This window comes from Oncorhynchus mykiss, chromosome 27 (assembly GCF_013265735.2).
Source record: "Oncorhynchus mykiss isolate Arlee chromosome 27, USDA_OmykA_1.1, whole genome shotgun sequence".
Lineage (NCBI taxonomy): Eukaryota > Metazoa > Chordata > Actinopteri > Salmoniformes > Salmonidae > Oncorhynchus > Oncorhynchus mykiss.
Window position 1 is genome coordinate 2,763,201 of NC_048591.1, and position 72,089 is coordinate 2,835,289.

General features: G+C 42.1%; 3 protein-coding genes across 3 annotated transcripts; all 3 read left to right on the forward strand.

The window, feature by feature from the left end:
- The first annotated feature begins 1,202 nt into the window (after positions 1-1,202).
- Positions 1,203-35,847, forward strand: rnpepl1 (arginyl aminopeptidase like 1). Its single transcript, XM_021587254.2, has 11 exons — positions 1,203-2,587; positions 13,879-14,019; positions 17,697-17,848; positions 19,526-19,642; positions 20,355-20,590; positions 20,946-21,059; positions 24,172-24,284; positions 24,370-24,478; positions 24,639-24,863; positions 25,389-25,531; positions 35,266-35,847. The coding sequence occupies exons 1-11, from the start codon at positions 2,126-2,128 to the stop codon at positions 35,557-35,559; spliced, it is 2,106 nt and encodes a 701-aa protein (XP_021442929.1). The 5' UTR covers positions 1,203-2,125; the 3' UTR covers positions 35,560-35,847.
- Positions 35,848-45,082: 9,235 nt separating this feature from the next.
- On the forward strand, positions 45,083-47,061 carry LOC110507256 (segment polarity protein dishevelled homolog DVL-3-like). The gene is made up of 4 exons (XM_021587146.2): positions 45,083-45,439; positions 46,013-46,106; positions 46,233-46,302; positions 46,814-47,061. Exons 1-4 carry the CDS (start codon positions 45,378-45,380, stop codon positions 46,903-46,905), a joined length of 318 nt encoding a protein of 105 aa, XP_021442821.2. The 5' UTR covers positions 45,083-45,377; the 3' UTR covers positions 46,906-47,061.
- A 3,387-nt stretch (positions 47,062-50,448) lies between these two features.
- On the forward strand, positions 50,449-52,211 carry LOC110507334 (segment polarity protein dishevelled homolog DVL-3-like). Its single transcript, XM_021587257.2, has 3 exons — positions 50,449-51,311; positions 51,846-51,977; positions 52,084-52,211. The coding sequence occupies exons 1-3, from the start codon at positions 51,215-51,217 to the stop codon at positions 52,194-52,196; spliced, it is 342 nt and encodes a 113-aa protein (XP_021442932.1). The 5' UTR covers positions 50,449-51,214; the 3' UTR covers positions 52,197-52,211.
- The last annotated feature ends 19,878 nt before the right edge of the window (positions 52,212-72,089 follow it).

A 72,089-nucleotide genomic window follows, 5' to 3' on the forward strand; every position in this document is an offset into this window, starting at 1 on the left:
GAGTGACTCAGCCGCTGTAATAGGGTCAGAGGCAGAGAATCCCAGTGGAGAACCAGCCAGGCAGAGACAGCAAGGGTGGTTCGTTGCTCCAGTGCCTTTCCGTTCACCTTCACACTCCTGGGCCAGACTACACTCAATCATAGGACCTACTGAAGAGATGAGTCTTCAGTAAAGACTGGTACCGGTTGAGGCCGAGTCTGCGTCTCTCACATGTATAGGCAGACCATTCCATAAAAATCGAGCTCTATAGGAGAAAGCCCTGCCTCCAGCTGTTTGCTTAGAAATTCTAGGGACAATAAGGAGGCCTGCATCTTGTGACCGTAGCGTACGTGTAGGTATGTACGGCAGGACCAAATCGGAAAGATGGGTAAGAGCAAGCCCATGTAATGCTTTGTAGGTCAGCAGTAAAACCTTGAAATCAGCCCTTGCCTTAACAGGAAGCCAGTGTAGGGAGGCTAGCACTGGAATAATATGACCAAATTATTTGTCTCTAGTCAAGATTCTAGCAGCCGTGTTTAGCACTAAATGAAGTTTATTTAGTGCTTTATCAGGGTAGCCGGAAAGTAGAGCATTGCAGTAGTCTAACATAGAAGTGACAAAAGCATGGATGAATTTTTCTGCATAAGTTTTGTCCAAAAAAGTTTCTGATTTTTGCAATGTTATGTAGATGGAAAAAAATCTGTCATTGAAATAGTCTTGATATGTTCGTCAAAAGAGAGATCAGGGTCCAGAGTAACGCCGAGGTCCTTCACAGTTGTATTTGAGACGACTGTTCAACCATCAAGATTGATTGTCAGATTCAACAGAAGAACTCTTTGTTTCTTGGGACCAAGAACTAGCATCTCCGTTTAAAAGTAGAATACGCTTTTTGTGCGTATGGAAAATGTCTGGGATCTTTTTTTCAGCTCATGAAAAATGGGACCAAACTTTCCATGTTGCGTTTATATTTTTGTTCAGTGTAATTTATCAATGGGGTCCATGTGACATTTTAGCTATTGTAATTAGTTGGGACGCCCGAACGGGGTCTCACATTTCATCACAGCTACAGTTGCAATGTCGATACAACAACCTCCATATGTTGTTTGCCCTGAAAATGTTGAAAGATGGGCTTGAATGTGGATCGTGGAGAAACTGGGGCATCATCTGGTTGACGTTTCGTCGTCATGCGCACCGCGGCAACCCCTCCATCGTCCTCCTGTAGAATTCCGGTCGGGAACACCCCTCCCCCCGCAAACCGCTGAGCGCAAGCCAAGGACACCAACAACATATCCAGGGCAACGAGGAAACAATTACGAATAAAGGTTATCCATTGTAACTACTCTCAGGGGATGGTGGTTTCCGGCTTTGCAAACGGATACCCATTGATACAAAGTATCACATTTACACTATGGCCGTCTACCTTTCTCTGCCATGAGTGTGAAATATGTATCAGTTTCCTGCATAATGCATGTCACTGGTGCAACGCCAATTTGTTTTCCATTCAATGACTATTCGCTCCGTGGAATATGCGTTTTGTTAACGTCGAGTTAGAGCTGATGCTAAGGCTAATTAGGCTACATGTTGCTATAGGCTATGTTTAGGCTACCTTGCTGAGTGCACTCTCGTCTCTGTAGCGCCCCCCCTACATTCTACAGCTCTAAAACTTTCCTGTCTCAAATATTTCCTCCCTCTTTTTTTTACTTCCTGTTTTCTACGGGAGTCACATAGCCCAAGCTCCTTTCATTTCAACTGTATGTTCACCCTTTTTCTTTTTCTTTATTCGCGCTACATTGTTTCTCACAAGTCTGTCTAACCGGCTCCCAGATTCTTCTCTCTTTGCGTAAGTCGAAGACTTGGAAATGCACAACTCGTTCAACTTCGGTCCCGATGGATTTGACATATTATTTTTGATGTCCTTTTTCTAAAACACTTTTTCTCTACTGTTTTTTTGTTGGTAATGTCACTCTGGAAGTAGTTGCCCATCCAAAGCCACTTTTCTACAAAGTAACATGTCGGCAGCTAGCTCATTAGCTATGTGGCAGCTACTCTGGAGCTGACATATCCAGCTAATTTGCACATTTTATACGCTTCAACTACGGTTGTTGTTCCTTTTTGCGCGTTCATTTATTCCCCCCGGGAAGTTATAATGGCCCAATTCCAGCGTCCGACACTGTGTTGCTGCCGCAAAGTGCTCACAGTGCCTAGCAAGTCGTGTGAGGGCGGCCAAGGTCTGGGTCAGTGTCGCCTCGTCGACATCGCCTCTGCGTCCAACTTCCACTGCTTCAAGCTTCGCCACTTCCATCTCGACCTCCGCCTCAACTTTGCCGTAAAGGAGATCACTGGGTGGCAAGTCCTGGAACTTGTGGCTATCCAACCAGGAGTGCAGACTTTGGTTCTGGACACTCACCCATCCTTGCTAATTCAGTCCATAGACTGCAAGGTGCCTGGCACCACCGGTGCCCAGGACATTTCCCCGTCGCTCGTCTACCGGGTAGACCCATTCACAGACTATGGATCTTCGCTGAATATCAGCCTCCCAGCCTACGTGATACGGCCGCATCGGGCTTTCCAGATCACCGTTCGCTACACAACAACAGACGGTCCTGCGGTAAGGTCACTTTAAAGGTTCAGGCTACTGCACAGTCTAGAGCGCACAGTTCAAATTAACTTAGGAGCATTTTTAAAATCTCCATTGTTAACGTAGTAAGGCGTACTAAGTAAGCAATAGATGTAATTGTATTTTCTAAAACAATTTTATGAGTATGCTTCATTTACTGTGCTTCATTGTCATATGTTAAAGGCGCCCACCAGAGGGCAATGCCGCCCCTATTTCAACGTCATGTTTGCCCTAGAACGGAAATGCTTGTTTAGGTTCGACTTCCAAAGAATGACGTAGGCTACTTATTCATATTCACGAATTGGGGTGGGGGAAGAACATCATGGTGATTTCCACGTGGAGTGGAGAAACGTCAACAAATAGGGAACTGACAGCTTAGCTAGCAATCTTCCTAAACTTATCTAGCTAGCCAATATTGTCTATTGTTTTTTTTTGTTTTTTTTACTACACCATATTAAAAAGATTAGCCATCTGGCTAGGCTGGTTCTGGAGCTGGATTTGTCATAAGCATTTAGGGAAAACTTTGCCATAGATGGAAACCAAACCAGTATATTTAGCTTTTCCATTTGTTGTTATCTCCAAAGTATCGACATTGTAATGGACAAGGCGCAACTTTTGGTAGGTAGGCTGCTGGCAGGCTTTTCTGCAGTACAGCAAAGTCAGCCCGTGTCCAGTGTTCTCAAATGGGAAGTGAAATGATAGGCAAACAATAACTTTTCTCATGATACACTTTGCAAATTATGTGAAAACACCCTGAGCGCATTGTTCACCAAACCCAAATGTAACAGCAAAACAAAATAAATAAAGAGGTTCCTTTTTAATATTTTTTTCTGTGGGTACCTGTTCATTATAGAAGAGAGGCCTATCATTTCACACTTTGGTTTAGTTGCACCAATCAGAGCAGTGAGGCATGACTTTAGTGGTCAAAACCATTCATCTTGGGGCGACAGGGGGAGCATGGTTACAAAATGCAATCATATCACGCAATTAAACCACTATAAAAGGGTCATAATTGTGTACAGACTAGACTAGCTAAACAATAAGTAAAATTAAAAAAATATCCAATGGATTATGTACATTTTCAAGTAAAATGCCACGACATTGACACAAAAAACATTTCCAGGTCCCGACTTTGGATTTCCCACTTCAAGCCCAAATATAGTGTCATACCATGACTAACACAATCCATCAATTTTAATAATTTATTTATAAAGCCCTTTTTACATCAGCAGAGGTCAAAGTGCTAAACAGAAACCCAGCCTAGCACGTCCGGTGAACAGGTCAAAGTCGGGGTTCCCTAGCTGCAGGCAGAACAGTTGAAACTGGAGCAGCAGCACACCCAGGTGGACTGGGGACAGCCAGGAGTCATCAGGCCAGGTAGTCCTGAGGCATGATCCTAGGGCTCAGGTCCTCCTGGAGGAGAATTAGAGGGAGCATACTTAAATTCACACAGGACACCTGATAAGACAGGAGAATTACACCAGTTATAACAGACTGACCCTAGCCCTCCGGCAAATAGACTATTGCAGCATAGATACTGGAGACTGGAACCAGGGGTGGGTCGGGGGACACTGGCCCCGTCCGACGATACCCCCGGACAGGGCCAACCAGGCAGGATATAACCCCACCCACTTTGCCAAAGCACAAGCCCCCACACCACTAGCACTAGAGGGATATCAACAGACCACAAACTTACTACCCTGAGACAAGGCTGAGTAAAGACCATCCTGATCTCCTCCACTGCACGAGCCCAAGGGGGGGGGGGGCAAAACCGGACAGGAAGATCATGTCTGTGACTCAGCCCACTCAAGTGACGCACCCCTCCTAGGGACGGCATGGAAGAGCACTAGTAAGCCAGTGAGTGACTCAGCAGGCCAGGCTTAGACAGCAAGGGTAGTTCGTCGCTCCAGTGCCTTGCTGTTCACCTTGCACCCCTGGGCCAGACTACACTCAATCATAGGACCTACCGAAGAGATGAGTCTTCAGTAAAGACTTAATGGTTGAGACCGAGTCTGCGTCTTTCACATGGATAGGTAGACCATTCCAGAAATATGGAGCTCTATAGGAGAAAGCCCTGCATCCAGCTGTTTGCTTAGAAATGTTTTGCTTCAGGTCAGGATTCTAGCAGCCGTGTTTAGCACTAACTTAATTTTTTTTTTTGTGCTTTATCTGGGTAGCCGAAGAGTAGAGCATTGCAGTAGTCTAATCTAGAAGTGACAAAAGCATGGATTTGCTTTTCTGCATAATTTTTGGACAAAAAGTTTCGAATTTTTTGCAATGTTACGAAATTTGAAAAAAGCTGTCAATGAAATATTGATATGTTCGTCAATAGAGAAATCATTGTCCAGAGTAACACCGAGGGCCTTCACAGTTTTTTTTGAGATGACTGTACAACCATCAAGATTAATTGTCAGATCCAACAGCAGATCTCTTTTGTTTCTTGGGACCCTCTGTTGAAACTCGGACAAAACAGATACTAGTTCCAGGTCCCACGAAACAAAGAGATCTGCTGTTGGATCTGACAATTAATCTTGATTAGGGATGCACCGATATGACATTTTTGGCTTAAACCGATATATCCAATATTTTCCTTGCCAAAAAAACACATACCGATGTTTACAGTTTTAGCAGCCTTTTAAGCATTCGAGCACAGTTAAATAGTTGAAACATATACACACACTGACCAAACAGTTATTTTGTTGGAATTTACGTATGTCCCCATTACCAGTAAAACATAATCGAAACCTATTTACTGTACTTACTTGCTGTTCATTTGTTCATTCTCAACCAGGATTTCATCATGCATATCAAGCAGGGAAGTTTCAGCTCTGTCTGTCTGTAGTCTCTCTTCCTCGGTGCACACTGTCACTGTGTCCATTTCCATCTTGTCCAGCTGTGTAGGTAACAGTTCACGTAAACCCTGTTTCTTGTCTGGATCAAAGTAGCGGTCCTTGTACCTAGCATCAAGCATGATGGCGACACAGTAGAAGCTCAGAGAGAATGCCACTGAATTGCTTGATCACAGCCTCTAGTAGAGTACTTTTCCAAGTTAACTTCCGACATGGAGAGTGGGGTTTTGTTGAGCAGGTGTTTCAATGCCATGACAGAGGGTATCACGTCTGCTGCAGATGCAGTTGATGAGCTTATTTCTCGAGCCAGTTGTCAGCATGCTCATGGGGCTGACATCACTGGCCCAAATGTCAGTCGTGAAGCTAATAGCAGTGACGCTAATAGCAGTGACGCCCATAGCAAGTAGCTCACGGATGTGTGTTTCAACAATACTATTGTAACTCCGGTAGGGCAACATCTGAAAAATAGCGCCTACTTGGTAGTGTGTACCGGGGCTCGAGGTGCTCGACCAGTCAGCGAAAGCCAACATCATCCACGTCAGAGAATGGCTGATTGTGAAGGGCAATGAATTCTATTGTCTTGGCGATAATGGATTTCAACTTTGAGTTGTCTCGCTGAAATTTTCTTACTCTTTCAAATGACTGTTCGACTTGTTGACTGCTCGATCCACACAGCAGAAATTGTGGGCTAGGTTAGGAATGCTGTGTTGCACGTGAAGAGCTATATTTTTTCGTGGCGTCATTACGTCATCTACCTAGGTATGCACGTCACCTTTGACATCGCCGTTAAACTAGACATTGGGCCCATGCTGATGTTGGTATTTTCAGCTAATATCGGCCGATTCTGATATGCTTACCGATATATCGTGCATCCCTAATCTTGATGGTTGTACAGTTCTCTCAAACAATGAATTATTGAATTCAATTGTTATGCAACATTGTGGTTAATCACTGGGGATCATCTTTCAGTAAAAATTGTGAATGTCTGCTTGTGGTACATTCATTATTTTATATTACACCAATTTGCCCAATGTGGACAGTTACTACATTACACAAGCTCACATTTTTACCACATAAAATGTTGTGGAATTACACAGAATATTTTGCTTCTTTATAAAAGTTTACAGTCATCACAAGTATATTGAATTGATTGCTTTAAACAGATTCATACAGTTGAAGTCGGGTAGTTTACATACATCTTAGCCAAATACATTTAAACTCAGTTTTTCACAATTCCTGACATTTAATCCTAGTAAAAATTCCCTTTCTTAGGTCAGATAGGATCACCACTTTATTTTAATAATGTGAAATGTCTGAATAATAGTAGGGAGAATTGATTTATTTCAGTTTATTTTCTTTCATCACATTCCCAGTGGGTCAGAAGTTTACATCCACTCAATTAGTATTTGGTAGGATTGCCTTTAAATTGTTTAACTTGGGTCAAACGTTTAGGGTAGCCTTCCAGAAGCTTTCCACAATAAGTTGGGTGAATTTTGGCCCATTCCTCCTGACAGAGCTGGTGTAACTGAATCAGGTTTGTTGGCCTTCTTGCTCACACACGCTTTGTCAGTTCTGCCCACAAATGTTATATGGGATTGAGGTCAGGGCTTTGTGATGGCCACTCCAATATCTTGACTTTGTTGTCATTAAGCAATTTTGCCACAACTTTGGAAGTATGCTTGGGGTCATTGTCCATTTGGAAGACCCATTTGCGACCAAGCTTTAACTTCCTGACTAGAGGTCGACCGATTATGATTTTTCAACACCGATACCGATTATTGGAGGACCAAAAAAGCAGATATCGATTAATCGGCCAATTCTTTTTATTATTATTATTATTATTTTTACATTTGTAATAATGACAATTACAACAATACTAAATTAGCACTTATTTTAACTTAATATAATACATCAATAAAATCAATTTAGCCTCAAGTAAATAATGAAACATGTTCAATTTGGTTTAAATAATGCAAAAACAAAGTGTTGGAGAAGAAAGTAAAAGTGCAATATGTGCTATGTAAGAAAGCTAACGTTTCAGTTCATTGCTCAGAACATGAGAACATATGAAAGCTGGTGGTTCCTTTTAACATGAGTCTTCAATATTCCCAGTTAAGAAGTTTTAGGTTGTAGTTATTATTGGAATTCTAGGACTATTTCCCTCTATATCATTTGTATTTCATTAACCTTTGACTATTTGATGTTCTTATAGGCACGTTAGTATTGCCAGTGTAACAGTATAGCTTCCGTCCCTCTCCTGGCTCGAACCAGCAACACAACGACAACAGCTACCCTCGAAGCAGCGTTACCCATGCAGAGCAAGGCGAACAACAATTAGAAGGCTCAGAGCGAGCGATGTTTGAAACGCTATTAGCGCGCGCTAAATAGCTAGCCATTTCACTTCGGTTACACCAGCCTCATCTCGGGAGTTGATAGGCTTGAAGTCATAAACATCGCAATGCTTGACGCACATCGAAGAGCTGCTGGCAAAACGCACGAAAGTGCTGTTTGAATGAATGTTTACGCGCCTGCTTCTGCCTACCACCGCTCAGTCAGATACTTAGATACTTGTATGCTCGTATGCTCAGTCAGATTATATGCAACGCAGGACACGCTAGATAATATCTAGTAATATCATCAACCATGTGTAGTTAACTAGTGATTATGATTGATTGTTTTTTATAAGGTAAGTTAGCAACTTACCTTGGCTTACTGCATTCGCATAACAGGCAGTCTCCTTGTGGAGTGCAATGAGAGAGAGCCAGGTCGTTATTGCATTGGACTAGTTAACTGTGAGGTTGCAAGATTTCTCCAAAAAGTATGATCTTTGTCCCCATGTGCAGTTGCAAACCGTAGTCTGGCTTTTTTTATGGTGGTTTTGGAGCAGTGGCTTCTTCCTTGCTGAGCGGCCTTTCAGGTTATGTTGATATAGGACTCGTTTTACTGTGGATATAGATACTTTTGTACCTGTTTCCTCCAGAATCTTCACAAGGTCCTTTGCTGTTGTTCTGGAATTGATTTGCAGGTCGAAAAGCACAGTCAACTTAGTGTATGTAACTTTCTGACCCACTGGAATTGTGATACAGTGAATTATAAGTGAAATAATATGTCTGTAAACAATTGTTGGAAAAATAACTTGTCATGCACGAAGTAGATGTCCTAACCGACTTGCCAAAACTATTGTTTGTTAACAAGAAATGTGTGGAGTGGTTGAAAAATGAGTTTTAATGACTCCAACCTAAGTGTATGTAAACTTCCGACTTCAACTGTATATTTGGCTTGGTACTGTTGATTTTGTATGCATCTGTCCGTCGCAGGACTATGAACGCTGTTGTAATTTGAATGCTTGAAATGGCACAGAAAACTTGGGGCACTCTCTGTATAAATCCGATAGCCGCACGCCAATACACCGATTTGAGGGTCAAACTATCACCTGAATAACAGCCAGCCCTAGTCAGTGTTGATATCCTGTGCCAGGTCGTAATTCGTTGAAGTTAAGTAACAAAGCAACTGACTTGTTTCTGGCCCGTTTCGGCAGCCTCCCAGAATCTCCATCTAGATGACTGTTCAACAAATTCTCTTCTAACCAGTGATGTAAAAATGAGTGTTAATGAGTGGTAATCTCTTCCATGGATATCATATTGAAATCAATGTAACAGGAGGCAAAGGTTTTGGGTGTATGCTCCACAGGCGGGCCCACCCATTAGGGGCGGTGCCCCACTAGTGATTGGTCACCAAATATTTGTAATAAAAAATTAGCAGTCTAATCCATTTGCTTTTGTCTTGTTTGTTAGTTTTTGTTCTAAATGTCGATCTTTTCTCGCACATTCCTCTCCTTTTTCCTGCCTGACTCCCTCCTTCCCTTTTATTGCTCTGTTGTCTGTACAAACACAACACTGGTTTAGTCATGCCATGGCTACATTAATTGGCCCAATGCCAGACAAGAACGCTAACCACCATCCCAAAAAAGTTGCCCCTAAAAAGCAACTAATCCCTTTTGAAACAGCCTATATGGCATCGATATGAGTCAGACATTTATTCTAGCGCCCGGGAGGCAGCCCGGTTCTGAAATGAATGCAATCACTTTTCACCCGGGTCAAACTCCTCCCACCGTGGTATCCTGGGCAAGATAAATTAATCTCCTCATCGGATGGGGCGCTGTTATTTCATCGCCACCAGACCGTTCAAATCAAAGGATCACAGCCGTTTGAGACTGAAAAGTGAGTATACCGGTAGCTAGACCATAGACTGCTGGTTATGTATCTGGTTATGCATATTTTGAGAATCATTATCACTATCATCGCTAGCACCGTCACCGGCCTCAATCTAATCCAATCTGGAGCCAGTCTGTCTCCATCTGTGAAGCATAGAATTAGCTTCCAAACGCAGCTCAAGAAATAATGTAATCATGTTTATAATTGAGAGACGATAACCATCTTTGACCCTGTTTTTCTGTTAGACCAAGTGCACAGTTGGGTGCCAAACTGATCCCCTGGTCATGAATGGATGCCGGGACCTACCAAAAGGAGCAAAGTTGGGTATCATAACATGTCCAGCAATGTGATTGGAATGGTTTAGGGACTTCCAAAAAAAATATTTCATCCACTGTTCACTTGCTATTTTCACAGCTTGTCAGGCAAGACCTCAGAATAAAAGTGTGTCATGTGACACAAGTACCCTTGTGACACCTCTGTTGTTGCCAGTCTCCCTTGACTCTTATGAAAAGGACATGCCATCATGAGGCCTCTAAAAGTGACAGGAGATACTGCCCTGATGTCACAGGCGGCTTCATAAACAACAACAGGTAATGTGTGTTATGTGAACATTCCTAGCTTGATAAACTAGTAAGCTAGTTCCCCAGCCAAGAAGAAACAACCAGTCGAGTAATTTTGGTTGTGAAGTGCATTAGCAAAAGGTGCTATCCTTTCTTTAGAACAAAATACAATTACTCACATGGCTGTCTATTACATCACCCCGTAACAGGCCCTTGCAGTCAACACCACCTCATGAGATTGCCTGCTGCAGTGGTTTGAGAGATTTCCAGTTACAGCTGAAGACAAGCAAGTGGTCCCTCATCAGCATCATGCTGCCATGCCCTCACTGGGAGCTTTCTTATGAATGGAACAGTCAGACCCATGTTTGCAACAGCACCCTTCACCTTTCAGCGGCAACAACTTTTATAGGCTCATTATTTGTACAAATACACAAAGTAACCCACTAAATTACTTTGATACATTTGATAAAGCAATTGTGAAATGTAATTTATGTAAACTGACTTAGATGCATATAATGTCCAGGGCATAACCTAGCCTGGTGGAACCAGCCTGATCATCATATAATGTCCAGGGTATAACCTAGCCTGTTGGGAACCAGCCTGATTACAGTGTTCACCATATAATGTCCAGGGTATAACCTAGCCTGATGGAACCAGCCTGATCACTGTGTTCACCATATAATGTCCAGGGTATAACCTAGCCTGGTGGAACCAGCCTGATCACCATATAATGTCCAGGGTATAACCTAGCCTGGTGGAACCAGCCTGATCACCATATAATGTCCAGGGTATAACCTAGCCTGATGGAACCAGCCTGATCACTGTGTTCACCATATAATGTCCAGGGTATAACCTAGCCTGGTGGAACCAGCCTGATCACCATATAATGTCCAGGGTATAACCTAGTCTGATGGAACCAGCCTGATCACTGTGTTCACCATATAATGTCCAGGGTATAACCTAGCCTAGTGGAACCAGCCTGATCACTGTGTTCACCATATAATGTCCAAGGTATAACCTAGCCTGATGGAACCAGCCTGATCACCATATATTGTCCAGGGTATAACCTAGCCTGATGGAACCAGCCTGATCACCATATAATGTCCAGGGTATAACCTAGCCTGTTGGGAACCAGCCTGATCACTGTGTTCACCATATAATGTCTAGGGGTATAACCTAGCCTGTTGGGAACCAGCCTGATTACTGTGTTCACCATATAATGTCCAGGGTATAACCTAGCCTGGTGGAACCAGCCTGATCACTGTGTTTACCATATAATCTCCAGGCTATAACCTAGCCTGGTATAACCAGCCTGATCGCTGTGTTCACCATATAATGTCCAGGGTATAACCTAGCCTGTTGGGAACCAGCCTGATCACTGTGTTCACCATATAATGTCCAGGGTATAACCTAGCCTGTTGGGAACCAGCCTGATCACTGTGTTCACCATATAATCTCCAGGGTATAACCTAGCCTGGTATAACCAGCCTGATCAGTGTGTTCACCATATAATGTCCAGGGTATAACCTAGCCTAGTGTAACCAGCCTGATCACCATATAATGTCCAGTGCATAACCTAGCCTGGTGGAACCAGCCTGATCACTGTGTTCACCATATAATGTCCAGGGTATAACCTAGCCTTGTGGGAACCAGCCTGATCACTGTGTTCATCATATAATGACCAGGGTCTAACCTAGCCTGGTGGGAACCAGCCTGATCACTTTGTTCACCATATAATGTCGAGAGTATAACCTAGCCTGGCGGAACCAGCCTGATCTCCATATAATGTCCAGGGTATAACCTAGCCTGATGGAACCAGCCTGATCACTGTGTTCACCATATAATGTCCAGGGTATAACCTAGCCTTGTGGGAACCAGCCTGATCACTGTGTTCATAATATAATGACCAGGGTCTAACCTAGCCTGGTGGGAACCAGCCTGATCACTGTGTTCACCATATAATGTCCAGGGTATAACCTAGCCTGGCGGAACCAGCCTGATCTCCATATAATGTCCAGGGTATAACCTAGCCTGATGGAACCAGCCTGATCACTGTGTTCACCATATAATATCCAGGGTATAACCTAGCCTGATGGAACCAGCCTGATCACTGTGTTCACCATATAATATCCAGGGTATAACCTAGCCTGATGGAACCAGCCTGATCACCATATAATGTCCAGGGTATAACCTAGCCTGATGGAACCAGCCTGATCACCATATAATGTCCACGGTATAACCTAGCCTGATGGAACCAGCCTGATCGCTGTGTTCATTCACTCACTTCACATTTTATAATATCTGAAGTGAAATAGAAAGGTGAACACAGCCATCAGGTTGGTTCCCCCAGGCTACTCATAACCACCACTTATAATGTAATCGGTGCTCTGTGTGTGTTTGTGTGTGTGACCGACCAGTATCTTTGAGGGACTAGGAGCTGATCTTTGCTGCTATGCCCATCAATAGGGCTCTGTCAAAGACCTCACCTCCAGCCTCACCTCAATGGGGAGAACAGAATTAGGAAGGTTTAGTCTGACCTGTTCAAACTCCAACATAGTACCAGTTTGTGTGTCAGATATCACCTATCCCTTACTGCCATTGGTAATAGAACAGTGTGTGTGTATGTGTTCACAGAAACATGTATGGAGCCAGCACATGGAGACTTGCAAGATGATGCGATGATGTCCAGACGGGCTTGATCCTGATGTGTATGAACGGAGAGAAAACTGGCACTCGGCATAAACATTTTACTAGACACAACTTTAACTTGCATTGTCTTTTTTTTATGATTGAATTGGTTGATATCAGTCTATGGGGAGGGAGAAACCTTGTGTATTGTGCACTAGGATCAGGGAACTCCGGTTGTATATGGGACACCATACAGGAAGGTATGACCACTCTGACATGTTTGCCAAGGTGGTTACCACCTGACAAAATGCAGATAGGCACAGTATCTGTATCCGCTGGGAATTACATTGAAATATGAAAGGTGCACATTGTTATATTAGTAGAACACTGATTCTATGGTATTATGTAAAGGGTTGTTAATTCTACAGGGACCTGTTACGACATTTGAAAGTTATCAAAACACTTAGTTTCGAATCACTACATAAATTCAGCAATCACATTCTCATATTAGTCTGTTGGCTACTCATATTCAATGGTTCCTCCAGCATCACACCATACATCAGTCTGTAGTTGTTGAACTCAACGTGCAGGAGGTTTGTTTGTTGTGAATGAGTGTGGGGAAACTGGCCACCCTTGCCTTCGCCGCCAGAATGGTTGTGCGCCATGTCTATCATGTTAAACACCTATCAACGATTGTGAGATCTTGCATGCTTCTGCAGTGTAGTCAGCCTAGAACCCATCATTTACCATTTTCTTAATGTCGTGTGCAATGCCTCTTTTTAAAGGGACAGTTCACTCTAAAATCAGAAGTGGTCTAATGTTGATACATGTCAATGTTGCATGGCATCTGAGCTATATGCCAAATTAAATGGAAAGATAGGCTTGTAGTCTAATTTCCTGATTTAATTCGGAGAATACACAAAGCTTGTAATTTGGACATCTCAACGTTCGACCAAACATTGACTTCGAGAGTGTACTATCACTTTAAGTTTAACAAATGTATGTTTCTGATTGGTTCCTGGGCCCTCTAGATCTGGTGGCTGGACGCAGAGCTGACGTGTGGTCAGACTCGCCCGCTAGTCTTCACTCAGGGCCACTCTGTCTGCAACCGATCCTTCTTTCCCTGCTTTGACACACCCGCCGTCAAGAGCACCTACACCGCTACTGTCAGGGTGAGTGTCAACTGTCACACCTCTAGTGCTGGTTTCCAGAGAAACCTGACCCTATTGTTTTGATATTGACATAACATAAAAGTTTGTGTTGAAAATTTTAATGTAATACACCTCGGCCGTCAAGAGCACCTACACCGCTACTGTCAGGGCAAGTCACCTCTCAAACCTGGGTTGTGTTGATGTAGATATTGTTTATTTAGATAGGTCTCTTTTACAGATGAGCCCTGAATAACCGAAATGACTGAAAATACACACATCAAAATATATATACAAAATGCAAGCAGAAAGAAAACAACAGTCATAAAACACATTCATCATAAGGTCCTCAATTAGCTTTCTGAATTGCCCTAGAGGCACCGGAATATCACATTTAAAAACATTTTGAGGATTGTCCCAAAAGTAAGGTGCACGAAAACTAAAAGCTGATTTACCACCTCCGTAGAGGCCAAAAGTTCTCATCCCTGAGACCAGGTGTGGTAACTCCTTATGTCTAAAGTTTAGTAATGATGCTAGGAACAATGGGACTATTTGTAAAAGGGCTTTATACATGAAAACATAGCAATGTATTTATCTACGTGACATCAAAGAGGGCCAACCAACTTTCTGGGAGAGAATGCAGTGATGAGTACTTAAACTGTCACCTGTAATAAAGCACAGTGCTCTATGATAAACTACATCCAACGGATGTACATCCAATGAAGTGGCAGTTGAGTTCATGTAGATGACATCGCAATACTCTAGGACCGATGGGAACGTCGACTGAATAATCTGCTTTCTATTATTTAGCGAGAGGCAGGGCCTGTTTCTATTCTCAGCTTCTTAACTAACTCATCAATATGCTTTTTAAAAGACAGCTTTTCATCTATCCAGAGGCCCAGATATTTGTAAGCAGGGAGATGGTCAATATGGACACCATCCAAAGTACATATGCTTCAATCATCAGAATTATTTGTATGCGCTGTAGAGAACAACATATACTTAGTTTTACCTGTAGTCAGTACTAATTTACGGTAATTTCTGTAATACAATGAAAGCAGACTGTAGTTCAGATAGAGCCTGATAAACCGTGGGGGCAATAGCATACACAACAGTATCATTGGCATCAAATTGTGTTGGTCACATACACGTGTTTAGCAGATGTTATTGCGGGTGAAGCAAAGTACTGCAGTAATATCTAACAAGTAATATCTAACTTTTCCACAACAATACACACAAAGCTAAAGTAAAGGAATGGAATCGGCATACAAGTGCAGGTACATTGTTTTTTACAGACAAGTTGATATTGTTAATGTAAAAAGTACAGGACCCAGAATGGACCCCTGCGGGACACCTTTTGTGATATCCAGGAAACCTGATTTAATGTCGTAAGTAGATATACATTGAGTTCTATCTGTCAAGTAATTTTTAAACCAGTTACATGCAGTCTGTTCTAGGCCATTTAAGGAAAGCCTCAATTAGCGGTGAGGGATCAACAGTATCGAGGGCAGCACAATGTTTATTTTATCCATACAGTTAAAACTAAAACCACATTTAAAACTAGGGATGCAACAGAGATAGTGCTACGATCTGGTCTAAAACCCAACTGATGTACATTTAGAATACATTTCAAAGATAAGAAAGATCTTAGCTGAGAATTAATCAAAGATTCTAATATTTTAGCGGGGCAAGAAAGTTTAGAAATAGGTCGATAATTATTAGGTCACTATTAGGGTCAGCACCTTTTGTGAAGGGGGAGTACATAGGCCGCCTTCCAAACCTTGGGGATAGTACCAGATATAATCGTCAGGTAAAAAACATTGGTTAATGATTCATCAATTGGGGGCAGAGTTGCAGCAAAAATGGATCAAGCATATCAGCTTCAGTGGATTTTTTTTACATTAATCTTACGCAAGGCATCTAGCACATCACAGATAGTAAATTGTTTAAATAAAAAACAAAGATTTACTGGAAGTTTAGTAGAGGCTGGCAGAGGGTAGAGCAGTCGATTAACTGACCTAGAGTCAACTACACCACCGTTTCTCTCAAATAGAAAGCCTGCAGAGATAAAATGATGATTTAAAAGCATAACTTATCTCTTCTCAATTATGATGCCAGAGTCAGAACTTAGGCAGGTACGAAGAGGATTTTGTACTCTTCAGTACATTTACTGTTTTCCAACATTTAGAAGGATCACCAGCAGAGTCAGAGAGACAGAGCTTAAAAAGTAGCTTGATTTAGCATTGTTAATTCAGATGGTACATATTTTTCTCAATTGTCTGAAAGATTACAGTCAGTTTTCTTTGCTTTGGCCCAGGCCTGATTTCTCCTCTGAATGAGCACAGGTAATTCCAAAGAAAACCAAAGGTTCAATCTATCTTTGACTCTGAATTGTTTAAAAGGGGCATGTTTATCTTCCAGAGGAATAAATATGGAGGATATATTTTCTAGACCCAACTCAGTGTCAGGAATACAGGAGACCGTGACTAAATCAGAGTAGAACATGTAAAATCTTTTAAAAATGTATCTTTTTAATTAAATGAGGATTAGTATGTTGCTGTTTCATATCTAATACCATACTATGGGACAATGATCACTGAGATTATATGAAAATAGACAAATATTTATGGGGGTTGCATAAATATTGATTGTGATTGCCAACAAGGGTTTTGCCACCAAGTACTAAGTCATGTTTTGCAGTAGGGGTCAAATACTTATTTCCCTCATTAAAATGTAAATCAATTTATAACATTTTTGACATGTGTTTTTCTGGATTTTTTTGTTGTTATTCTGTCTCTCACTGTTCAAATAAACCTACCATTAAAATTATAGACTGATAATTTCTTTGTCAGTGGGCAAACGTACAAAATCAGCCGGGGATCAAATACTTTTTTTCCTCACTGTATATTCAGAGACGACCTATCAGATATAAGAATTTGTACCCACTGGGTTGGCCACCAACTGGGGTGGTCAATCACCTTTTTATTTTACCACAACATCACTGGTAAGAAAACCCTGGCTCGGTGATATCAGCTTTGCATTGCTCTGTTGATCTGTCTCTGTCTACCTGTCTTTCTCTACGTTTTTCATTCTCATTCACCCCACTGTTTTTGATTGAATGTAAATAATTGTATTTGTGGTGTTTCAAACTGTAGTGTTAATTCTGTCATTTGTAGTTTATTACATTTTTGCTGATAATTTTGTATTTGTTGTATTGTTGTCCTCATGAGAATTGAGACACTGGTCTCAATGTGTTTCCCGAAATAAGTAAAAGTTAAATAAAGAAAAAAACACACTGTAAATCTCACTTGGCGTTTTAATATAATTCCCAATGCTAATCTCTTGTCATAATCTCCCTTTCACCCCGTTAATCTCACTTTGTTGTAATCTTAATCTGGTTTATTTGCTCCCACCCTCTGTCTTGGTTTCTCTCCATTTTAATCTGTTTTGTCTAAATAAAATGGCTTTTATAGAATTACACCACTGTTTCTTTAATCTCATCCTGCTTTTTACAATCTACATCTCACTTTCCCTTCTGTTGTCTCGTTAGCACCCATTTTCCTGTGAAACTCCTGATTTAACATAATCTCCCTTTGTCAAAATGAGTTTGATAATATGTTTCTGTGCTAGCGTGTGTACGTCCATGTCTGTGTGTGTACGTACATGTCTGTGAGCCTGTTTGTGTGTGTGTGTGTGTGCAGGTGCCGGAAGGTGTGACGGTGTTGATGAGTGCCTCCCGCAGTGCCTACTCCAAGCAGGACAGGGTGTTCCAGTTCTCCATGGAGTACCCCGTCCCAGCCTACCTGGTGGCACTGGTGGCAGGAGACCTGCAGCACGTCGACATTGGCCCCAGGTCAGTGGGAGTGACCTGACCGAGGTCCAGTACATGAATATTAAGCAGTATTTCCCATCCCTTCACTGATTTGAAAGGAAATGACTGGCATATATCGTGGACACTCCAACTAGCCAATGCCTCCACCAATCCAAAGCTTTAAGATTTGTGAGAAGTGGTGAATGAGGAGTGTCGACTTCTGGAGAAAGATACTGTATTAGAGATATTATTGTGATGCAACCTTTTGTCATGAATGTGTCAAACTCCAGACCTTGAGGCCCGCAGTTACTGTTGGTTGTCATTCCTCCCTTACCTTTTAATTGATAAATGAAGTCATTGATTAGTAAGGAAGTCCACACACCATTGTTTCCTAGGTGTAAATCGGACACCAATATAAAGGAAAGAACAACATCCAGCTGACACTGTGGCACTCTAGGACTTGAGTTTGATGCCCCTATACTGGTGCTATGCTTCTGCATATTATCATGTGTCAATGTCCAGACCTTCACATATTTGCAATAGTGACCAAATCAGCAGCATCACATGAGATTTTCACATGCAAGGGGCCGATTCCACGCCAGCGTGGACAGTAAATATTTTTGGTGTCTCAGATTGTTCTGGCAATTCTCACATAAAAACTTAATTGGGAGGAAGGATGTTCAATGTGCTTTTTACATCTGTATCACAAACTATTTTTCAAAAATCACGATGTAAGTGGCATTTTAGACCTATACATGCCCTCCTGTAAGACCCTATGATGTGTGAACCGTACATGATACAGACAACATCTTGGTGTCATTATACTGTAAGACCCTATGATGTGTGAACCGTAGATGATACATCTTGGTGTCATTATACTGTAAGACCCTATGATCTGTGAACCGTACATGATACAGACAACATCTTGGAGTCATTATACTGTAAGACCCTATGATGTGTGAATTGTACATGATACAGACAACATCTTGGTGTCATTATACTGTAAGACCCTATGATGTGTGAACTGTAGATGATACATCTTGGAGTCATTATACTGTAAGACCCTATGATCTGTGAACCGTACATGATACAGACAACATCTTGGAGTCATTATACTGTAAGACCCTATGATGTGTGAACCGTACATGATACAGACAACATCTTGGTGTCATTATACTGTAAGACCCTATGATGTGTGAATCGTACAGACAACATCTTGTAGTCATTATACTGTAAGACCCTATGATCTGTGAACCGTACATGATACAGACAACATCTTGTAGTCATTATACTGTAAGACCCTATGATCTGTGAACCGTACATGATACAGACAACATCTTGGAGTCATTATGCTGCTTATAGTGTGCTCTAAAATATGGAGTATGTCTAGATCCTGAAATGTCACAAATGTATTCAACTTTTAAAAAATAGGAATATCTCAATTACCCGTTTTGATCTTGTTCATTTTTAGAGATATTGTTTAAAACCATGAACTCTACAAGTACATCACGTTTCCAGAGTGGGCTGGCGTGGAATCACCCACATAGCATGTCATTTTTATTATCTATCTATAGGGGAAATGTTTCACCTCACTAGGAACCAAATGGAATCAAACGACCCGAAACTGGGAGGGACCTACCTATAAGAAACATTTTTGTTGTAAATGTTTTTGCTATGGTTTGCACTAAAGAATACATCCCGGCTATCTTCCTCTGGCAGGAGCCGGGTGTGGGCAGAGCCGTGTGTACTGACCTGTGCTGTGAGCAAGCTAGGGGGTAGCGTGGAGCGTTGGCTGAATGTGGCCGAGGACCTCTTCGGACCCTATGTGTGGGGAAGGTTAGAGCAATACATTTATTTTTGCCTCACACAAAGAATCTCAACATCAAATATAGAACAATGCATGAAGGGTACAGGTCAAGTTTTTGTGACATACTTATGCATAAAACATACTTCAGCTACTCTATCCCTTAGGTCTGGGTAAGTTGGAGTGTCTATGTTTGTCCACGGCCTCTGACAGAACACACACAATCCCCAAAATACACTTACAGTAAGTGCCAAATTCACATGGCTAGACAGTCTTCAGATTTAAATTGTACAGTGTTCGCAGTTACAGATACAAATTCTCCATATCTACAAGTTTACATGAATTGTTAACTTTACAGGGCTTTTAAGTCATGCTAGGGAGATGGAAGATGGAGCTGAAACCATACAAAACATACTATAAAAGAGAACAAACCAGAAAACTGTCCCACTCAGTCAATTGAGGAGGTACACTTCATGTCTACTCATACATTGAAAAAGTTCTGTTATGTCCAAATGAGAGTTGTATAATTCATTCATTGAATTTCAATGCACTTCCCGGCCTGTGTCCCAAATGGCACCGTGTTCCCTATCTGGTGCACTACTTTCACCCTAATTCTTATATAGTGCACTTCGTTTGACATCAATAGTATTGCACTATATAAGGAATAGTGTGTAATATTGGAAGCAGTCCTGAATTAACCACACGACAAGCCTCGTATCATTCCGCCACCCTGGTCACACACAGGTACGACATAGTGTTCCTGCCTCCGTCGTTCCCCATCGTGGCCATGGAGAACCCCTGCCTCACCTTCATCATCTCCTCCATCCTGGAGAGCCGGGAGTTCCTGCTGATCGACGTCATCCACGAGATTGCCCATGGCTGGTTCGGCAACGCGGTCACCAACGCCACCTGGGAAGAGATGTGGCTGAGCGAGGGACTGGCCACCTACGCACAGAGACGCATCACTACCGAGGCCTACGGTGTGTATACATACGCACGCTCACACACACACCTAGGCACAAAGGCATATATATATAAAAAAAAGTTAAGAACAAATGCTTATTTAAAATGATGGCCTACCGGGGAACAGTGGGTTAACTGCCTTGTTCAGGCGCAGAACGACAGATGTTTCCCTTGTCATCTCGGGGATTCGATCCAGCAACCTTTCAGTTACTGGCCCAACGTTCTAACCACTAGGCTACCTGCCACCCCACATGGTGCATATGGTGTGTATATACAGCATACACACCTAAGTACAGAGGTGTATCACTACAGACAGACACACACACAAACAAACATGCCAACAGCTAATCCCTCATCCCTGTGTTTCCCAAGGTGAGGCCTTCACCTGTCTGGAGACGGTGTTCCGTCTAGACGCCCTGCATAGACAGATGCGTCTCCTAGGAGACAACAACCCTGTCAGCAAGCTGCAGGTCAAATTTGAGCCAGGTAGGGGTGATACAGTGGGGAGAACAAGTATTTTATACACTGCCAATTTTGCAGGTTTTTCTACTTACAAAGCATGTAGAGGTCTGTAATTTGTGTCATAGGTACACTACAACTGTGAGAGACGGAATCTAAAACACAAATCCAGAAAAACACAATGTATGATTTTTAAGTAATTCATTTGCATTTTATTGCATGACATAAGTACTTGATCACATACCAACCAGTAAGAATTCCGGCTCTCACAGACCTGTTCATTTTTCTTTAAGAAGCCCTCCTGTTCTCCACTCATTACCTGTATTAACTGCACCTGTTTGAACTCGTTACCTGTATAAAAGACACCTGTCCACACACTCAATCAAACAGACTCCAACCTCTCCAATGGCCAAGACCAGAGAGCTGTGTAAGGACATCAGGGATACAATTGTAGACCTGCACAAGACTGGGATGGGCTATAGGACAATAGTTAAGCAGCTTGGTGAGAAGGCAACAACTGTTGGCGCAATTATTAGAAAATGGTAGAAGTTCAAGATCAATCGGTCAATCACCCTCGGTCTGGGGCTCCATGCAAGATCTCACCTCGTGGGGCATCAATGATCATGAGGAAGGTGAGGGATCTGCCCAGAACTACACAGCAGGACCTGGTCAATGACCTGAAGAGAGCTGGGACCGCAGTCTCAAAGAAAACCATTAGTAACACACTACGCCGTCATGGATTAAAATCCTGCAGCGCACGCAAGGTCCCCCTGCTCAAGCCAGCGCATGTCCAGGCCCGTCTGAAGTTTGCCAATGACCATCTGGATGATCCAGAGGAGGAGTGGGAGAAGGTCATGTGGTCTGATGAGACAAAAATAGAGCTTTTTGGTCTAAACTCCACTCGCCGTGTTTGTAGGAAGAAGAAGGATGAGTACAACCCCAAGAACACCATCCAGACCTGAACCCAATAGAAAATCTTTGGAGGGAGCTGAAAGTCCGTATTGCCCCGTGTAAGCCCTGAAACCTGAAGGATCTGGAGAAGGTCTGTATGGAGGAGTGGGCCATAATCCCTGCTGCAGTGTGTGCAAACCTGGTCAAGAACTACAGGAAACTAATGATCTCTGTAATTGCAAACAAAGGTTTCTGTACCAAATATTAAGTTCTGCTTTTCTGATGTATCAAATACTTACAGTGCCTTGCGAAAGTATTCGGCCCCCTTGAACTTTGCGACCTTTTGCCACATTTCAGGCTTCAAACATAAAGATATAAAACTGTATTTTTTTGTGAAGAATCAACAACAAGTGGGACACAATCATGAAGTGGAACGACATTTATTGGATAATTCAAAGTTTTTTAACAAATCAAAAACTGAAAAATTGGGTGTGCAAAATTATTCAGCCCCTTTACTTTCAGTGCAGCAAACTCTCTCCAGAAGTTCAGTGAGGATCTCTGAATGATCCAATGTTGACCTAAATGACTAATGATGATAAATACAATCCACCTGTGTGTAATCAAGTCTCTGTATAAATGCACCTGCACTGTGATAGTCTCAGAGGTCCGTTAAAAGCGCAGAGAGCATCATGAAGAACAAGGAACACACCAGGCAGGTCCGAGATACTGTTGTGAAGAAGTTTAAAGCCGGATTTGGATACAAAAAGATTTCCCAAGCTTTAAACATCCCAAGGAGCACTGTGCAAGCGATAATATTGAAATGGAAGGAGTATCAGACCTCTGCAAATCTACCAAGACCTGGCCGTCCCTCTAAACTTTCAGCTCATACAAGGAGAAGACTGATCAGAGATGCAGCCAAGAGGCCCATGATCACTCTGGATGAACTGCAGAGATCTACAGCTGAGGTGGGAGACTCTGTCCATAGGACAACAATCAGTCGTATATTGCACAAATCTGGCCTTTATGGAAGAGTGGCAAGAAGAAAGCCATTTCTTAAATATATCCATAAAAAGTGTCGTTTAAAGTTTGCCACAAGCCACCTGGGAGACACACCAAACATGTGGAAGAAGGTGCTCTGGTCAGACGAAACCAAAATTGAACTTTTTGGCAACAATGCAAAACGTTATGTTTGGCGTAAAAGCAACACAGCTCATCACCCTGAACACACTGTCAAACATGGTGGTGGCAGCATCATGGTTTGGGCCTGCTTTTCTTCAGCAGGGACAGGGAAGATGGTTAAAATTGATGGGAAGATGGATGGAGCCAAATACAGGACCATTCTGGAAGAAAACCTGATGGAGTCTGCAAAAGACCTGAGACTGGGACGGAGATTTGTCTTCCAACAAGACAATGATCCAAAACATAAAGCAAAATCTACAATGGAATGGTTCAAAAATAAACATATCCAGGTGTTAGAATGGCCAAGTCAAAGTCCAGACCTGAATCCAATTGAGAATCTGTGGAAAGAACTGAAAACTGCTGTTCACAAATGCTCTCCATCCAACCTCACTGAGCTCGAGCTGTTTTGCAAGGAGGAATGGGAAAAAATTTCAGTCTCTCGATGTACAAAACTGATAGAGACATACCCCAAGCGACTTACAGCTGTAATCGCAGCAAAAGGTGGCGCTACAAAGAATTAACTTAAGGGGGCTGAATAATTTTGCACGCCCAATTTTTCAGTTTTTGATTTGTTAAAAAAGTTTGAAATATCCAATAAATGTCGTTCCACTTCATGATTGTGTCCCACTTGTTGTTGATTCTTCACAAAAAAAATACAGTTTTATATCTTTATGTTTGAAGCCTGAAATGTGGCAAAAGGTCGCAAAGTTCAAGGGGGCCGAATACTTTCGCAAGGCACTGTATGTCACGCAATAAAATGCTAATTAATTACTTAAAAATCGTACAATGTTATTTTCTGGATTTGTGTTTTAGATTCCGTCTCTCACAGTTGAAGTGTACCTATGATAAAAATGACAGACCTCTACATGCTTTGTAAGTAGGTAACACTGCCGATTTTGCAGGTTATCAAATACTTGTTCTCCTCACTGTTGGTGGATAAATGCACGCACACACACATATAGTCTGTGTAATTGTGCTTCACAAATAAAATGTTATTTTTTAAATGAGGACAACTCTGTTTCCTTGTCTTTCATTTTCTCTCCCTCGTCTGTTTCTTGTCTTCCCTTAGGTATTAATCCCAGTAGTCTGATGAACTTGTTCACTTATGAGAAAGGCTTTTGCTTCGTCTCGTACCTCTCTCAACTCTGTGGCAATGTCAAGCGCTTCGACAGCTTCCTGAGGGTAAGCGCATGAACACACAGATACACACACACACACACACACACAGACACACCACATCACTTGAAAGTGTGTCATGTTCTCTCAGGCCTACATAGAGCAGTTTAAGTTCAGCAGTGTTGTGGCCCAGGACCTGCTCGATTTCTTCTTGTGCTTCTTCCCGGAGCTGAAGGAGAGCTGTGTGGCACAGAGAGAGGGTGAGTCTGTCACTCACATTACCAGTACATGGGAAAAGGACATTTTCTTCCACCAAACTTGTTCAAGTGCTGGATAGCATTGTCAAATTATTCTCTGTTTTTGTGTGAACCCACAGAACTGAAAAGGTGTATATTTGTTCCTCTCTCTTCTCCCTCTCAGGGTTGGAGTTTGAGCGGTGGCTGAACGCTTGTGGCCCCCCTCTGTGCGAACCGGACCTCTCGGCCGGGGGGGTTCTGACCGGTCCCGTCCAGAGTCTGTGTGACCTGTGGGCCAGCGAACCCCCGGACCCTGAGGCCATCGCAAACTTTAACCTCTCCTCTTGGAGCACCTTCCAGACCGTTCTCTTCCTGGACAGACTGTTGGACCGCTCGCCCCTCTCACACGGTAGGTACCAGACCATTGTGTTACTGTAGGACCGCTCGCCCCTCTCACACGGTAGGTACTAGGCCATCGTGTTACTGTAGGACCGCTCTCCCCTCTCACACGGTAGGTACCAGACCATCGTGTTACTGTAGGATCGCTCGCCCCTCTAACACGGTAGGTACCAGACCAGCGTGTTACTGTAGGACCGCTCGCCCCTCTCACACGGTAGGTACCAGGCCAGCGTGTTACTCTAGGACCGCTCGCCCCTCCCACATGGTAGGTACCAGACCAGCGTGTTGCTGTAGGAGTGATTTAGGATATGCTTTTCCTTTCAGATAATAATAAGTAAGACATGGACGGGGGGACCTGATCCTAGATCAGCACTCCTACTCTGCTTTATTTATACGGGCCCTGGCTTCAAACACATGAGCGCTGTGTATTTCTGCATCTTTTGGGACTATTCCATTGGTTCCGTTGTACCAAGTGAAATGTTGCATAAATCAAGCTACCCCAGAGAGTGATGGGATGCTTGTTTGTGTGTGTCAGAGGTTATGGGTCAGTTGTCACGCTGCTACTCGGCCCAGCTGGATGAGATGAACGCTGAGGTGCGGATCCGCTGGCTGCAGATCGTGGTGCGGAACAGCTTCTACCCGGACCTGCCCCGCATCCGCGGCTTCCTGCACAAACACGTGAGTGGTGACTGAACCAGGCGGAGGGGGCACGCCCCAAATGGCACCCTATTCCAATTATTACAAATTGACCGACGTCGGTTCAATTATTTGAATTCTATTTCATTCTGTTTTTTTCCTGTGAGCTCAATGTGCAGTTTCTGTAGAGAGAAATCTGAACAAATTCCAAACTGAGCGATGCTGCTGGCAGCGGAATCCAATACAGCAAAGGGTTCTTACTACAATGCAACTCAAACACAAACGCTGTGGATATCCCAATGGCCCATCTAATCCCTGATTGTCTGCGAATGGATTACAAACCCAAATGCAAATGTGGAAAACGCGGGGGAATCAGACAAAGACTTTAAAAAATCGAAGAACAAACTTCCCTTACCCACCACCTTGCTGATTAATGCCCAGTCACTGAGGGGGAAAGCGGATGAGCTGTCAGCGAATTTGCACTTCCAACACGAATATCGGGAGGCCTGTTTGCTGGCGTTTACTGAGACTTGGCTGGATGACAGAGTCCCGTACAGAGAAGAGGAGCCGGCCGGGTTCACTCTGGTCAGAGCGGACCATGATCTGACAGTCACAGGGAAACTTCACGACGGGGGCATCTGCCTGCTTGTCAGGGACCAGTGGTGTAAATGGATCCTGGTAAGAGAGACTCTCTGTACCCCCGACATTGAACTGCTGTCTGTGTCACTGCGACTTTGCTCTCTGCACCCGTGAGTTCCCCCAATTGTTTGTTACCGTTGTGTACATTCAATCTAAAGCTAATATAACAAAGGCATCAGAGATTATTTATAATCTGTCACAGAAACTGGAATCCATCTCCCCCGACGCACCCAAATTTATTTTAGGGGATTTTAACAACTGTACCTTGCACAAAGTCCTGCGCAAATACCACCAGTATATGAAATGTCACACTGGGAAAAATAGAACTCTTGATTTGTGCCATGGGACAATACCATATGCGTTCTCTGCCACCACCAGACCTCCCCTGGGGACATCAGACCACAATGTGGTCTACCTCAGGCCAACCTACTGTCGGCTCCTGGAGAGGGAGAAACCCACAGTTAAAACTGTCCAGATCTGGAATGACAACAGTATCACTTGTCTCCAGGGGTGTTTGGACTGTACTATGTGGGAGGTATTTGGTCTCCAGGGGTGTTTTGACTGTACTATGTGGGAGGTATTTGGTCTCCAGGGGTGTTTGGACTGTACTATGTGGGAGGTATTTGGTCTCCAGGGGTGTTTTGACTGTACTATGTGGGAGGTATTTGGTCTCCAGGGGTGTTTGGACTGTACTATGTGAGAGGTATTTGAGGACAGCAGCTCTGATCTTGATGAACTCACAGGTGTTGTTTCAGACTATGTGAACTTCTGTGTTGAGTCAGTTGTGCCTCCTAAAACCTGTAAAATCTTCCTTAACAATACGCCTTGGGTATCAAAACATCTAAAATCACTACTTAATAGGAAGAAGGCAGTTTATGCTGAGGGTGATAGACAGGCTTTAAGAGATGTACAACGTGAGATCAGTTTATGCTGGGGGTGATAGACATGCTTTAAGAGATGTACAACGTGAGATCAAAAGACAGATAGTGGCGGACAAGGAGGCATACAAGCAAAGGGTGGAGAGGACCCTCTCCTCAGGAAACGCAAGGGTGGCCTGGCAAGGGATTAAATCCATGGCTATAGTGCCCCCCATATAGGCAGGGGAAAAACCAGTGCTGACCTTGGGGGATATGAGGGCCAGAACATGGCTAATCAACTGAATGTTTTCTCCTCAAGATTTGAATCAGACAACTTTGTGTCAGAGATAAAAACAAATGGAAGCATCATTACAAATGTTTGAGAGAGTTGTTGTTAAACAGTCTGATGTTTTAAAGTTGTTCAGGGGATGTAACACATACAAAAGCCTCGGCCCAGATAAAATAAGTGGACATGTGTTAAAGCATTGTGCTGAACAACTGGCTGGTGTTTTTACAGACATTTTCCAATCCTCACTTGACCAGCAACACGTGCCAGTATTGTGGAAAAACTAAATTATACCCATTCCTAAAGCACCTAATCACTCTGTGCTGAATGACTACCGCCTTGTCGCCTTGGCATCCTTAGTAATGTAATGCCTTGAGAAACTTATGAAAAGTCATATTCTCAGCATCACCCAGAAGCTTCTCGACCCATTTCAGTTTGCCTATCAGCCTAGCAGAGGAGGTGATGATGCCATTCTTACACTCCTTAACATGGTCTATAGACATCTAGAGCCAAATCCCATGTCTGGGTTCTGTTTGTTGACTTTTCTTCTGCCTTCAATACAATCCAGCCTTACATTCTGGCACAGAGACTCATTCGGGACTTCTCCTTAGATGGGGGGCTGGTTTTGTGGCTGTTGGACTCAAAAAGCTGGGATCTTTTAATGTAGACTGTACTATACTGGCTCTGTTTTACAAATCTTTCATTGAGATTATTTTCACTTTTTCTATTGTTTGTTGGTTTGGCAATGCCACTGTCAGCTAGATAAATATGAAGGATTATTACCACAGCAAGCAAATTACTTTGAGTCAAACGGACAGGCCTGGATGAGATCTTTAAGGTCAGGGCCCTCCGTAAGGCTCATAAAATAATTTTAGACCCAAGCCGCCCCCTGTAGCTGGACTTTAAACTACTCCTCTCTGGGCACAGGTATAGGGCACCCCTCAGCAGGAAAAACAGAACTAGACAACCATTGGTGCCAGGTGTGATATCCCTCATAAATAGCTTGGGCTAATGTTCCTATCGACTCCGTAAGACCAGGAGGCTAGTCCCTTTAAAAGTTATATTTCTTTATTATAATTATTATTTAAAAAAACATTTTGGTATGTAACTGTTATGAAAGTTGTATTGTCAATTTTGTTTTGTATTTAAACGCCACTTTAAATGTGTACATGACACTGCAACAAAATTTCCCCATAGGGACAATAAAGTCAGTAAAGTAGTAGGGAGTTGTAGTTTCCAACAGCCAATATTCTACATACACTATACACAATTAGTGCCTGGTTCGCATTCGCCGTTCCAATTCACCCCAAAGGTGTTCAATGGAGTTGAGGTCAGGGCTCTTTGTAGGCCAGTCAAGTTATTCTACACCAATCTCGACAGACCATTTCTGTATAGACCTCGCTTTGTGCACAGGGGCATTGTCATGCTGAAACAGGTAAGGGACTTCCCCAAAATATTGCCACAAAGTTGGAAGGAAATAATCTTCTAGAATGTCATTGTATGCTGTAGTGTAAAGATTTCCCTTCACTGGAACTAAGGGGCTTAGCCAGAACCATAAAAACATTATTTCTCCTGCACCAAACTTTACAGTTGGCACTATGCATTCGGGCAGGTAGCGTTCATCCGCCAAACACAGATTCGTCTGTCGGACTGTCAGATTTTGAAGCATGATTTATCACTCCCGAATGCGTTTCCAGAGTCTATTGGCAGCAAGCTTTACACCACTCCAGCCAACGCTTGGCATTGCACATGGTGATCTTAGGCTTGTGTGCGGTTGCCCCGCCATGGAAACCCATTTCATGAAGCTCCCTTCGAACAGTTGTTGTGTTGACGTTGCTTCCAGAGGCAACTTTGGAACTCGGTAGTGAGTGTTGTAACTGAGGACAGACGATTTTTATTCACTCTGCGATCCTGTTCTGTGAGCTTGTGTGGCCTACCACTTCACGTAACAGCACTTACAGTTGACCGGGGCAGCTCGAACTGACTTGTTGGAAAGGTGGCATCCTATGACAGTGCCACGTTGAAGTCACTTAGCTCTTCAGTAAGGCCACTCTGCTGCCAATATTCATCTATGGAGATGTGATGGCTGTGTCCTCAATTTTATACACCTGTCACCAGAGGTGCAACTTTGGTTTCAGACGTGGGGGAGACATAATAAATAAATGAATATACAGTACCATTCGAAAGTTTGAACACACCTACTCATTCAAGGGTTTTTCTTTATTGTTACTATTTTCTACATTGTAGAATAATAGTGAAGACATCAAAACTATGAAATCATGTAGTAACCAAAAAAGTGTTAAACAAATCTAAATAATATTTTAGATTATTCAAAGTAGCCACCCTTTGCCTTGATGACAGCTTTGTACACTCTTGGCTTTTTCTCAACCAGCTTCATGAGGTTGTCACCTGGAATGCATTTCAATTAACAGGTGTGCCTTGTTAAAGAAGTGGAGTTTATTTCCTTAATCCGTTTTGAGCCAATCAGTTGTGTTGTGTACAAGGTAGGGGTGGTATACAGAAGATAGCCCTATTTGGTAAAAGACCAAGTCCATATTATGGCAAGAACAGCTCAAATAAGCAAAGAGAAACCGTCATTACTTTAAGACATGAAGGTCAGTCGATGCGGAAAATTTCAAGAACTTTGAAAATTTCTTAAAGTACAGTTGCAAAAACCATCAAGCGCTATGAAAAAACTGGCTCTCATGAGGACCGCCTCTGGAAAGGAAGACCCAGGGTTACCTCTGCTGCAGACGATAAGTTCATTAGAGTTGATTGCAGCCCAAATAAATGCTCAAGTAACAGACACATGTCAACATCAACTGTTCAGAGGAGACTGCATGAATCAGGCCTTCATGGTTGAATTGCTGCAAAGAAACCACTTCAAAAGGACCCCAATAATAAGAAGAGACTTGCTTGGGCTAAGAAACACGAGTAATGGACATTAGACCGGTGGAAATCTGTCCTTTAGTCTGATGAGTCCAAATGTGATCTTTTTTGGTTTCAACTGCTGCGTCTTTGTGAGACCCAGAGTAGGTGAATGGATGATCTCCACATGTGTGGTTTCTACCGTGAAGCATGGAGGTGTGATTGTGTGCGGTGCTTTGCTGGTGACACTGTCAGTGATTTATTTAGAATTCAAGGTACACTTAACCAGCATGACTACCACAGCATTCTGCAGCAATACGCCATCACATCTGGTTTGCGCTTAGTGCCACTATCATTTGTTTTTCAACAGGAGAATGACTCAACACACCTCCAGGTTGTGTAAGAGCTATTTGACCAAGAAGACGAGTGATGCATCAGATGACCTGGCCTCCAATCCCCCACCTCAACCCAATTGAGATGGTTTGGGATGAGTTGGACTGCAGAGTGAAGGAAAAGCAGCCAAAATAGTGCTCAGCATATATTAAATATATTTAGACTTGTTTAACACTTTTTTGGTTACTACATGATTCCATATGTGTTATGTCATTAGTTTTGATTTTTTCACTATTATTATGCACAAGCACAGCTGATTCAAATAATCAAAGCTTGATATGTTGATTATTTGAATCAGCTGTGTAGTGCAAAAACCAAAACATGCACCCCTGGGAGATGACTGAGTTTGGACCTTACCTGCATTTATTTTTCCACTCACTCTATTATTGTGCAATTACTGATTTACTATGTAACAACATGTTAATACAATAGTGACTACACAGATTTTTCACCTAGTCATCTCGGGGATTCGAACCAACGACCCTTCGGTTACTGGTCCTTGTCCAACCCGCTTAACCTCTAGGCTACCTGCCGCCCCAAATTAAATAAATGTAATGAGAGTATTAAAGGGGAGGGATGGGGATTGAGGGAACATGTAAACTAATGTTTTCTAGAAGATAGATTGACTTAGATTCCACTAGTCTCCATTCAGAAATACCTTTTGGAGTAAATGTAGCATTTATTTATTAAAATGTAACTTAAATGTATTACAACAACACACATAGAAGGCCCTTCATTTTCATTTGAGCCTTTTCTTAAAAATTGCAAGCTGAGTAACCTAGGCCATTCAGTTCTAGGAAGTCAAAGCAGTGAAATTACCACCATCATGCAGGCTGTGGAGCATATGCAGCATACCACCCTGCATACCACTGCTGGCTTGCTTCTGAAGCTAAGCAGGGTTGGTCCTGGTCAGTTCCTGGATGGGAGACCAGGTGCTGCTGGAAGTGGTGTTGGAGGGTCAGTAGGAGGCACTCTTTCCTCTGGTCTAAAAAAATATCCCAATGCCCCAGGGCAGTGATTGGGATTGACACTGCCCTGTGTAGGGTGCTGTCTTTCGGATGGGACGTTAAACGGGTGTCCTGACTCTGAGGTCATTAAAGATCCCATGGCACTTATCGTAAGAGTAGGGGTGTTAACCCCGGTGTCCTGGCTAAATTCCCAATCTGGCCCTCAAACCATCACGGTCACCTAATAATCCCCAGTTTACAATTTACATCCCCCTCCTCTCCCCTGTAACTATTCCCCAGGTCGTTGCTGCAAATGAGAACGTGTTCTCAGTCAACTTACCTGGTAAAATAATGGATAAATAAAAAATAAATTTAAAAAAGTATTTATTTGTATGAGTGTTAACGGGTGACAAAAAAACAGTGGTGATTTCTCAGTTGCGCATTACAAAAGAGCTACACAGAGGCATCAGGAAAACAGTGGGGGTTTTACCTGCTACACTGGACATGTAACTTTTGGCTAACGCAAGACGATTGTTCTCGAGCTGCACCTCAATCTTTAAAATAGAACCAGAGTGTAATTCTGAACTGAGCAGCGTGAGGCTCTCATGGAGCCAGCATGCTTACGCCCAGGGAATTATTTGTATTTATTTTTTATTATTATTTCACCTTTTATTTAACCAGGTAAGCCAGTGGAGAACAAGTTCTCATTTACAACTGCGACCTGGCCAAGATAAAGCAAAGCAGTGCGACAAAAACAAAGACACAGAGTTACAAATGGAATAAACAAACGTACAGTCAATAACACAATAGAAAATATGTATACAGTGTGTGCAAATTAAGTAAGGAGGTAAAGCAATAAATAGGCCAATAGTGGCGAAGTAATTACAATTTAGCAATTTACACTGGTGTAATAGATGTGCAGATGAGGATGTGCACGTAGAAATATTGGTGTGCAAAAGAGAAGAAAAACAAATATGGGGATGAGTTACAGTTGAAGTCGGCAGGTTACATACACCTTAGCCAAATACATTTAAACTCAGTTTTCACAATTCCTGACATTTAATTCTAGTGAAAATTCCCTGTCTTAGGTCAGTTAGAATCACCTCTTTATTTTAAGAATGTGAAATGTCAGAATAATAGTAGAGAGAATGCTTTATTTCAGCCTTTATTTCTTTCATCACATTCCCAGTGGGTCAGAAGTTTACATACTCAATTAGTATTTGGTAGCATTGCCTTTAAATTGTTTAACTTGGGTCAAACGTTTAGGGTAGCCTTCCACAAGCTTCCCACAATAAGTTAGGTGAATTTTGGCCCATTCCTCCTGACAGAGCTGGTGTAACTGAGTCAGGTTTGTAGGCCTCCTTGCTCGCACATGCTTTTTCAGTTATTTCTGCCCACATTTTCTATGGGATTAAGGTCAGGGCTTTGTGATGGCCACTCCAATACCTTGACTTTGTTGTCCTTAAAGCCATTTTGCCACAACTTTGGAAGTATGCTCGGGGTCATTGTCCATTTGGAAGACCCATTTGCAACAAGCTTTAACTTCCTGACTGATGTCTTGAGATGTTGCTTCAATATATCCACATAATTTTCCTCCTCATGATGCCATCTATTTTGTGAAGTGCACCAGTCCCTCCTGTAGCAAAGCACCCCCACAACATGATACTGCCACCCCGTGCTTCACGGTTGGGGTGATGTTCTTTGGCTTGCAAGCCCTCCCCTTTTTTCCTCCAAACATAACGATAGTCATTATGGCCAAACATTTCTATTTTTGTTTCATCAGACCAGAGGACATTTCTCCAAAAAGTACGATATTTTTCCCCATGTGAAGTTGCAAACCGTAGTCTGGCTTTTTTATGGCGGTTTTGGAGTAGTGGCTTCTTCCTTGCTGAGTGGCCTTTCAGGTTATGCCGATTATAGGACTCGTTTTACTGTGGATATAGATACTTTTGTACCTGTTTCCTCCAGCATCTTCACAAGGCCCTTTGCTGTTGTTCTGGGATTGATTTGCACTTTTCGCACCAAAGTACGTTCATCTCTAGGAGACAGAACGCGTCTCCTTCCTGAGTGGTATGACGGCTGAGTGGTCCCATGGTGTTTATACTTGCGTATTGTTTTTACAGATGAATGTGGCACCTTCAGTTGTTTCAGAAGCTTCTAAAGCCATGACATCATTATCTGGAATTTTTCCAAGCTGTTTAAAGGCACAGTCAACTTAGTGTATGTAAACTTCTGACCCACTGGCCTCTGAAATATACCTGCTGGAGCGCGTGCTATGGGTGGGTGTTGCTCTGGAGACCAGTGAGCTGAGATAAGGCGGAGCTTTACCTAGCAAAGACTTATAGATGACCTGGAGCCAGTGGGTTTGGCGACGAATATGTGGTGAGGATCAGCCAACGAGAGCATACAGGTCAGTGGTGGGTAGTATATGGGACTTTGGTGTCAAAATGGATGGCACTGTGATAGACTGTGCATCCAATTTGCTAAGTAGAGTGTTGGAGGCTGTTTTGTAAATTACATCGCCGAAGTCGAGGATCGGTGGGATAGTCAGTCAGTTTTACAAGGGTATGTTTGGCAGCACGAGTGGAGGCTTTGTTTTGAAATAGGAGTCCGATTCTAGATTTAACTTTGGATTGGAGATGCTTAATGTGAGTCTGGAAGGAGAGTTTACAGTCTAACCAGACACCTAGGTATTTATAGTTGTCCACATATTCTTAGTCAGAACCATCCAGAGTAGTGATGCTTTTTGGGCGAGCGGGTGCGGGCAGCAAATGGTTGAAGAGCATGCATTAAGTTTGACTAGCATTTAAGAGCAGTTGGAGGCCACTAAAGGAGTGTTGTATGGCGTTGAAGCCCGTCTGGAGGTTAGCTAACACAGTGTCCAAAGAAGGGCCAGAGGTATACAGAAGGGTGTCATCTGCATAGAGGTGGATCAAATAATCACCCGCAGCAAGAGCAACATCATTGATGTATACAGAGAAACGAGTCAGCCCGAGAATTGAACCTTGTGGCACCCCCATAGAGACTGCCGGGGGTTCGGACAATAGGCCCTCTGATTTGACACACTGAACTCTATCAGACAACTAGTTGGTGAACCAGGCGAGGCAGTCATTAGAGAAACCAAGGCTGTTGAGACTGCCAATAAGAATGTGGTGATTGACAGGGTCGAAAGCCTTGGCCAGGTCGATGAATACGGCTGCACAGTACTGTCTTTTATCGATGGCGTGGCTGAGGTGCACCCATGACCAGCTCGGAAACCAGATTGCATAGCGGAGAATGTACAGTGGGATTCGAAATGGTCGGTGATCTGTTTGTTCACTTGGCTTTCGAAGACTTTAGAAAGGCAGGGCAGGAATTATTGAAATTAATAGGGGCGTCTCACACTCTGTAAAAGTTAGGAGTCTCGTGGAGCAGGCCAGATTCTTGTGTCATGGCCAAATGGCGTCTTCCCTCAGCTGTTAAAGAGTTTGCTGGACTGTGTATAGTGACACTGTGTGTATTGCTATTATTTATTGTATTTGTTGTATGTCTAATATTATTTCTTTCTTTAAGCACATCTGTGTCAGCTTTTTGCAGGTGCATGGGAATAATTTGATAATATCTTGCCAATATCTTATAAAAATATGTCTTCAAGCTTACGTGTCAACCTCTAGGCAGCAGAGCTTGTATGTCACTTTTTACCTTTTACCTACCTGTAAGTGCCAAAGACGAATGACATTGTGTTTTAAATGTAACGCACAGCAATACAATTGAACCTTATCTGGTATATTTTTTTTATCTCATCAGACGTCGAGGATGTACACAGTCCCGTTGTATGAGGACCTTTGTTCCGGGGTGATGAAGTGCTTTGCAGCTGAGGTGTTCTACCAGACACAAGCCCGCCTCCACCCCAACCTCCGACGGACACTCCAGCAGATCCTGTTCCAGACCAGCGCCTTATCCACTCCCACAGGCTCTGTCCCCTCCCTACTACACCCCACCCCTTCGTCACCCAGTCCCACCCCCAGGGACCAACTGGGGCCCGCCGACCCCCCCACGACTGGTACTATCGCACTACGTGACGTCAACGTGTCCGCCTGAGTGGCCGGTAGAAGAGAAGAGAGACATACATACACTGTGAGAAAGGGGGGTGGCATGTTGAAAAAGGTGAAGAACTGTAAGTCTTGAAATGACTGCAGTTTCAGCCAGACATCATCTGTGCTTGACTGAGACTGAGGAGTGAGTGACGAAGGACCACCAGGTTCATACACATGCACACACAGTTACACACTAATGCACACTGTGTATGTACAGTGCATTCGGAAAGTATTCAGACACCTTGACTTTTTCCACCTTTTGTTACATTACAGCCTTATTCCAAAATTAATTCAATTGTTTTTTTCTATCATCTATCTACACACAATACCCCATAATGACAAAGCAAAAACAGTTTTTGCAAATGTAAAAACAAATATAAAAACATAAGTATTCAGACCCTTTTACTCAGTACTTCGTTGAAGCACCGTTGGCAATGATTACAGCATCGAGTCTTCTTGGGTATGGCGCTACAAGCTTGATGCCTGTATTTGTCTAGTTTCTCCCGTTCTTCTCTGGAGATCCTCTCAAGCTCTGTGATGTTGGATGGGGAGCGTTGCTGAACAGTTATTTTCAGATCTCTCCAGAGATGTTAGATCGGGATCAAGTCCGGGGTCTGGATGGGCCACTCAAGGACATTGACACTTGTCCCCGAAGCCACTCCTGTGTTGTTTTGGCTGTGTGCTTAGTGTTGTTGTCCTGTTGGAAGGTGAACCGTCGCCCCAGTCTGAGGTCCTGAGCTCTCTGGAGAAGGTTTTCATTAAGAATCTCTCTGGACTTGGCTCCGTTCATCTTTCCCTTGATCCTGAGTCCTCTCCCAGTCCCTGCCACTGAAAAACATCACACGCAGCATGATGCTGCCACCACCGTGCTTCAGCGTAGGGATGATGCCAGGTTTCCTCCAGATGTGTCGCTTGGCATTCAGGCAAATAGTTACATTTTGTTGGTTTCATTAGACCAAAGAATCCAAGCTGGCTGTCATGTGCCTTTTTAATGAGTGGCTTTTGTCTGGCCACTCTACCATAAAGGCCTGATTGGTGGAGTGCTGCAGATATGGTTGTCCTTCTGGAAGATTCTCCGATCTCCACAGAGGAACTCTGGAGCTCTATCAGAGTAGCCATTGGGTTCTTGGTCACCTCCCTGACCAAGGCCCTTCTCTCCCGATTGCTCAGTTTGGCCGGGCAGCCAGCTCTAGAAAGACTCTTAGTGGTTCCCAAATTCTTCCATTTAAGAAAGATGGAGTCCACTGTGTTCTTGGAGACCTTTCAATGCTGCAGACATTTGTTGGTACCCATCCCCAGATCTGTGCATCGACATAATCCTGTCTCTGAGCTCTACGGACAATTCCTTCAACTTCATGGCTTGGTTTTTGCTCTGACATGCACTGTCACCTGTGGGACCTTATATAAATTGGTGTGCCTTTCCAATCAATTGAATTTACAACAGGTGGACTCCAAGTTGTAGAAACATCTCAAGGATGATCAATGTAAACAGGATGCACCTGAGCTCAATTTTGAGTCTCATAGCAAAGGGTCTGAATAAGGTATTTCTGTTTTTTGGGGGGTGTTTTGCAAAAAAATCCCCCATTATTGTGTGTAGATTGATGAAGCAAACATTTTATTTAATACATTTTAGATTTATGGCTGTAACGTAACAAAATGTGGAAAAATCAAGGGGTCTGAATACTTTCTAATTGCACTGTATATGCGTATTTATATGTTGAGTCTGATTTTTGTAAGCTAACCGTTTGAAACCTCTCTGGGAAGGACAATGTTGTGTGTGTGTGTGTGCGCGCGCGTGCGTGCGTGCGCATGCACTTCATGAATGGAGGAAACCATCTATTGACTGTTTACACACATGTTGTGTGTCCTGCTTAGCGCTGGGATTATGGCTTCATGAGCCTGCAGCTTGTGCCCTAGACTAATTTACAGGGAGAGTGAGCCACCAAATGTCCCTCTGCCCAGTCTGTAGTCTGAGAGAGGAGAGCCCTGCTGTCCCCAAATGGCAATCTATTCCCTACATATTGCACTCCTTTTGATCAGACTGCATAGGGCAGTGGTTCTCAAACCTCTTCGGGGACCCCCAGACATCTCACAAATTTGTTGTGGCCCTGAATTAGCTCACCTGATTGACATAGTCAAGGGCTTGATGGTTAGTTGACAAGCTAAGAGTCAGGTGAGCTAGGTGTGGAATAGATCAAATGCATAGAATGGCTGGGGGTCCCTGCGGAGAGGTTTGAGAACCGCTACCATAGATGGGGCTATGGTCAAAAGTAGTACACTATCGAACCCAGGGCCCATAGCATTTGGGACGCAAGCCTCTGTTTGCTACGTTCAACACTGCACACTTTAACCCTACCTTTAATAATTACAATTGATTATTTCCACATTTGGAATATCCAACAGGAAGGCTTATCCAGCAATAGATGTGGAATTCCCCCTGCTCACTCTCTTCCCTTTACACCTGGGCTGTGTCTCGGTAGTCTAAACAGCCTTCCTCGTCTCCTTACCCTCATCTGCACTTATCTGAAAGAATTGAACATTTACTGAAATGAAAGTCCAGTCGGCTAAATTATGGAGTGTGCTTCTTTGACAACTTTGCTTTTACTCATCAACTCCCTTAAGTAGGGAAGGTTGGTAGGCCTACTACTTTACACTATTGAGACGCAGCCCCCACAGTGCAAAACCCTCTCCCATAGGGCTGTCGTGAGAAGGGAGAGGGTAAGGCCACACGTGCCTTCAAACTGGAGCTCTGCTATTCATCTGGGTCACGTTCAGTCCTGTAACGTGCATCCACCTACCCAGGTGGCGTGTAACTTTATAGGACCTTCAGATGGGAATTTATTGAACAGACATGTTTCTTTGTCCTGAAGAATAGGGAATCGTTGTCAGCTATATAGAACGTGGCACCCTCCTGAATGCGACCCTTGTCAACAGTGTCTGTCTTCTAGACTTCTCTCGTTCAGGCTTGACTGCCATTTCCAAAGCTACAGATCATTTTGATTCTGTGATTGACTAAAGAGAGGGGTGGGGGGTGTATTTCAGTGTCGTTATTAATGAATAGCTGGGCTGAAATGTTAACCATGATTTTGTACACGTTTTGTTTTAACGTTTCCTCCCAACATTATTATTTATGAATTGTGAACGGGCTGTACCTCTCAGCATAGAAATGTGAGGGGCAGAATGTTTGTTTTGATGATAACATGAGATTACATTGTTAAACGGTGACAGTCTTCAGCTATCCTCCGATGCCTTACTTAATGTACAGTATTGTTACTGTACAACACAGAGGGGATAGACTAGCAGGTTTGTCTCCAATGTTTTACAAGTAATAAAAAAGCCTTGAGACTCAACATTGACGTTTGTCTCTAGACTGGTGGTTTTTAAAACCAACTGCGTTGATATTGTGAGTGAAAAGGAAAAGGTGTCGACTCAGGTTATTTAGGCCTGTTAGTCCACAAGAGGGCGTTTTTATTACTTGAGGGGGTTTTATCCTATAGGCCTCGTGTTGGCATCTGTATGGCACTTGGGCCCAGTTTCCCAAAAGCATCTTAGCCTTAAATCCATTGTTAGAACCTTCGTAGGAGCATCGTTAAATCTTCGAGCTGTTTCCTAAAACCTATGTTAGTAAAGTTGCACTTAAATAAAGGGTGCATATAAGCAGACAATGAAAGCACTTACAATATTTGATGATTACATTTCTCTAAAACAGGCTATAGGCTACATGTACACCACCAAGTCAGAACAGTAGGCTAAATTAAGAGGGGTAAATAGACCAAATTATTAAGGTGAGGCACATGGGCTACTAACAGCTTACTACACAACATACACTTGGAATGACTTTCTTAGCTACAGTATACATATCTCCCTGGCATATTACATCATTTATGCAGCAGCATACAATACATTTTGGACTTGTTGTGCTGTGCTCACTTGAACAGGAAGTTGGGGCAGCGGTCCTTGTGGGCAAATTTTGTCATCAAAGTCTGGCATTCTCTAGATAAACATGCAACACCATGGGTCAGAAAAATTGGAATACATTGGCCATGCTGTCAATCCTTGCAACTTGAAAAAAACAAGGTCGAATCATGACGTCAGTGTTCTTCAGGTCGGAGCTCTAGAAAAACAATAACTAATTAAATCCAGGCAAACAGTGGTTATCATAACATATCATAGACTGGCTAGTCAGTTGGTTTGCTAAGACAAGGTTAAGACGTTAAAGGTTGATCAGGTGGCAGTGTGACCTTTCCTCGAGTTCTGCGAGAAAAACAGGAGGAAGCAGTGGTCTAAAATGTCAAACTTAACATTGGAGGGGGCCTGTTTTTATAACCATGTCTCCAGAAGATGGAGCATTGCTTACCAGCATGAGAGAGCAGTTAAAACAACTGGATCTATTGCCTGGCCTACTGGGGGAGGTTGAGGCCTTAGTTCGTCTCGTGCTCCATAAATTACATGTAAACAACCAAATGTTCAAGGACTCGAAGATTACAACGTGGCTGATAGCTACCTCCTGTTGAAGTAGTCCCCGATACATATTTGCACCGCATTACACAGTACAAATATAGTTTTTTTTAAACATTTTTACCCCAATATTTTTTTGCACGAACTAGGTTAATATTATTATTTTAATATAAATGTTGTACATTCATGCAGTATGGAACCGTGGACTTAAAATAAGGTTTGGTTTATGGTAATGTAGAATTGGTATGATTTATGGTAATGTAGAATGGGTATGATGAATTTATCCTTTTTCTATTCAGGCAAAATGGAACTATGGACTAAATGGACGTAATATCAGGTTTTGATTTAGGGGAAGGCGAAGATGGGTTAGGCTGACCTTTTTACTTTGATTTTTTATCATTTGATTTGAATAATATACATTAGAAATACCAAGGTTGTTTTCTTTTGTTGAATATGATATGGCCTAATTGTAGAGGTTGGGTATATTATGACTTAAAAGTTGTTATATAGTGCAGCCGATGTGAATCGTTGTTTAAAGATAAAACGTAATAAATATGAATAGATGTATTATAAACCTGCATAGGTTCTCTATTGGAATAGGCCTATATGATCCTAAAATAATTGGTGTTATTACCTTTTTACATTTAAAAAATAATTCTCAATTTAAAAAATGTATATGATTATTCTTCCGATACACACAGGCAAATGGATGGATTAGGTATTGTCAACAGGGTTGTTGTCTCTAGTGTGTTAGTTAATGGTAGAACTAATACAATAACTGGCTTATTGAAGAACTTCTCTTAGCGAGAGAAAGGTATATTATATATTTCTATATAAGCTAGTTATGCTACCTTTTTATATTCTTTATCCTAATGATATAGCCCTAGGTGTAAAACAACCGAGCTGATAGAGCAACGACCCTGGAATAAAAAAAACTAAATGTGCATGGGTGGAGGGTTGGTTTTACAGGGGGTTGGTTTTACAGGTTTAATCGCTCTGGATTGTCAGTACTGCAGGTGTTCTTGGTTGTCGTGCCATGACTGTGTTGGAGTCGATTGTGAGTTGAACTTGGGTATTCCCTTCCATGAAGGGGTGCCCGGGTTTGGCTTGCAGTCGGCTCTGGCACAGCCATGGCACAATACAACAGGAATACAATAGGATATAATGTGATGCTTGAGACACATTTTTACTTGCAGTCATTAGCGGCCGTTAGAATATTTTTTCCTTCTTCCTTTTTTTGGTCGGAATTACAACAGGATATAATGAGGACTACATGACATATATCTTGCATGTAATGGACTTTTTTTTTTAAAAGGTCTTGCGATATATTTAGGTTGTTTTGTCTTCATTTTAATCAAAAATGTTAAAACAATTGAATCCAATGAAGTGAGCAGGCTGGGCTGACATGCTTACAGCCAATCAGATCCAATGAACTGAGCAGGCTGGGCTGACATGCTTATAGCCTTGCTAGGACTTTATAAATATGAGCATGCATTTATAATATTGTACTGTTATTATTTATATTAATAGGATCAATCAGTGGAACCATTTATTTTTTTCTGAATGTTTTCCATGTTATTTGGTTAGTTGTCTTAAGCAGCCTCGGATATTTATGTTATCATGGGACTGCTCATATTTCCCTCTGGCCAACGCCAATTGTCGGCCAAGGGTTTGCCTTAGGACGCAAATGTGCGTCAATAGTCAGGGAGATGGTCTGATGGTCTTAGTGACAATAGACCTAGATATGGGGGAGGTTTTAGTGGGTGGAATATTAGGACAATTGGAGGTTTACACAGTTGCAGCTACAGTATCTTTAACAGTGCAAATGATTATGGTACAGCTATATGGACACTTAATCATCATGGTGCTTTTTAATGGTAAGTTTACAAACATTGGTTGTGGTAAGTATAATTGACACTTGGGTCTTGTTATGGTAAGTGGGGAAGTAAGTATAGCAAGTTATAATTGTAATGGCTTAGCAGATCATAAAAAAAGAAGATATACATTTTTACCTGGCTAAAAGAGAAAGAATATAATGTCTATTGTTTACAGGAAACTCATTCTACAAATATAGATGAGGTTGGGTGGAAAAAGGACTCGGAGGGAGAAATATATTTTTGTCATGTGCAAAGAAACTCAAAAGGGGTGATTTATACTAATTAATACAAATTTTGATCCGATTGTGCAAACTGTGGAAACGGATTCACAAGGAGGATGGATCATTTTAAATATGCTATTGGACCAAAAACAGATCTGGCTAATCATCTATATGGGTCAGTGGGTCAGAAGTGTACATACACTAAGTTGACTGTGCCTTTTAAACAGCTTGGAAAATTCCAGAAAATGATGTCATGGCTTTAGAAGCTTCTGATAAACTAACTGACATAATTTTAGTGAATTGGAGGTGTACCTGTGGATGTATTTCAAGGCCTACCTTCAAACTCAGTGCCTCTTTGCTTGACATCATGGGAAAATCAAAAGAAATCAGAACGTACTTTGGTGCGAAAAGTGCAAATCAATCCCAGAACAACAGCAAAGGACCTTGTGAAGATGCTGGAGGAAACAGGTACAAAAGTATCTATATCCACAGTAAAACCAGTCCTATATCGACATAAATTGAAAGGCCGACATGTTGAATGCACTGAGCTGTCTGTCTGAACTACTGGCATACAGCTCAGGCACCCATACATAACACACAAGACATGCCACCAGAGGTCTCTTCACAGTCAGAACAGACTATGGGAGGCGCACAGTACTACATAGTGCCATGACTACATTGAACTTTATTCCACATCAAGTAACTCATGCAAGCAGTAAAATTAGATTTAAAAAACAGAAACACCTTTTTGGAACAGCAGGGACTGTGAAGCAACACAAACAAACACACGATAACATACGCACTATACACACACGTACACATGGATTTTGTATTGTTGATATGCTGTATTAAGAGTAGAGGCCTGAGGGCATACACCTAATGTGTTATGAATGAATTGTAATGTTTTAAAATTGTATAACTGCCTTAATTTTGCTGGACCCCAGGAAGAGTAGCTGCCAAGGCAGCAGCTAATGGGGATACATCATAAATACAAATATTATTGAGAGTTCAGGCAATGTCAGACCAATCCAATAGAGCCTGTTGATGGCCATATTGGAAAATGTGTACCTTATGGATAAACCAGCAATAGCTAGGCATCATTGTTTAGACATTTCCCAGCTTTATGTAAAGTTTTCACTCATTATGAAGGCATTTTGCGAAAATGGGTTACTGGTACTTCTTTGCTCAATGTTATCCATTCCTATGGGATTTCATATAGAATGCAATGTAAGGGGCGGGTTTCACATCACATTTCTTGATGTTAACAATTTATGGAATCATATCATTTTTATCTGTGAATGTGAGTTTTAATGTAATGTGAAACGACTTCACAAACGACTTCACAATTCAGACAGTTTTTTGACTTATTTTTACCACTATTCTGGTAATATTTTGCTAAATAAATATAACTGACATACTTGGGCCATAATTTAGTTATCATTGTAACACACATTTTAAGCAATTGTTGGTCTTATTACACCAATTATTTATTCAGTTATGGTCATGCAAAATCAATGCAGTTTATCCCCATTTAATAAGTTAATGGCGGCCATCCTGAAAATAGGCTGCGGGGACTGGTTATAGGCTAAATCTACGATCACTGTATGGCAAAAAGAAAACTTTCCCAGTGGGTCCCTTGTTCTGTGTGAAATTTGGTGTAGTTATCATGTAGGGTACCATGTGATAATAGAGTCCACCCCAATACTGCCCATTCTGTCTCGATGTACCCCAAAATGCATACATGTATTACCTTTGAACCCCTCAAGGTGAGCCCATAGATGTCATTACGATTTCATTTGATTCATACCTTAATTGGTGTTGTATTATGAAGTTAACAATACTGTATATAAATTACCTTAGTATGAGAAGATGTCATCTCAATCCTGTTGGCCCAACTAATTGTATAGGCGTCATAACATATAATACAGTGATAACCACATTTTAGCTACCTTCGATAAGTGGTAATCATACCAAAATATAATTCACAGACATGGACCTTAATAAAAATCAACATTATACTTTTTTACATTTTACCTTTATTTAACTAGGCAAGTCAGTTAATAACACATTTTCATTTTCAATGACCCTAGTGGGTTAACTGCCTTGTTCAGGTGTGGAATGACAGAGATTGACCTTGTCAGCTAGGGGATTCGATCTTGCAACTTTTCGGTTACTAGTCCAATGCTCTAACCACTGGGCTACCTTCTGCCACAAAGTGGACAAATGTGTGCCTCTGGTCCATGGACTATTATGCCCACCAAAAAATATAATTCCTTTCTCACTACTAGATGTAATATCATATCCAGTATCCCTGCAAATGTTGACACAGAGCACTTTTGATACTGCCATTTATTATCGGAGGAATAGGAGGTTGCTGCTCATGGATGCTGATCTAGTAAATTTTTTGCATTCCCCTTAACGATCAACTTTTTTTTTAAATTTTGTCTAAAATGACATACCCAAATATAACTGCCTATAGCTCATTCTCTGAAGAAAGAATATGCATTTTCTTGGAACCATGTAAATGTGAAAGGAATGTAGGAGAATATAACACCTTAGATCTGATAAAGGATAATACAAAGAAAAAAACAACCGTTTTTTGTATTTTTTTGGTACCATCTTTGAAAAGCAAGAGAAATGCCATCAAGTATTATTCCAGCGCAGTTGCAATTTAGATATTGGCCACTAGATGGAAGCAGTGTATGTGCAAAGTTTTAATCTGATCCAATGAACCATTGCATTTCTGTTCAAAATGTTGTATGAAGACTGCCCAAATGTGCCTAATTTGTTTATTAGTAACTTCATGTTCAAAACTGTGCACTCTTCTCGAACAATAGCATGGTATTATTTCACTGTAATAGCTACTGGAAATTGGACAGTGCAGTTAGATTAATAAGAATTTAAGCTTTCTGCCAATATCAGAAATGTCTGTTCTGGGAAATGTTCTTGTTACTTATACCCGCATGCTAATCGCATTACCTTACGTTAGCTCAACCGTCCCGCAGGGGACCCACCAATCCTGAAGAAGTTTTAACCCTTCAGGGCCCATTGCAACCAACATTGGCAGCAATGAACAACCTCAAGGTGATCTCTACGTGTTAAAGGGATGTTCCACTCCATAGCAAAACATTTTGCTTACAAAAAACTGGTGTTTTGAAAAATAATTTTTCTTTCTTCTTGGACAGGTCCAGGTACTCCCTTCCTATTTCAGTCTGTTTTCTTCCATTTGGTGCCTACTGAATGGCTACGAGAGCTCGTCAACGCTGATGAGTTCTGAGCTGGAGACGACAAGCTTCTTCGACTCTGAAGACGGTGATGCATCCAGTCGGTGAGCACCACACACAAACACTGATGAATCGATAAAATGTGGCTTTTAATTATCTCAGTAAAGGGACTAAATTTCCCCAAACTTGGCAAATCAACTACATCCACGATAAATGACAAAAATCATGTTGGGTTGTATTTGGAGTGGAACATCCCTTTAACACGTAGAGATCACCTCGAGGTTCATTGCTGCCAATGTTGGTTGCAATGGGCCCTGAAGGGTTAAAGCCAAGAGGAAGTGGTAGGGAGGTGATTGACTACTCATTCATTCATACTCACACTCACATACATGTATGTACCCAAGACACAAAAAAATGTGTCCTCTCACATGACAAAATGGACCACCTTGCGCATCCACTTGATGCATACACTCTACGTGATTGCTATCAATTCTTATTAAAGCTTCCACAAATTAAATGCTCTAGAAAACCCACACTAAATACTGTTGCTTTTCTCTTTCAGCTCAATGGCCACATTTATGTTTGGCTCAAATATATAGAGTCATGTGGCCATTTAACCACTGGCAGATGAGTGTGCGTTGTGTGTCATGTCACCTTTGTGATGTCATCACCCACAGGTTCAGTGGTTCCACGGAGCAGAGCACGTCGTCGAGGCTCGTGAGACGATATTGGCGGCGACGGCGGAAACCCAAAGCGCCACAGATGGAGAGGGTAAGACACACACACACACACAGACCACACAGATGCCAGTTTGCTTTGTGTTCAGTGGTCCTTGTGCATGTCCTCACCTCTATCTCTTTCAATCATTCCTCTACTCCTCCCTCTCCTCCTGTCCAGTCGTCCTCTTTCAGCAGCGTCACAGATTCCACCATGTCACTGAACATCACCACTGTCACTTTAAATATGGGTGAGTAGTACAGTTAGCCTCTATCTGTGTAATGTATATAACTTTACGTCCATATGATATTTTATATATATTTAGTGACTTATGTCTTGACTTAAAGATTCAGAGATCACACACTGGGCACAGACGTCAGCTTAACGTCTAATTTTGATTTACATTTGGTTGAGCTGTCAACTACCATGAATTTAACTTGAAATCAACAACACATTTCACCATGGATTTAGGTTAAAAGTTGGGTGAAAAAAGACAATGCCCTTCCCACATTGTTTCAACGTCATCGCATTGTTTCCACGTCATTCAACCCCAAAAAACAAAGTAGATTTCAGCAGTAGATCAGAACTCCTTCTCTGAGAAGCTTTGTGAACATGAGACCAGAGTCCAGACTCCCTTTTTGAACAGGGATTCATACTTCTCATTCACTCTGTTGGCGAAGGTATCCTTTTTTTGTTCAACACTCTTTCTTTCTCTTGTCATTACTTTTCCTTCCTCCTCTCCTCCTTCTCCCTCCATGCAGAGAAGTATAACTTCCTGGGCATCAGTATTGTGGGTCAGAGTAACGAGAAAGGAGATGGAGGAATCTACATTGACTCTATCATGAAGGGATAGAGCCCCGGCCCCGGTGGCCGCCGACGGATGCATCGAGCCTGGAGACATGCTGCTGCAGGTGTGTGTTAAGAGTGTGTATGTTTAACAGAGGTGGAAAAAGTACCCAATTGTCATACTTGAGTAAAAGAAAAGACACAGGTTAAACCTCTTCAGTCTACCCCCTCCTTTTTCGAACATTCTGTTAAAAATCGCGCAACATTTCAGCGTCCTGCTACTCATGCCAGGAATATAGTATATGCATATGATTAGTATGTGTGGATAGAAAACACTCTGAAGTTTCTAAAACTGGTTAAATCACGGCTGTGACTATAACAGAGCGTGTGTTTCATCGAAAAGCGCAAGAAAAACTGGTCACTGAAAGCTGAAAATAATATTCATGCGCCACTTGCATGTGTTGTTTAAAGGACACCAAATTAAATAGGACCAAGGATGCAATTCCTACAGCTTCCACACGATGTCGCCATTGTCGTCATTTTCCTGAGAGTTATTTCTTGGTAAAACAAAGGAAAGGGATTCCATTTCTTCCGGTCTCCGACAGGATGTTTTGGAGGAGAGATTTCCGACCATGATTTCAAGACGTGGAGCTATTGAATACACATCGCCCCGTGATCATTTTGATAGATTATAAACGTTTACTAATACCTAAAGTTGGATTACAAAAGTATTTCGAAGTGTTTTGTGAAAGTTTATCGTCAACTTTTTTAATTTAAAAAAATGACGCAGCGTTTTGAAACAATGTTTTTTTCTGAATTACACAGTTTCCATAGATGGCTATTTTGGGTATATATGGACCGATTTAATCGAAAAAAAGACCCAATAGTGATGTTTATGGGGCATATAGGAGTGCCAAGAAAGAAGCTCGTCAAAGCTCGTCAAATTTCTGCTATTTGTGTAGCGCCGGCTACGCTAATTCTTTTGTTTACGTCGCCTTCAGGCATTTTGGGGTGTTGCATGCTATCAGATAATAGCTTCTCATGCTTTCGCCGAAAAGCATTTTAAAAATCTGACTTGTTGGCTAGATTCACAACGAGTGTAGCTTTAATTCAATACCCTGTATGTGTGTTTTAATGAACGTTTGAGTTTTAACGAGTACATTTAGCATTTAGCGTAGCGCATTTGCATTTCCAGGTGCCTAGTTGAGACATCTGCGTCTCAGATAGGAGCAACTGTTAACAGAAAATGACTTAAGTAAAAATTAAGTCAACCAGTAAAATACTACTTAAGTATCACAACTAAATGCAATTGATCAAATATATTGAAGTATCAAAATATAAATAAAATAAATAAATACAAATTTACAGATAGCCAGGGGCACACTCCAACACTCAAACATAATTTACAGATAGCCAGGGGTACACTCCAACATTCAGACATAATTTACAGATAGCCAGGGGTACACTCCAACACTCAGACATAATTTACAGATAGCCAGGGGTACACTCCAACATTCAGCCATAATTTACAGATAGCCAGGGGAACACTCCAACATTCAGACATAATTTACAGATAGCCAGGGGTACACTCCAACACAGACATAATTTACAGATAGCCAGGGAACACTCCAACATTCAGATATAATTTACAGATAGCCAGGGGAACACTCCAACACTCAGACATAATTTACAGATAGCCAGGGGTACACTCAGACATAATTTACAGATAGCCAGGGGTACACGCCAACATTCAGACATAATTTACAGATAGCCATGGGTACACTCAGACATAATTTACAGATAGCCAGGGTTACACTCCAACATTCAGACATAATTTACAGATAGCCAGGGGTACACTCCAACACTCAGACATAATTTACAGATAGCCAGGGGTACACTCCAACATTCAGACATAATTTACAGATAGCCAGGGGAACACTCCAACATTCAGACATAATTTACAGATAGCCAGGGGTACACTCCAACACAGACATAATTTACAGATAGCCAGGGAACACTCCAACATTCAGACACAATTTACAGATAGCCAGGGGAACACTCCAACACTCAGACATAATTTACAGATAGCCAGGGGTACACTCCAACACTCAGACATAATTTACAGATAGCCAGGGGTACACTCAGACATAATTTACAGATAGCCAGGGGTACACTCAGACATAATTTACAGATAGCCAGGGGTACACTCAGACATAATTTACAGATAGCCAGGGGTACACTCAGACATAATTTACAGATAGCCTTGGGTAAACTCCAACACTCAGACATAATTTACAGATAGCCAGGGGTACAGTCCAACACTCAGACATAATTTACAGATAGCCAGGGGTACACTCAGACATAATTTACAGATAGCCAGGGGTACACTCCAACATTCAGACATAATTTACAGATAGCCAGGGGAAAACACTAACATTCAGACATAATTTACAGATAGCCAGGGGAACACTCCAACATTCAGACATAATTTACAGATAGCCAGGGGAACACTACAACATTCAGATATCATTTACAAACAAATAATTTGTGTTTAGTGAGTCTGCCAGATCAGAGGCAGTAGGGATGACCAGGGATGTTCTCTTGATACATGTGTGAATTGGACCATTTCCCTGTCCTGCTAAGCATTCAAAATGTAATTTTGGGAGTAAAAAATACATTATTTTCTTTAGAAATGTAGTGAAGTAAAAGTTTTAAAAAATAATAATAATAGTAAAGTACAGAAACTACTTAAGTAGTGCTTTAAAGTATTTGTACTTACGTACTTTATTCCACTGGTGTTTAAGTGACAAGATAGTGAGAATAAGAGGGATGGTTTGACCTCTTAGAGCTCTCTTGAATTTTTTCAACATTTTGTTAAAAATTGCGCAACATTTCAACGTCCTGCTACTCATGCCAGGAATATAGTATATGCATATGATTAGTATGTGTGGATAGAAAACACTCTGACGTTTCAAACTGGTTAAATCATGTCTGTGACTATAACAGAACGTGAACAGCAAGCAAAATCCCAAGAAAAACCAGTTGACAGGTCCTACAGCTTCCACACGATGTCGCCAGTACTGTCAATTTCATTGGATTTAATCCTTGGTGGAATGAGAAATAGACCCTTCCTGTCATCCAGTATACAGGAAGATGCTTATGGGAGAGAGACAATGGACGATGATTTTAAGAGTAGCTGCTATTGAATACAGATCGCCCCGTGATCAATTTGATCGATTATTAATGTTTACAAATACCTAAAGTTAGGTTACAAAAGTAGTTTGAAGTGTTTTGTCAAAGTTTATAGGCAACTTTTTTAATTTAAAAAAATGACGTTGCGTTTTGGAAAGATGCTTTTTCCTGGATCAGACGGGCTATATAAATGGACATTTTGGGTATACATGGACGGATTTAATCGGAAAAAATACCCAATTGTGATGTTTATGGGACATATAGGAGTGCCAACAAAGAAGCTCGTCAAAGGTAATGAATGTTTTATATTTTATTTCTGCGTTTTGTGTAGCGCGGCTACGCTAATTATTTTGTTTACGTCCCCTTCAGGTATATTGGGGTGTTGCATGCTATCAGATAATAGCTTCTCATGCTTTCGCGGAAAAGCATTTTAAAAATCTGACTTGTTGGCTAGATTCACAACGAGTGTAGCTTTAATTCAGTACCCTGCATGTGTGTTTTAATGAAAGTTTGAGTTTTATCGAGTACTATTAGCATTTGGCGTTGCGCACTTCCATTTCCTGTTGGCTAGGTGAGACGCTGGCGTCTCAGTGGCTGTAAGAGGTTAATTGGACTTGGTTGGTAGGATTGCCTGCTTTCTTTCCCTCCCTTTTCTACATCCCCCATCTCTCATTCCCTCTCTTCTCCATGTGAATGACATCAACTTTGAGAACATGAGCAATGATGATGCAGTAAGAGTACTGAGGGAGATTGTGCATAAGCCAGGGTAAGGAGCAGTCTCTCACACACTGAAACCTACATGCTGATACGTGCTGAGGATCACACATTGCTTCTGGTATGTTTGTGTGTGTGTTATAAACTGTGTTTGCTGTGTGTAATTGTTGAAAGTCCTATAACTCTGACTGTGGCTAAGTGCTGGGATCCTAACCCTCGAGGATGCTTCACACTGCCGAGAAGTGAGTATATTATATATGGATATATTTTCCTCTTGGGAAGATCAAATGTCACCTCTAAGATTTGACATTCTTTCATTTGCTTTCATTGGGGAGGAAATCGATGTAAATGTGTTTCAGCATTACTTAGTCTTCAAGATAGATCATGTTCCACAGAGGCGATACACCCCTTTCTCTGTGTAGCCGATCCGTCCCATAGACCCTGCTGCCTGGGTGTCCCACACTGCAGCAATGACAGGGGCGTACCCAGTGTACGGTATGAGTCCTTCTATGAGCACCATCCCCTCCACCAGCTCCTCCATCACAAGCCCCATCCCTGAGACTGAGCGTAAGTCACCCCTCCCTTTCCCTCTCCACCCTCCCCAGTGGGCAAAAGTTGGCATGGGACAACCTAATGACAAAAGGTTGTGGTTGGAATGTGGTTGTGACGTCAGATTACAACCAGCTAAAAATGTAATTTTCACAACGACATCGACCCCTGGTGGAAAAAAAACACATTTTGATAGATTTTTGGTCGAAGCAACGTCAAGATTACAATCAGGCAAGATGTATTTTTCTGGTCTCTAAAAAGACATGTAGAGAAACGTGTCCTATTCCAGTCAGTATAACCTGTCCATGATGACATGATAAAATAAATACCTGCTGGGTTGTTGCACGATCGCCACTTCTTCTTACCTCAATTCCCGCTTGCTTCTGCTGCTGAATGAATGAAAGGCTCCCTTTGTGTTTTCCAGTGGACGAAACTGGCTGAAATAATGTTGTTATGATGTAATTTCAACCAGTTTTGCTCACTTTTGCCTGCTGGGTTGTTTCACTACTGCAGCTATCAGACTGTTGCTCTCTTTCCTTCTTTCCCTCCCAGGGTTTGATGACTTTCATCTATCCATTCACAGCGACATGGCAACAATCGCCAAAGTGATGGCCAATCCAGAGTCTGGTCTGGAGGTGCGAGACAGGATGAGGCTCAAGATCACAATCCCCTCCGCCTTCATAGGTATTCTTTCTCTCTTCACTCTCTCCTCTGTCTGTATTGTCTCGCTTTCATAGGGACTCTTGTTAAGGTCTCTCTCACCCTCTCCATCTGCCTGTCTCCGTCCCAGGATCGAATGTGGTGGACTGGCTCTATCATCACATGGAGGGCTTCACTGACCGTCGTGAGGCCAGGAAGTACGCCAGCAACCTGCTGGTATTTTCCACCATAATTTGCAAATAAATTCATTAAAAATCCTACAATGTGATTTTCTGAATTTTTTTTCTCATTTTGTCTGTCATAGTTGAAGTGTACCTATGATGAAAATTACAGACCTCTCATCTTTTTAAGTGGGAGAACTTGCACAATTGGTGGCTGACTAAATACTTTTTTGCCCCACTGTATGCCTGGAGCAAAAATGGTGAGCAAAGATTTGAGTTTTTAACAATCTATTCTGAATATTACTATCAGCGCAAGATCAGGAGTGCTACTCAAGGCAACTCGCATTAAGCTCTGTGCCTATTCACTAATTGACCACCGTGGGGGAAACTCAGGGGTGTTCTCATAGGCTGCCAGCAAAAATAGCCTCCATTTACAGGTTGCTTTTGACTGCATTTCACACCACTTTTAGATTATAATTGTAAGGCTCGCTTGAATCTCCTGTTTGTGTTACTGTCGCAAATCAACTGCTTTATACTTAAAAAACACGTCAACCAATAAAATGCTCTGGCTTTAACATCAGACTGACAATGAGGTTATACACTAAGTGTATGTCAAATTGGCCCATAACTTCACCTAACAATAACATAGACCTACTGTAGGACCCATAACTTCACCTAACAATACCATAGACCTACTGTAGGATGAATAACTTCACCTAACAATACCATAGACCTACTGTAGGACCCATAACTTCACCTAACAATAACATAGACCTACTGTAGGACCCGTAACTTCACCTAACAGACCTACCGTACGACCCATAAATACACCTAACAACAACATAGACCGAGGACTATAAATCAGTTAATATTTCAGGTGAAACATGGAAACTAAAATGTCTTTGTCATGACATTTCCTAACCTGATCACCCGATAATTTTGTGAATAATCCCACTAGGCTACTCTGTAATGTGTTGTCATTCTAAATGTCCTGAAAAAAGGAAAATAGCTCTGTGTGTTGAACAATAGCCTATCCATCAAGGAACCATTCTCTACACAAAATGAGTAAAGTATCTCTGTGTCCAAACAGACTAACGAGAACCTACTGTAAATCAAGCAGACAATAACACATTATAAACACCAATTTGTTAGGGATGTTGGATCCAACGTGGAGCACGGCATAACTGTCTTTACCAGAGGAATGAATGAAGAAGCACTTTGGTTGTTGTTGCATGTTGTGATGTTTGTCATTTGACTGTCCAAAAAATTGTCTGACAGCAAGATCCAGTATTTAAGTTCATCATATGACGAGCTTAACGTTATGACTATAACTACGGTTCCCTGAAGGAGGGACACTAAATGAAACGGCCCCTGGCAGACCACCCAGACCTGACCCCACAAGGTGCGTCAGTTTTATCAATTTATTCATTGTCTTTTGTTTGAAACACTCCTGTCAATGTTGAGTAAGGATGCACACCTAATTACACATATAAGATTAGTCTACCTGGCCTGCGTGCAAATGTAGGCCTATAAATGTGCCCATTTGGGGATGTCTGATAGTATTTCTGATTGTCTTAACACTGAACCACTAATGAGTTCTGGAGTTTCTCAAAGTATTTTTTCTTCTTCAACTCAAACAGCAAGTCTTAATGAAATCCACTCGTAATGAGAGTGGTTACATTTCTCCAGACCCCATCTCTCAGCTGTTTACCAAACCAAGTCTCTGGGCAGATATTTTGTTTCCGTTTAAAACTTAGGTTGTCCCTTTAAATAAGCCACATAAATAAATCAACCAACTTGCAGTTGAAACAATAACAAAGCTGTAATGCCTCCACTGTTTTGCTAATAAGAGAAATGGAGAAATGTAACTACTCTCAAATTCATAGACAGACCTATGTATGCAAGGACTGACCATCCATGATATCAACATTTTAGTTTTAACCATGTTGAGGCTATACAGTGTTGGTTTACATTTTCTAAACATTGGAGCAAAAAAAATCTTATTTGGGGTTCTGATGGGGTACAACAGTTGAACTAAGCTCATGAGGCATGTTTTATATTCTTCAAGAATCAATGGCTATAAATAAATTATTTAAAAGTCCATATAAGGATGTAGCAATTGCATATTTCCCCTTTAACACCACACATCAGTTCAACAACTGTCGAGTTTGTGCCTCTATTTTTAAGACAATACTTACTAGTGTTAACCAGGGCACGTTCATCATTAGAACCATTGGATGCCTTATGATGCATTTGGGAAACCTGGCCCAGATATCCAGTTTCCTCTTCGATGTGACAGTCATCTCCCCCTCTTCTTTCACTCCAAAAACTGCATCCTCCTCTTTCTGTTCCTCTTCTTTTACTGTAACATCCTCCTCCTCTTTCACTCTGAACATGTCTTTCTCTTCTTTAACTGAAACGTCTTTCTCCTTTCACGGTAAAACAGCCTCACCCTCTACTTGTTTTTGTATTGTAACATCCTTCTCTTCCTCATCCTCTTTCACCAGAGCTCTTCCTTCTCCTCTTTCACAACAATGCTCTGCCACAGACCCTCTTTCTCCGTCCAGCAGACCTCCTCTTCTTTAACAGGAGGAGAGTAGCTTAGTGAACTCATGGTCGGGGATGTTAGCTAGCTATGCTAATGCTAACTTAACCAGACTGCTAGCTGAATTATTTTTTTATTTTTATTTTTTATTTCACATTTATTTAACCAGGTAGGCTAGTTGAGAACAAGTTCTCATTTGCAACTGCTACCTGGCCTAGATAAAGCATAGCAGTTCGACACATACAACAACACAGAGTTACACATGGAATGAACAAAACATACAGTCAATAATACAGTAGATAAAAAGAAAACAAAGTCTATATACAGTTAGTGCAAATTAGGTCAAATAAGGGAGTTAAGGCAATAAATAGGCCATGGTGGCGAAGTAATTACAATATGGCAATTAAAAACTGGAATGGTAGATGTGCAAAAGATGGATGTGCAAGTAGAGATACTGTGGTGCAAAAGGAGCAAAATAAATAAATTCAGTATGGGGATGAGGTAGATAGATGGGCTGTATACAGATGGGCTATGAATAGTGAGCTGCTCTGACAGCTGGTTCTTAAAGCTAGTGAGGGAGATGGGAATCTCCAGCTTCAGTGATTTTTGCAGTTCGTTCCAGTCAGTGGCAGAAGAGAACTGGAAGGAAAGGCGACCAAAGGAGGAATTAGCTTTGGGGGTGACCAGTGAGATATACCTGCTGGAGCGCGTGCTACGAGTGGGTGCTGCTATGGTGACCAGCGAGCTGAGATAGGGCGGGGCTTTACCTAGCAGAGACTTGTAGATAACCTGTAGCCAGTGGGTTTGGCAACGAGTATGAAGCGAGGGCCAGCCAACGAGAGCGTACAGGTCGCAGTGGTGAGTAGTGTATGGGGCTTTGGTGGCAAAATAATAACAACAACAGCGTAAATATGAAATTGAATCGGATAACTAACTAGACGACCGAAGAGGGTTTAAAACGCAGTGGCAAATATACACGAAAGCGCCAAAAGAGCTTTATTGGTTCGGCTATTTTGTCTAGCAAGCTACCGAGGTGTCTGACTGACTGTTGCTGCTGTTGAAAGAAGCGTTCCGTCCACTAGATTATACGTCACACCAACAGCATTGCCTTAAATTCCCGCCATCTGCTGACTGGAGTGGGTAACGCAGTTGAGTAAAATCTAAATGCAGGAAGCATGAGTTTTTACTCACCAGTGTAACAATACCGTGTGGTTAAAGACATAGTAAGCTAGTTGTAGTCACGATATGGTTACCTATAAGTACAAACTGTTATGTTTTTACATATTTATTAACATATTTTGTGAACTCTTCCAAACTACCCACAATGCAGTATTTCTCAACGTCATATGGATGATCAACTCTGTGCTAATGAGTTTGTATGCCAGTGTAACGGTGTAATGAAGTTACATGTTTTAAATATATTTAACCTTTATTTAACTAGGCAAGTCAGTTAAGAAGAAATTGTCATTTACATTGACGGCCGACAACGGTCAAACCGTAACCCAGACGATGCTGGGCCAATTGTGCCGTGCCCTATGCGACTCTAAATCACGGCCTGTTATGATACAGCCTGGTTTTGAACAAGGGGCTGTAGTGACGCCTCTAGCACTGAGATGCCATACCTTAGACCGCTGCGCTGCTCGTGTGTTTACATTACACTCCGTGTAATACACTCAGTGATAAAGGTATGGGATTCTGGGTAATCCACAGCAGATTTTTGGATAATTAGAAAATTGAGTGGTCCTGGGATAGAAATGTATAAAGTTGACATTTCATCATAAAATCCACCTTTTAAATCATACATTAGCAATTTATGTTTTAGTAACTACTGTTGTTGGTTTGGCGTCAAATAAGCCTCTCTTTGTATGTTATTTGCCGAATCTCAGTTTTCCATGTGGGTTTTATGCTAAAGTTCCCTCTTTCAAGTTGGTAGCAAACTGAAAATGGCATCTTCTTTAGGTTTGCTATTTTTATCCTGTCGTCTATTGATCATTCATCCACACTGTGTGTCTCATCAATGCAGGCAATTTATGACAAAAGTACATGTTTTAGAAACTCATGAACACCAGCGAGTTTATTAGCCCGGTTTTGTGAGTTTAGCTGGTGGTATTCGCCACCAGAGGGGGACATTGAGTAATCTTTCAGGTTAATTTGATAATTTTTTATACTAAAATGGATGACAGTTTATTCTGATGTAGTGAATATGAGACACATGGAAATAATGTATTTATTTTTATTATAGTAAATTAGGAATTAATAGGAATTGCTAAATCCACAATACGATCACAATAACTTTGACAGACATTTCAACTGTTTTTTTTGTAAGTATATTATAGAGCAGATTTATGTACAATTGCTGTGGGAGTGATATTTATATCCCGTCACTACTGATCATTAATCCATACTGTGTGTGTCCAATCATTGCAGCTTTGGAAATAAATGAACTATCCATTCATTGCACCTTCCTGTGTTGACTCAATGACTTGAGAGACGGGACCAGGAAGGTCACACTAGGTCGATATCTAGCTCAAGCTTGCAAACGTTAAACACACCTCCATCTCCATTAATTACATCACATCTGCCCAGACCCACGAGAACACACCTCCATTTCCATTAACTACATCACACCCCCCCAGACCCACTAGAACACACCCCCATCTCCATTAACTACATCACACCTGCCCAGACCCACTAGACCACACCCCCATCCCCATTAACTACATCAAACCTGCCCAGACCCACTAGAACACACCTCCATCTCCAGCGCCCGCATCAGCACCATTTTATTTCTCTCCGCCCACTCACTTTCAACTTTTAGATAATAAAGCATTTTACCATTCTATTGAATTAACAACAGAGGATTGGTTGATTTCCGGGTTTTAAGTATAATATTTAAGATGACTGAACGACAATTAACTTGTGGTCGCGATGACGGCCTATTGGATGACGTTGTCCATCGGGATTCCCCCCAATAAAGAGAACGCTCTGGATTCATCACTGGAGTCAGATGTGAAGGAGGAGGTTGATCATCAGGAGTCAGATGTGAAAGAGGAGGTTGATCATCAGGAGTCAGATGTGAAGGAGGAGGTTGATCATCAGTGAACCTCTAGGATTGTGGCTGGGCTGGCGTTTCCACTTCCAGCTTGGTCATATATTTTGAAACATTGAATGTTGATATTTTGAACCTATGTTATATATTTGTACCTCCGGTTTCATGAAGTGATGTCACTGAGTACTGCCCCTATATATACAGTGTATTCAGACCCCTTCACTTTTTCTACATTTTGTTACGTTACAGCCTTATTCTGACATGGATTAAATCATTTTTCCCCCCTCATCAATCTACACACAATACCCAATAATGACATGACAATACCCCAAAATGACATCACAATACCACATAATGACATCACAATACCCCATAATGACATCACAAATCCCATAATGAAAAAGCAAAAACAGGTTTTTATAAATGATAAATAAAAAAATATGATTTTCTTTCAAAAACAAGGACATTTCTAAGTGACCCCCAAATTTTTGCATTTTTGATCTACATGATGTATTGTTACACCATGTAGGAGCAGTATAGACCTAGTCTGTTCATTATATACATCTACATGATGTATTGTTACCCCATTTAGGAGCAGTATGGACCTAGTCTGTTCATTATATACATCTACATGATGTATTGTTACACCATGTAGGAGCAGTATAGACCTACAGTAGCTAGCTGCTAATTTAGATTTAGTATGACTTAATGAAACTGCCTTAAATATGCTGTGGTAAACATTTTTAATTTGCACTAATCAATCAACACATTTCTGTCTTTGTATGTCTCAATATAATAGTATTATTTAATTAAATCCATTTAAAATAATCTTTGTCTGAAAATAAAATATGATCCTCGACTGCGTTTCCCCTCCAGTCAGCAGATGGTGATGTGCGTCTTTCAGGCGACGCTGCCAGCGTGACGTATAATCTAGTGGACGGTTCTTCAGAAACAGCTTGTCAACCACCTCGGTAGCTTGCTAGCCAACATAGCCGACAGATTCAAGCTATTTATACGCTTTCGGTGTATATTAGCTACTGTTTTTTAGACACACTTCTGTTGTATCTACTTGTTAACCTATTTAATTTAATGTTAAGTTATTTTGTATTAGTCAACTATAGTAGCTGGCCGGTTAAGTTAGCACTAGCCTAGTCGCTAATGATAGCTAGCTAGCTAACATGCCCGACCATGAGCTCCCTAAACGACTCCCCTCCTGTTAAAGAAGAGGAGGTCTGCTGGACGGAGAAAGAGGGTCTGTGGCAGAGCATTGTTGTGAAAGAGGAGAAGGAAGAGGAGGATGTTACAGTAAAACAAGAAGTAGAGGGTGAGGCTGTTACAGTGGAAGAAGAAGAGAAGTAAGTTACAGTGAAAGAATAGAGAGGAAGAGGGTGTTACAGTAAAAGAAGAGGAGGAAGAGAAAGAGGAGGATGTAGTGTTTGGAGTGAATAAGGAAGGAGAGATAGGAGATCTGATTAACACCAGTAAGTTCCGCCTTAAATTTATTTTTAACTTTGGATATTCGGAGTTGGCTCGTCAATACCTCTTCAATGGAGAGCCCTGGGATGATGACTGATATGTCTAGACTCAGACGACGTAGAGAACAAGCTCTGCCCTGACAAGGGGAGTCGTTGTCCACAAAGCGGCACTGCAAGTTGTCTAGCTCCCGCCTATCCTTTCTTTGGATTGGTGGATACTTATTATTGTAATCTATTGTTTATATTCTGTGAGGGTTGTTGTCCTCAACCGCCTGTATTCAATGGAGAGATATGCTAAGCTACTAGCATGAATATGCATAGCAATCTGAAGACAACTCCTATAGTGTTTTATTAGAACACACCGTTCTATACAGTCCACATGGTAGAGGTTCATATCTTTTTTTTATTTTATTTTATTTTTTTACCCCAATTTCGTGGTATCCAATTGTTGTAGTAGCTACTATCTTGTCTCATTGCTACAACTCCCGTACGGGCTCGGGAGAGACGAAGGTTGAATGTCATGCGTCCTCCGATACACAACCCAACCAGCCATACTGCTTCTTAACACAGCGCTCATCCAACCCGGAAGCCAGCCGCACCAATGTGTCGGAGGCTACACCGTGCACCTGGCAACCTTGGCTAGCGCGCACTGCGCCCGGCCCGCCACAGGAGTCGCTGGTGCGCGATGAGACAAGGAGATCCCTACCGAGCAATCCCTCCCTAACCCGGACGACGCTAGGCCAATTGTGCGTCGCCCCACGGACCTCTCGGTCGCGGCCGGTTACGACAGAGCCTGGGCGAACCCAGGGACTCTGATGGCACAGCTGGTGCTGCAGTACAGTGCCCTTAACCACTGCGCCACCCGGGAGGCCAGAGGTTCATATCTGACAGAGATGAAAATCTCTCTTATAAACTTAGAAAGAGGGGGTGTCTAGGATTGTGGCTTCTGGAGAACAAAATAATGTTGATATGAAAACTAATAGAACAGGAGAGAAATGGCATAGTGGTGAATCTAATAGAACAGGAGAGAAATTACATAGTGGTGGGTCTAATAGAACAGGAGAGAAATGGCATAGTGGTGAGTATAATAGAACAGGAGAGAAATGACATAGTGGTGGGTCTAATAGAACAGGAGAGAAATGGCATAGTGGTGGATCCAATAGAACAGGAGAGAAATGACATAGTGGTGGGTCTAATAGAACAGGAGATAAATGACATAGTGGTGAGTCTAATAGAACAGGAGAGAAATGGCATAGTGGTGGATCTAATAGAACAGGAGATAAATTACATAGTGGTGAGTCTAATAGAACAGGAGATAAATGACATAGTGGTGAGTCTAATAGAACAGGAGGGAAATGACATAGTGGTGGGTATAATAGAACAGGAGAGAAATTACATAGTGGTGGATCTAATAGCACAGGAGAGAAATGACATAGTGCTGGGTCTAATAGAACAGGAGATAAATGACATAGTGGTGGATCTAATGGAACAGGAGAGAAATGACATAGTGGTGGATCTAATAGAACAGGAGAGAAATGACATAGTGGTGGATCTAATAGAACAGGAGATAAATTACATAGTGGTGGATCTAATAGAACAGGAGAGAAATGACATAGTAGTGGGTACGACAGGTAAATAAACTGAAATACATTTGCCCAAATGATATAATTACCCCAAAAAAGGGATTGCCAAATAATTTCCCAATATGAATGAGACCCCCTTCACCAGTAGGCTAGGCCTCACTCCAACGACAACGGAATGAGAAATGTTTTAAGGTTATACCAAGGATAATTTTGCTATTTAATTTTGAATTGTAAGACGCCTTGAAGTATCAACAAAAAATATTTGTAAATTATTTTGTCAAAACATTATTTGTCCATACTGCTGTAGCACATTCGACAACATTCACAACATGGAACAACAGTAACCATAGTAACACATTGGATAAATTCACAACATGGAACAAAAGTAACCATAGTAACACATTGGATAACATTCACAACATGGAACAACAATAACCATAGTAACAATTTAAAGGAAGTTTGTTCTGAGGTGTCTGTCCTGTATCTGAGAGATATAATAACAAATATATATATATATAGAAAACAATTTTTGGGGATGTCTTTAATCCCTTATTTATGTCACTAAAGTCTTTCCACATTTTGTTATGTTACAGCCTTATTCTACAATAAATAAAAATCCTCATCAATCTACACACAATATCCCATAATGAAAAAGCGTAAATAGGTTTTTAGAAAAAATGCTACATTTATTATAAGAAAAAACATTATTTATTATTTAATGATTTAATATTATTATGTACATAAGTATTCAAACCTTTTACTATGAGACTCTAAATTGAGCTCAGGTGCATACTGTTTCTATTGATCATCGTTGAGATGTTTCTACAACTTGATTGGAGTCCACCTGTGCTCAATTCAATTGATTGGACATGATTTGGAAAGGCACACACCTGTCTGGCTACCACAGCATTCTGAAGCGATACACTTTCCCATCTGTTTTGCGCTTAGTGGGACTATCATTTGTTTCTCAGCAGAACAATGTCCCAACACACCTCCAGGCTGTGTAAGGGCTATTTGACCAAGAAGGAGAGTGATGGAGTGCTGCATCAGATGACCTGGCCACCACAATCACCCGACCTCAACCCAATTGAGATGGTTTGGGATGAGTTGGACCGCAGAGTGAAGTTAAAGCAGCCAACAATTGCTCAGCATATGTGGGAACTCCTTCAAGACTGTTGGAAAAGCATTCCAGGTGAAGCTGGTTGAGAGAATGCCAAGAGTGTGCAAAGCTGCCATGAAGGCAAAGGGTGGCTACTTTGAAGAATCTAAAATATATTTTGATTTGTTTACAACTTTTTTGGTTACTACATGATTCCATGTGTGTTATTTCATAGTTTTGATGTCTTCACTATTATTCTACAATGTAAAAAATAGTAAATATAAAGAAAACTCCTGGAATGAGTAGGTGTGTCAACTTTTGACTGGTACTGTATATCTCATGAATGTTTTTACATTCCGTTACAAAAAGTAACTTTCTTACCACTTCTTCCATAGTCAAACATGTAAGGAAAGCTTTTTGTTTTATCAAAAGGGACGCTGTCAAAAATGTATTGCATTCAAATGGATTTACCCAGCCTACAAAGCACTACAGCCTCTCTGTGATGACCAGTTCTGCTTTTTTATTGAGGGATCTAGTCTAGATTAAACCTCATAGGAAGACAGTTTTATCATGTGAAGGTTTCATTCAGGTTTCTGTTTAACTCTGTTTGTCTTTGGCAGGAGAGAAACTAGACTCTCACTCTGACAGCGGGAAGAGTCCTTCAGGGGAACCAGACCCAGAGATGCCTCAACCAGTAAGACAACACCACTGCTCCCACTGTGAAAATAGTTTTGGCTGGTTCGGGAACCTAAAACTGCATGAGAGGACATACACAGGAGAAAAGCCTTTCCAATGCTACCAGTGTGGAAAGAGTTTTGCTGTGTTAGCTAACCTGAAAAGGCACGAGAGAATACACACAGGAGAAATGCCTTATCACTGTTCCCAATGTGGAATGAGTTTTAATCAGGATGGGGACCTAAAAGCTCATAAGAGGAAACACACAGGAGAAAAACCTTTCTAATGTTCCCAGTGTGGAAAGAGTTTTACTAAGATAGGGCAATTAAAAGAACATGAGAGAATACACAAAGGAGAAAAGCCTTTCCAATGTTCCCATTGTGGAAAAGAGTTTTACTCGGATAGGAAAACTAAAAAAGCATGCGAGACTACACACAGGAGAAAAGCCTTACCAATGCTCCCAGTGTGGAAAGAGTTTTGCCGTGTTAGCTAACCTGAAAAGGCATGAGAGAATACACACACAGGAGAAAAGCCTTATCACTGTTCCCAGTGTGGAAAGAGTTTTACTCAGATAGGGCACCTGAAAGCTCATGAGAGGATACACACAGGAGAAAAGCATTTTCTGCTCCCAGTGTAAAAATAGATTTTCACGAATGGCAGACCTTAAAGCTCATGAGAGGATACAGAAGAGAAAACCCTTTCCAATGCTCCCAGTCTGTAAAGGGTTTTACCTGGTCAAGTAGCCTGAAGGAGCATAAGAGGCTGAACACAATACAATTCCAACCACTGCTCTCTCTCTGAGTGGAAGGACATTCAGACAACCTGAAATCAAATGAGAGAATAGAAAGGCTGTATTCCGACTTATGTTTGACTGAGAATTTGTGTTTTTGTTTAGGCCACATGAAATCATATTGTGTATGATTACACCTGTCTATATAAGGTCCCACAGTTGACAATACATGTCAGATCAAACACCAAGCAATGAGGTCGATTAAATTGTCCTTAGAGCTCCGGGACAGGATTGTGTCAAGGCACAGATCTGGGGAATGGTACCAAAAAATGTCTGTAGCATTGGTCCTCAAGAACACAGTGGCCACCATCATTTTTTAATGGAAGACGTTTGGAAGACTCTTCCTAGAGCTGGCCACCCGGCCAAACTGTGCAATCGGGGGAGAAGGGCCTTTGTCAGGGAGGTGACCAAGAACCATGGTCACTCTGACAGAGCTCTAGAGTTACTCTGTGGGGATAGGAGAACCTTCCAGAAGGACAACCACAGCACTCCACCATTCAGGCCTTTGTGGTAGAGTGGCCAGAAGGAGGCCACTCCTCACTAAAAGGCACATTACAGCCCGCTTAGAGTTTGCCAAAAGGCACCTGAAGACTCTCAGACCTTGAGAAACAAGATTCTCTGGTCTGATGAAACCAAGATTGAACTCTTTGGCCTGAATGCCTTTTGGCAACCTCCAACCTGGCTGTCATGTGCCTTTTACTGTGGAGTGGATTCCGTCTGCCCACTCATCCATAAAGACCTGATCGGTGGAGTGCTGCCGAGATGGTTGTCCTTCCGGAAGGTTCTCCCATCTCCACAGAGGAAATCTGTAGCTCTGTCAGAGTGACCATCGGGTTCTTGTTCCCTTCCCTGATGAAGGCCCTTCTCCCCCGATTTCTCAGTTAGTTCGGGTGGGCAGCTCTTGGAAGAGTCCAAACGTCTTCCATTAAAATAGCACTGGCGGGCGGCTCTGGCAGCTCCTGATTGGCGGGCGGCTCTGGCAGATCCTGGCTGAATGGCGGCTCTGGCGGATCCTGCCTGAATGGCGGCTCTGGCGGATGCTGGCTGAATGGCGGCTCTGGCGGATCCTGGCTGACTGGCGTCTCTGGCGGATCCTGGCAGACTGGCGGCTCTGGTGGATCCTTGCAGACTGGCGGCTCCTTGCAGACTGGCGGCTCTGGCGGCTCCATGCTGCCCGTCAGCTCTGGCAGCTCCACGCTGACTGGCGGCTCTGGCGGCTCCACGCTGACTGGCGGCTCCACGCTGACTGGCGGCTCTGGCGGCTCCACGCTGACTGCCGGCTCTGGCGGCTCCACGCTGACTGACGGCTCTGGCGGCTCCATGCTGACTGGCGGCTCTGGCGGCTCATGACAGACTGGCGGCTCATGACAGGCGGGAGACTCTAGCAGCTCTGGACAGACGGGAGACTCTAGCAGCTCTGGACAGACGGGAGACTCTAGTAGCTCTGGACAGACGGGAGACTCTAGCAGCTCTGGACAGACGGGAGACTCCAGTAGCTCTGGACAGACGGGAGACTCTAGCAGCTCTGGGCAGACTGGAGACTCCGGCGGCGCTGGAGAGGAGCAAGGCTCTGGCAGCGCTGGACAAGCGGGAGACTCCGGCAGCGCTGGAGAGGAGGAAGGCTCTGGCCGCGCTGGACAGAGGAGCTCTGGCGCCTCTGAACTGAGGGGCTCTGGCGCCTCTGGACTGAGGGGCTCTGGCGCCTCTGGAATGAGGGGCGGAAACTCTGGTAGCGCCGGACAGGCGGGAGCACCTGTATTGATAGGACGGAGAGACAGCCTGGTGCGGGGTGCCGGCACTGGTGGTACCGGGCTGGGGACGCGCACCTCAGGGCGAATGCCTTGCATACTACGCCAAATCAACAGCTCTCTCTCTTCACTCTCCTCCAATTGCATTAACAACTCCTCGAGTGTCTCCTCATCTCCCATCCGTTCACTCTCCTCCAGTCTGTCCAATAACTCCTCGACCCTCTCAGACTCAGCCCTCAGCTTCGCCAACAGCTCCAAGTGCCCCTCCCAATACATTTTTGGGGCTGCCTCTCGGGCTTCCTTGCCAGTCGCATTCCCTCGTATCGATGGCTCCTCTCTCCGGCTGCAATCTGAGGTGCAGTTAACTCTAATTAACATATCTTCTGTAGCAGAGGTAACTCTGGGTCTTTCTTTCCTGTGGCAATCCTCATGAGAGCCACCCATACCTTGTCACAACACAACACAACTGGCTCAAACGCATTAAGAAGGAAAGATATTCCACAAATTAACATTTAATAAGGCACACCTGTTAATTGAAATGAGTGTGCAAAGCTGTCATCAAGGCAAAGGGTGACTGATTTGAAGAATCTCAAATATAAAATATTTTTTGATTTGTTTAACCCTTTTTTGGTTACTACCTGATTCCATATGTGTTCTTTCTTTGTTTTCATATCTTCACTATTATTCTACAATGTAGAAAATAGTAAAAAATAAAGACAAACCCTTGAATGAGTAGGTGTGTCCAAACTTTTGACTGGTACTGTATGTAAATGTGATATTTCAGTTGATGTTTTCTTTACATTTGAAACATTTATAAAAATCTGTTTTTGTCATTATGGGGTATTGTGATGTCATTATGGGTATTGTGTGTAGATTAATGAGGGAAAAAATATTTACATCCATTTTAGAAAAAGGCTGTAACGCATCAAAATATGGAAAAAATGAAGGGGTCTGAATACTTTCCGACTGCCCTGTATATATAGAGACAGTACTTTGTGACATCACTTCATGAAGTGGAAATGCCAGCCCAGCCACAATCCTAGAGGTTCACTGATGATCAACCTCCTCCTTCACATCTGACTCATGATGATCAACCTCCTCCTTCATATCTGACTCCTGATGATCAACCTCCTCCTTCACATCTGACTCCTGATGATCAACCTCCTCCTTCACATCATACTCCAGTGATCAATCCAGAGCGTCTTCTTTTCGGGGGGAATCCCGATGGACGACTTCATCCAATAGGCCGTCATCACCACCACCGCCAACAAGTTAATTGTCATTCAGGTTATCAATGGGAGAGCATTAGCAATGGATTTACATTGGCAGGTGCACAGGGAGAAACCCCTTCTTTTTTTTAACTCAGTCGATCCAAAACTGCGGAAAAACTTTCGGAAGTATTTATCAAAGTCTGTGGCCTGTGATGTTGGGACAAATGATAGTCCCTTATTATACAAGAGACAAAATTCACGGATTTTACAGCACAACCACAGAGTCATGTCTTAAGTGTAAAACTAACAATGACTCAACAATCCTTCTGGGAATGTTATGAGGTCATAAAGTTATGGGCGGCGTTAGAAAGTTGGATGTCAGAAGTACAATTATACAATGTAACATTACTTTTAATCTGTCTGTCTGTATATTTCAAAACATGGCATATGAGGGTGCATTGAGATTCCCCAGAGCTGTACGATACTTTTCTCATCAATCATCTTAAATATTATACTTAATTAAAACCTGGAAATCAACCAATCCTCTGTTGTTAATTCAATAGAAAGGTCAAATGCTTTATTATCTAAAAGTTTAAAGTGACAGAGAGAAATAAAATGGTGCTGATGCGGGTCTGGGCAGGTGTGATGTAGTTAATGGAGATGGGGGTGTGTTCTAGTGGGTCTGGGCAGGTGTGATGTAGTTAATGGAGATGGAGGTGTGTTCTAGTGGGTCTGGGCAGGTGTGATGTAGTTAATGGAGATGGAGGTGTGTTCTAGTGGGTCTGGGCAGGTGTGATGTAGTTAATGGCGATGGGGGTGTGTTCTAGTAGGCCTGGGAAGGTGTGATGTAGTTAATGGAGATGGAGGTGTGTTCTAGTGGGTCTGGGCAGGTGTGATGTAGTTAATGGAGATGGAGGTGTGTTCTAGTGGGTCTGGGCAGGTGTGATGTAGTTAATGGAGATGGAGGTGTGTTCTAGTGGGTCTGGGCAGGTGTGATGGAGGTGTGTTCTAGTGGGTCTGGGCAGGTGTGATGTAGTTAATGGAGATGGAGGTGTGTTCTAGTGGGTCTGGGCAGGTGTGATGTAGTTAATGGAGATGGAGGTGTGTTCTAGTGGGTCTGGGCAGGTGTGATGGAGGTGTGTTCTAGTGGGTCTGGGCAGGTGTGATGTAGTTAATGGAGATGGAGGTGTGTTCTAGTGGGTCTGGGCAGGTGTGATGTAGTTAATGGAGATGGAGGTGTGTTCTAGTGGGTCTGGGCAGGTGTGATGTAGTTAATGGAGATGGAGGTGTGTTCTAGTGGGTCTGGGCAGGTGTGATGTAGTTACTGGAGATGGAGGTGTGTTCTAGTGGGTCTGGGCAGGTGTGATGTAGTTAATGGAGATGGAGGTGTGTTCTAGTGGGTCTGGGTAGGTGTGATGTAGTTAATGGCGATGGGGGTGTGTTCTAGTGGGTCTGGGAAGGTGTGATGTAGTTAATGGAGATGGAGGTGTGTTCTAGTGGGTCTGGGCAGGTGTGATGTAGTTAATGGAGATGGAGGTGTGTTCTAGTGGGTCTGGGCAGGTGTGATGTAGTTAATGGAGATGGAGGTGTGTTCTAGTGGGTCTGGGCAGGTGTGATGTAGTTAATGGAGATGGAGGTGTGTTCTAGTGGGTCTGGGTAGGTGTGATGTAGTTAATGGCGATGGGGTGTGTTCTAGTGGGTCTGGGAAGGTGTGATGTAGTTAATGGAGATGAGATGAGGTTGTAATTTGTATGTGTATGTTTATAAAACATCAAATTAAATATATGTTTGAAGTCCCAATGCAAACCAATCAGAATTCAAAAGAATGCCAAAGATAGGTGTGAAGTAATATGGAGGACCAGCCTATTCCCTATGATGTAAACTACAACAGAAATAACTTCAAATATAACTTCATATTAAACTAATCGTTTCCACTCATGACTTGAGTTATTAAAGTAAACCAACGTTTTGGAAATACATAACGCCATCTGACCAAATATCAAAGAATGTTAAGCTATATGCGTTATCTTAGCCAGCCAGCTAACGGTAGCTATTTAGTCAACTAGCTATGGTCAGCGAGCTGGAGCCCAACTACCGGAGACCAGTTAGAACCCAACTAACAAAACCCAACTAAAACATAACTGCAGATCAAAAGAGGCAAACAGAATGATGGCTGGGAAAATCCCCAAAATCCAAAATATAAAGATTACAGGTGTCAGTCAGCTAGCGCGCTAGCAGTAGGTTGTAAAAGTTACAAAACACCCATAGTCTACTTCACAGAGAACATGCTGAAAAGTAGTGATGGGGAAACAAAGCTTCCTGAAGCATTGGCTCTTTCCATCCAATTGTGTCAAAAATAGGTTCATTACTCAAGGCTTTGAGCGACACAGAATTTAGAACAGCCAAATTATTGCAGATGACGTCCCACACCGTAGCAGCGTAGCCTTCACGTCTTCTACTAAACCACTGGCCTTGATCGATTGCATCAAGTCCATGCTGCATTGTGGGTAAATTGACTGGCTGACTGATTTATAAATAATAATGAGTAGTTATTTATGATGTGTAGTGATTTGTCGATCAGTCAGTTGGCAGTCGCCTGCAGGGTCGAACAAGCCCAATACCAAACCAATCAGGTGGTTGTTCGACGAAATGAAGCTCCAGACATCATTGATGACGTGCTGCTGATAAAGTGATACAGGCATCAGCACACTGCTTTGAATGATTGTTTAGTGATTTGGACGCATGTCTCGTAGCTCCGGTATCAAACGTAACATCGAAAAGTTGACGCAACAAAAAGGAGCAAGCAGGTTGATTTTCTCTTTTGATTTGAGCCCACAGCAAGAAGGCACCAGAGCCTACCGTGCTAACGGGTTCCCACTAGATAACACAATCACACAGTTCATGAAAAGCATGAGGTGAAGCTTGAGCTAGATATCAACCTTGCATGACCTTCCTAGATATCGAGCAAGTACCTAGTCCCTTCCCTCAAGTCAGCGAGTCAACACAGGAAGGAGCTATGGATGGATAGTTCATTTATTTCCAAAGCTGCAAAGATGGGACACACACAGTATGGCTGAATGATCAGTAGTGACGGGATATAAATAGCACTCCCGCGGCAATTCTTCATAAATCTGCCCTATAATATAATAACAAAAAAACGATTGAAATGTCTATCAAAGTCATTGTGATCGTATAGTGGATTTAACAATTCCTACTAATTCATAATTTACTATCATAAATTAATCAATTGTTTCCATGTGTCTCATATTCACGACATCAGAATAAACTGTGATCCATTTAAGTATCAAAATATATCAAATTAACACCTCTGGTGGCGAAAAAGTATAATACACCTAAAATTTACAAAACCGGGCTGATAAACTGGCTGGTGTTCATGAGTTTATAAAACATATACTTTATACATTTGTCATAAATGACCTGCATTGATGAGACACACAGTGTGGATGAACGATCAGTAGTGAACAGGGTAAAAATAGCACTGCTAAAGAAGATGCATTTTCCAGTTAGATACCAATTTGAAAGAGGGATCTTTAGCATAAAACCCACATGGAAAACTGAGATTTGGCAAATAACAGAGGCTTTACTTGACACCAAACCAACAACAGTAGTTCCTAAAACATAAATTGCTAATGTATGATTTAAAACGTGGATTTTATGATGTAATGCCAACTTTATACATTTCTATCCCATGACCACTCAATTTTCAAATTCTCCAAAAACCTGCTGTGGATTACCCAGAATCCCATACCTTTATCGCTGAGTCTATTACACCGAGTGTAATGTAAACACACGAGCAGTGCAGCGGTCTAAGGTATGGCATCTCGGTGCTAGAGGCGTCACTACTGATTGGGAGTCCCATAGGGCAAGGCACAATTGGCTCAGCATCGTCTGGGTTAGGGTTTGCCCGGGGTCGGCCGTCAATGTAAATACAAATTTGTTCTTAACTGACTTGCCTAGTTAAATAAAGGTTAAATATATTTAAAACATGTAGCTTCATTACACCGTTACACTGGCATTCAAACTCAGCAGCACAGAGTAGATCATCCATATGACCTTCGTAAATAGTGCATTGTGGGTAGTTTATAAGATTTCCCGAAATCAGTTAAAAAATATGTAATAACGCAAAAACATAACTGTTTGTACTCATAGGTAACCATATCGTGACTACAACTAGCTTACTAAGTCTTTAACCAGACTGTATTGTTACACTGGTGAGTAAAAACTAATGCTCCCTACACTTTAACTTGTTGTCTGAAGATAAAATATATATTTTACTAAACTGCGTTACCCTTTCCAGTCAGCAGATACGGTCTGGGAATTTAAGGTTATGCTGGTAGTGTGACGTATAATCTAGTGGACGGAACGCTTCTTTCAACAGCAGCAACAACAGATAGTCAGACACCTCGGTAGCTTGCTAGACAAAATAGCCGAACCAATATAGCTCTTTAGACGCTTTAGTGTATATTAGCCATTGTGTTTTAAACCCACTTCTATCGTCTAGTTAGTTAACCGATTTAATTTAATATTTACGGTGTTGTTATTAGTCAGCTAGCGGGCTGGTTGTTAGCATTAGCCTAGCTAACATCCCCGGCCATGCGGTCACTAAGCCACTCCCCTGCTAAAGGAGAGGAGGATATCACAGTAAAACAAGAAGTAGAGGGTGAAGCCGTTACTGTGGAAGAAGAGGAAGACGAGTTCAGAGTGAAAGAGGAGGAGGATGTTACAGTAAAAGGAGAGGAGGATGCAGTTTATGGAGTGAAAGAAGAGGGAGAGATAACTGTTACATCGAAAAAGGAGGAGGAAGAAGAGGAGGAACCTGGGAATCTGGTCCCGGTTTCCCAAACGCATCTTAAGGCATCCAATGGTTCTAACGATGCCTTTAGCCATAAGATGGTTTTGAGAAACCGTTCCCTGATTAACACTAGTAAGTACTGTCTTACAAACAGAGGCACAACCTCTGCAGTTGTTGAACTGATGTTTGGTGTTAAAGGGGAAATCTGCAATTGATACATCCATATTGTGACTTTTAAATTATTTATTTATAGCCATTGATTCTTGGAAGAATATAACACATGCCTCATGAGCTTATTTCAACTGTTGTACCCCATTAGAACCCCAAATAAGCTTTTAACCACTCTCAAATTCATAGAGAAAGCTATTGTAGCAACCGTAACCCAACACCTCAAGAAGTTCAGAAATCTTGGCGTAATAGTTATAAGGTGTTGACTTGACAGTCGCTGGACCCAGGTTTGAGCAGCTCAGGGCTACCCCCTGAATTCACTACACTATGAATACAAGGACTGGCCATCCATGAGGTAAAAATTATCGTTTTAAACCGATTTTGAGGCTATATATTATATTCTATAATTGCCAGTGAAGATTTCCTGTGGGGGCAAATTATTAGAGCTGTTGATAAGTCATTGTATAATATTCAGCCAATTTTTTTTTCATGCCATTACATTAAAGGCAAGACATACTTAGATTCAATTACAGTCATGAATTGGTTTGAAACCTTTGCTTTAAACCCTTCTCAAAGTTGGTGCCTTGACGGATTTGTAAAAAATGGTTTGTCATGAAACACAATTTTTGTATGTTATTTAAATGTAACCTTTATTTAACTAGGCAAGTCAGTTAAGAACACATTCTTATTTACAGTGACTGCCTACCCCGGACGACGCTGGGCCAATTGTGCGCCACTTGATGCCTCAAGTACTGAGATGCAGTGTCCGCTGCGCCACCTGGGGACCCCAAAATCATGTTCTAGTGCTGTCCCCAACTA

What these genes read in the sequence shown, in the direction of transcription:
- rnpepl1 (XM_021587254.2), top strand. Translation starts at nt 2,126, where the DNA reads ATGGCCCAATTCCAGCGTCCGACACTGTGTTGCTGCCGCAAAGTGCTC. An exon ending in GCTTCGACAGCTTCCTGAGG is followed by an intron (nt 24,285 to 24,369) that starts GTAAGCGCATGA and finishes ATGTTCTCTCAG; the next exon opens with GCCTACATAGAGCAGTTTAA. An exon ending in CTGTGTGGCACAGAGAGAGG is followed by an intron (nt 24,479 to 24,638) that starts GTGAGTCTGTCA and finishes TCTCCCTCTCAG; the next exon opens with GGTTGGAGTTTGAGCGGTGG.
- LOC110507256 (XM_021587146.2), top strand. Translation starts at nt 45,378, where the DNA reads ATGAGTTCTGAGCTGGAGACGACAAGCTTCTTCGACTCTGAAGACGGT. An exon ending in AAGCGCCACAGATGGAGAGG is followed by an intron (nt 46,107 to 46,232) that starts GTAAGACACACA and finishes CCTCCTGTCCAG; the next exon opens with TCGTCCTCTTTCAGCAGCGT. An exon ending in CACTGTCACTTTAAATATGG is followed by an intron (nt 46,303 to 46,813) that starts GTGAGTAGTACA and finishes CCCTCCATGCAG; the next exon opens with AGAAGTATAACTTCCTGGGC.
- LOC110507334 (XM_021587257.2), top strand. Translation starts at nt 51,215, where the DNA reads ATGACAGGGGCGTACCCAGTGTACGGTATGAGTCCTTCTATGAGCACC. An exon ending in CCCCATCCCTGAGACTGAGC is followed by an intron (nt 51,312 to 51,845) that starts GTAAGTCACCCC and finishes TTTCCCTCCCAG; the next exon opens with GGTTTGATGACTTTCATCTA. An exon ending in AATCCCCTCCGCCTTCATAG is followed by an intron (nt 51,978 to 52,083) that starts GTATTCTTTCTC and finishes TCTCCGTCCCAG; the next exon opens with GATCGAATGTGGTGGACTGG.